General features: G+C 43.6%; 4 protein-coding genes across 4 annotated transcripts; 1 reads left to right on the top strand and 3 right to left on the bottom strand.

Annotated features, from left to right (window-relative positions):
* Positions 1–3588: 3588 nt before the first annotated feature.
* On the top strand, positions 3589–12024 carry LOC109446812 (pepsin B). The gene is made up of 9 exons (XM_019730573.3): positions 3589–4040; positions 4529–4685; positions 5850–5967; positions 6481–6599; positions 7504–7703; positions 9204–9326; positions 10554–10701; positions 11566–11664; positions 11872–12024. The coding sequence occupies exons 1-9, from the start codon at positions 3985–3987 to the stop codon at positions 12022–12024; spliced, it is 1173 nt and encodes a 390-aa protein (XP_019586132.3). The 5' UTR covers positions 3589–3984.
* An 8583-nt stretch (positions 12025–20607) lies between these two features.
* CIMAP3 (ciliary microtubule associated protein 3) lies at positions 20608–26669 on the bottom strand. Its single transcript, XM_019730572.3, has 6 exons — positions 26573–26669; positions 26173–26315; positions 25422–25523; positions 24542–24672; positions 21877–21994; positions 20608–20838 (listed from the first exon to the last, which is right to left on the bottom strand). The coding sequence occupies exons 1-6, from the start codon at positions 26589–26591 to the stop codon at positions 20770–20772; spliced, it is 582 nt and encodes a 193-aa protein (XP_019586131.3). The 5' UTR covers positions 26592–26669; the 3' UTR covers positions 20608–20769.
* A 15152-nt stretch (positions 26670–41821) lies between these two features.
* On the bottom strand, positions 41822–45272 carry LOC109446799 (chitinase acidic). The gene is made up of 7 exons (XM_019730565.3): positions 45114–45272; positions 44742–44866; positions 44456–44579; positions 43615–43800; positions 42983–43102; positions 42724–42865; positions 41822–42090 (listed from the first exon to the last, which is right to left on the bottom strand). The coding sequence occupies exons 1-7, from the start codon at positions 45267–45269 to the stop codon at positions 41849–41851; spliced, it is 1095 nt and encodes a 364-aa protein (XP_019586124.3). The 5' UTR covers positions 45270–45272; the 3' UTR covers positions 41822–41848.
* A 5315-nt stretch (positions 45273–50587) lies between these two features.
* Positions 50588–59940, bottom strand: LOC109446792 (acidic mammalian chitinase-like). Its single transcript, XM_074318631.2, has 9 exons — positions 59792–59940; positions 57916–57972; positions 57250–57415; positions 56249–56373; positions 55654–55777; positions 54400–54585; positions 53478–53594; positions 52431–52572; positions 50588–50823 (listed from the first exon to the last, which is right to left on the bottom strand). The coding sequence occupies exons 1-9, from the start codon at positions 59923–59925 to the stop codon at positions 50588–50590; spliced, it is 1287 nt and encodes a 428-aa protein (XP_074174732.2). The 5' UTR covers positions 59926–59940.
* Positions 59941–60223: the final 283 nt, after the last annotated feature.

Here is a 60223-nt window from a genome sequence, read left to right as displayed (position 1 = left end):
TCTATGAAGTGATTTTCTTGAAGTGACCTGTACAACCCAATATCTATCAGCTTCTCTTTTTCAAGGTCACTTTCCCCTGCTGCTATTTTTGGAGAGGGAGCTATGTCTCGCCTACACTGGTGTTTTCTAGCGTGGATTATGTGCTTCCTTCTCTGCCATGAAACTGCTCACTTCGCCAGAGCCAGAGTCTCTTCTGGAGAAGTTTTCCTCAATCCTCAAGGGAGACTGGAGGAAGGAAGGGGAAGTTGAATCTCCCAATTATAGTCCCTGCTTGGTAAAAGTCTTAGTTGTTTCTGAAAAAACACCCCCACCCATTCTCACCATAAGAAGTGGTTGAGCAGAAGGTAAAACAGTATTTTCGTGTGTTACCTGCACACTTCTCCTGGGTTTTCTCTGGAAACATCAATTCCCGCCTAGTACACATTGCAATCGACCTGTGGACTGTTTCCTGGGCATGACTGATGCTCATAAGTTCATATAGACACAGGACCAATTTCTAGCCCTCCTTCTAGGAGACAGTGATGCTCAGAGTGGGTAAAGGTAACACGCATCACTGATGTTACCTTGTCTTTTAGAAGTGCAGCCTCCAAGTCTTTAAGATCAGGGTCTGAAATGATCATGCCTGTGGGTCCAGGCACCTATCAAAAATGATTTAAGCAGGTGAAGATATTTCTACACGTGTGTGGGTACACGGCCACAGGCCCATGTTGTCACAGCATAAATCACAAATCAGTTAGATTGCATAACAAACCAACCCGAAGCACAGTGGCTTACAAAACAGGGTAGACAGGGAAAGGCTGAAAGCAACCCTGTGGTGTTGGGCTCGGAGGCATCAGTAGAAAATCATGGTTCTAAAAGTATATACATGTAGATCAATATAAAAATTAACAGAAATACAGTATGTGTATACGTAAATATATTTCCTAGCTTTGACCACTGAGAGGGCTTGAAAGCAATGACATTTCAGAAGCAATAAGCACATTTAATGCCCAGATCTTTTTTTTTTTTTTTTTTTTTGGTTAAGGCCGACAGATGTAATTTAATATTATTAAATTCTTTTTGGTTTCAATTACAGTTGACATAAAATATTTAATACCCAGATCTTGATTTCTAAATTTTGTTCTCCAATAAAAGGAACTGGGGATCTTTGAAGAAATGGGATTCTTGTGCTGGAACGGGGAAAGTACAAGAAACGACTAGAATAGCTGATGTTTCCAGAAAGTAAGGAAATATTCAAAAGTGATGGCTCCATGTCCGAGGGAAACAAAAGCCACCTTGGAGGAGCTCCCAGTGGCCAAAACTGGGACAATTTGAGCAACAAAATAATGATAATAATGGATTTATAACCCATAGAACAAAGTAAATAGCATGAGTTCGTATGCTGTTAATACACAACTGAATAAACAGGTGGGGAAGAAGAGGCAGCTTTTCCTCACAGTGGGATGTCAGTTAATAAATGAAGAAGAAAGTGTCTAGAGTGGTAAGGGATTGACAAGAGGCCCGAGGCCAGAGGCACAGATGTGGGACAGGAGAAGTCGTAGGAACCGCGGGCAAGGTGATTGACATGGGTGGGAAACGGGCAGGACACAGGCTCCAACAGGCCCGACTGATGGACAGGCACAAGTTGTCTACACCTAGGGAAGTGAGCCGGGGAGCAGATGCTATGAGCTTTTGTCACTTTCTAAAAGGAGTTTTGAAGCGTCACATGAAAGAGTCCTTTCAATGTTTCGAAGAACTGTTTTTGTAAGTTAGGAATATTGCCACCAGGTGGCAGCAGCATACAGGGTTACAGTTTTCATGTGACCAGGAAGAAAACAGAGTATGAGAAAAGCAATTAGAGTATGTTCCAACAAAAAATGAAATCAAATGTAAATCTCTTGGTCATTACTGTTAAAGTTGATACTTCCATGCACATTGACGCAAAGAGAGTTTGCACACAGCAGGCTTAGAGGGGAGGCTGTGGTTAGACAGCGGTTGAGTTCAGACAAATCAGACTTGAGGGCCCAGCTCGGCCTTTTATTAACTATGCGATCACAGGGGCGTTAAATTAGCAATGATTACATGAAATATGTGCTTGGTTCAAAGTTGGCGTTCAATAAGTGAGAGCTATCACTACAAACATATCCTATACAGTTCTTACGTTTTTCTTTGAGAATTCATCTGTAGGAAGAAACATTACATCATACACGTGAACTTGGAAACTTTGGCTCCATGCATAGCTCAATGGCTTCAAGGGTGGGTTCACGGCAAAGTTCAAGCAAGTTCTCTCGTGCCAGCTACAACTTTCCTTAGGGAATCATTTTGGTAACTGGCCCTTTTTCATGAATGCTTCTAAAAATGCTACAATCTAAAAAACTAGTATAAATGATATATAGAAGGTAGTCAGTGCGTCATTTGCTGGATTTAAAAAACTTTACCGGCTCCTTACTACTCACAGAATAAAGTCAATGCTGCTTTGCGTGATATCTAAGGTCTATCTTACAATCTGTTTATGCCCATGTAGATTCTGAGTACTGTATCCCAGTAGTTCTATCTACAGTGTGTTGTAATTAGTTAGGAGGCATGCCATTAGTAATTTGGTAGAATCATAATTCAAATACTGCATGTACTAAATACGTACTGCTTAACTTTTTCGCTGTGTTAATTGATTTCAAGTTTTTCCCCCAAAATATGTCATAAATCCACAAAAAAACAAAAAGTTGATTTTGTGACTATTTTATGCATTTAATAATAACAATTTGAGCTGCTTTGTATATAAATGACATTATTTTTACGTATAAAAATATCCTGTTACTCATTCTTGAAAAACACAACCAAATAGAAAAATGTACATCTGCTTTCCTAAACTTCCTTTCTGGAAGTTTCCCTCCACAGTTGGCAGATGGAAATATTCATTGGGATATATCCGACCATCGCAGCAAAAGGGTTAATACAGTATTGTAGACCCAAGAGCATTCATAGTTTAGTATTACAGTCCTTCCCATTTCATATGGTTTCTTGAGTAGAAAATAATTGTCAAAGCTACAATTAACACGATGAGACTTGTGCAGACCCAGTGCAGGTGCTTTGGATGTGTCTTGGCTGACAAGGAGCCACGTTGAGAACTACTCTTCCGGTCTTGTTAGTCACAACGTTCTCTGAACGCATCACACAAGTTCCCTCCTTTGTGCCCCTGATCAAGCTTTTCTTCTCAGCAATGGCTTTTCCACTTCCCTTCCTTCCTCATCTCACATCCTGCGAGATCCTCACTCAAATGTTACCTCTTCTGTGGAGCCTTTTCCATCCCACCAGAAGCCATCACTCCCTGCTTCATGAATACTGTTGTTATCCCTCTCATTCATTCAACACACATTTAAATGCCTACAGTGATCACATCGCCTCATAGTTGGATTCTGTGGCAGTCATCCCAGCAGGAATGCAGACATTTGCATCCAAGGACCATTTCTTAACAACGCTTGCACTCCCAGAGCTGAGTACAGAGGTGTGCACAGAGCAGGCACTCAAGGTAAGACTGATCAGAGGACGAGGGAGGAAAAGGAGAAGCAGAAGAGACAGACTGTAAATCTCATAAAAGCACATGCCCTTTGGAGCTAAAGAACAAATTGTTCCATTGTTCTTGCAGAAGTTGCCAGCACCCATTTCCCAGTAGACACAGGCATCAGAGTCTTTTGTCCCCAGTATACTTTACATTGGTTATCACATGCTATTCTTTAGATTCCATCAGCAAAGCCATTAACTGCTTTTTTAACTTGACCACAGAGTAGATATTAAAGTCCTTGGTGCTTGCCAAAGGGAAAAACAAACAAAATCCATGAATGTGTAGGGATACAAGCTTTTACAAAGGTAGAAAAGCCCACGTGCCTTGAGAGGAGAAGTGCAGGGAGGTCAGGGTATAAGAGAGGGACCCAGCCGCCCTCTGTGTGTCCCAACACTTGGGTCTGCCACTGTGTCCTGCGTGTTGGTGAGCAGTTGGAAACCGGCACCATGAAGTTCCTGGTCTTGGTCTTCGTTTGTCTACACCTCTCAGAGGCTGTGGAAAGGTGTGTACTGGGATTCAGCTTCGCTGTGAATTCCAGCCCTAAGGGAGCATGACAAGCTTGGAGGGGCAGTCAGATTATCTCTTGGTATCATGCACTGAACATCCACTGGGGAACAAGACTTGAAATGGATGGTGTGTGTGCGTGCGTGTGTGTATATAAGGGTGAGTTGGGTGTTTTGTCGGGTAAGAAGGAAGGATGCACAATCCCTGCCTCAAGCTTACAGGAGGGACTGGGAAGAAACAGACATTTATTCTCTGGAAACAATATATAAGGACAAGAACCCAATTATGAGGTGTAGTGTGTTTCCATGCTGGAAATCCTAGGATGACTGCAGAGGTCAGAACTTGCTAAACTCTGGAGGACTTCCTGTAAGAGGCTCTTCTTGAGAGTACTGAAGAGGATTGAAAACTCCAGGTGAGCTCGTTGGAGAACTTGCTTGAATGCGGCGAAGTGAAGCTCATTCTTTTCGTTTACCCTATTTTCTGCAGAATCGTTCTGAGAAAAGGCAAGTCTATCCGCCAGGCGATGGAGGAGCAGGGCATACTGGAGGCATTCCTGAGGAACTACCCAAAGGGTGATCCAGCCGCCAAGTATTATTTCAACAATGACGCTGTGGCTTATGAACCCATCACCAACTACTTGGATGTGAGTGAAACAGGGGTGGGGGTGGGTCCGTAACCCTGGGCTAATAACCATTTTTAAATACTCATTTGTACCCCTCATTAGCTCTGATTTTGGACTAGTGACTAAACCTAAGTCTCACCTTCCTATGGAAAGTATCTGAATAAATTATAAGTTACTACCACCTAATAGGATAGTCGTTCCCCTTCCTTCTTCCTTTCTTCTCATTGCTGGCCGGTTTCTCTAAAACCCCATTTATATGGCTAAGAGATTCATGGTGGGAAAGGTCAAGTCAATGGAGAGATCCGAAGGAAGCCCTAGCAACGTGCTCCAGGGGAAAAAAGGAAAATACACGTAAGGCCACGAGGCAAAATTTCTAATGGCTCCGGACACTATATACCTCCCCTCTTTGGAAAGATACACAGGTGCCCAGAGTAAATATTTGAATGTTCTTGAGGCTACAATGTCAACATACTGGTGTCCTGTGGATTGTCATTGGTGAGATGCTACATGAAGCGTCAGAGCTGGAAGCCACTTTAGGGATCGCCCATTTCAACGCTCACATTTTCTTAAATGGAGGAACTAGAGGCAGGAAAGTGACATGACTGGCCCAAGTTCCCTTAGAACATAAACTATCTCTTAGTGACATTTTCTTCTTGCTTTTCATGCTGCCTCTCATCCTAGACTTTTTAGTCCCCTTTCTAGTACGTGACCAGGAGGGAGGAGAATGGTGGTGGAAGTAGCTAACACTGGAAGAGAAGGGGAGAAGTGTGTGTGTGTGTGTGTGTGTGTGTGTGTGTGTGAGAGAGAGAGAGAGAGAGAGAGAGAGAGAGAGAGAGAGAGAGAGAGAGAGAGAGAGGTGGGAGGGTGGATGGATACTTAGAGAAGAGAAAAGCTTCTCCAACCTTGGGGTGTCCCCGCATAGCATGATACTACATCCGTAGAGGTATCACCTTATTGCAAAGTAGAAAACATATTTGCAAGATTAAGTCTCGGCTGGCCAAAGGCTAACAATTAGGGAGAAAACAAAAAGTAAAATATTGAGAGCAGCTGGCTCCACATGGGGTGGAAAGATTGTGGGAGAAGCCTCTTATTCTCCTAAAGAAATGATTCTGGCAAAAGGTGCCTCCAGCGGGTCAACGTCTTTCCCAAGGCTCCTTAATGAGGGTGACACACCTTTCTTTGCAGGCTTTCTATTTTGGGGAGATCAGCATTGGGACTCCACCCCAAAATTTCCTGGTCCTCTTTGACACCGGCTCCTCCAACCTGTGGGTACCCTCCACCTACTGCCAGAACCAGGCCTGTGGTGAGTATAGCACGATCCCCACCCACCCGCTGGATGGGAGCAGAAGGAGGGGCAGAGTCAGCATGGAGCACAGGCTGATGATGCCAACTCCAGGGTTCTTGGTGCCTATTCATGATCTCACCCTCCTTAACTTAGGAATATCTGGAAATCTTGCCCTCCGTCTGCATTTTAGAAGTGCTGACAGTTCTGGAAAGAGACAGAAGAAATAGACTAAGACTTCCATTTCTTTCTGCATTGTCCCTTTACCTCAGGTCTCTCTTACGGGCAAGAATTCCTGGCACTTTTGAGGTGATCCCATCTCTCAGGGAATGGTGGATTCAAAGGAATTCAGGGAATGTTTATTATTCAAGGGGACACACTTGTGGGGGGCTAACACAGTTTGTCTATATTACAAAGGATCTGAGACTGAGCCCCGTCTCAGACTTGGCTGGTGAGCCCAGGCCATTGAGGGCACGTGGTCTCCAAGTATCTGGGGAAGCAGCGAATGACGCTAATATTCCGTTCTTTCCACAGCCAATCACAACAGGTTCAACCCCAGCCTGTCCTCCACCTTCAGAAACAATGGGCAAACCTACACACTATCCTACGGGAGTGGCAGCCTGAGTGTGGTGTTGGGATACGACACCGTGACTGTGAGTGATGCTGTAGCTTCTGAGGGTCTGCGATTGGGCTCCCGTGTTCTAGACCAGGGTGTCCAAACTTTTTTCAACGGTTTTCACCCAGGGCCCTATGCGGTAAAATACACAAACAGCCGGGCCACTCACTCGAGGTGAAGTACGGATTGCCTCACCTGGTTTATTTAAGTAAACTAAATATATTTTTGGAATTTGCTGCGGGCCAATTAACAATGGATCATGGGCCGCAGTTGGCCCACGGGCCGCAGTTTGGACACCCCTGTTCTAGAGCCGTAAACTGTGAGAGAAATCACGATTACTACTTAGGTACAACCTTCCCCGGAGCTGAGAGCTGGAAAGGACGTCAAAGGCCATCCAATGCAACCTTCCTCCCAAAACAGGAATTTCTTCCACAGCAGTCCTGACTGCAGAAAGCTCTTTATGTTGTCTTAAGGTTATTGTGTTTTCTTGTGACTTTGCTCCCTGGTTTTACCACTACCCTCTGGAACCACATAGATTAAATCTGCTTCCTCTTCCACACAGTTTCACTTTGGATAATTGAAGACCTGGCCTTTCATTATTTTCTTATTTCTTTACATCTAACATCCACAGTTTCTCCATTATTCTTGCACATGGATTGTTCAGTATAAAACCAATCAGTCCTTTCACTGTCCACAGAAGTGGAAACCACAACTCCAACGAACAGTCACTGCTGCTTCCCCAACACTCACACTTCTTTCCCCCAAAACACACATGATTGAGTGACACTATTGCCCTTTCCACACCCACACCCATGATTGAACTCAGCGTAAAAGAAGCCCACTTTCTTTCCCCAGGAAAGTTCTAGGTTCCAGATTCTGGGCACCTAAGTCTGGGAAGGATTTGTCCACGTGCATTAAGTTCTTCTGTCTGCTCGTCCCAGGTCCAGAACATCGTCGTCAATAACCAGGAGTTTGGCCTGAGTGAGAATGAGCCCAACAACCCCTTCTACTATTCAGACTTTGATGGGATCCTGGGAATGGCCTACCCCAACATGGCGGTGGGGAACGCCCCGACAGTCATGCAGGGGATGCTGCAGCAGGGCCAGCTCACCCAACCCATCTTCAGCTTCTACTTCTCTCGGTAAGAAGCCGTGTCCTGGGAAGAACTCAGCCAACGAGGCTCTGGGGGGGCACTTTCAACAATTCAACATCAGGCAAGGCCCAGCGTGCAAAGCCTTCCAACACAATGACAATCACTTGCTATATACAACCCATATATTTCTGAACATTTATAATCACATTTTTGGGGGAAGTTTTTTTTTTTAATTTTATTGGGGAATATTGGGGAACAGTGTGTTTTTCCAGGGCCCATCAGCTCCAAGTCGTTGTCCTTCAATCTAGTTGTGGAGGGCGCAGCTCAGCTCCAAATCCAGTCACTGTTTTTAAACTTTAGTTGCAGGGGGCACAGCCCACCATCCCATGCGGGAATTGAACTGGCAACCTTGTTGTTGAGAGCTCACACTCTAACCAACTGAGCCATCCGGCCGCCCCTCCAGAAGCTTAGTGGCAGCTCGTTGTCTTCAATCTAGTTGTGGAGGGCGCCGCTCCCTGGCCCATGTGGGAATCGAACCAGCAACCCTGTTGTTCAGAACTCACGCTCTAAACAACTGAGCCATCCAGCCGCACCAAGAATTTTTAATTGTGGCCATAAGTAATATCATAACTTTCTTTAAAAAAAAAGCAATAATCCCTCAATATTTGTTTAGTAAATCTGGAGATGATTGTATTAGATTTGTACCACTGTAGAGCTATAGAACAAACCACATGACCATTTACTGGAGAAGAGAACAATAATGAAATGATAATTATAATAACACCTTTGGTTTTATAAAATGTTCTTCTAGCAAATACTTCAAACGACATCTCAAAAACCCTGTTATTAGCATCATTTTACCAGTGAGGAAATGGAGGCTCAAATAGGTTGCGTATGTTGAACAATGTCACCCACGGGTAGGTGTGAAGCTGAGACTCAAACACAAATGTCTTGATCAGAAACCCAGTGCTTTTCCTACTCTACGTGGCCTTGAACTTTCATGGTCAACTCTACTCCCTGATTCTTCTTTTCTAAACACGTGATCCTCAAGCTACCAGAAGTCCAGATGGCTTTCTTCTCTGACTGGTAGGCTCAGGGCAGTGAGCACAAGAGGCCTAAATCCTGTTGACATTATCTAGTTACCAACTTGACCATGACAGGAGTGTCCCCATCATAGCCCACTTAAGAGCTCTGTCAGGCCCCATTGCAGGTACTCCCAGAGGGGTTCCTTCTTATTCTCAGTTTGCCCCAGGGAGGGTTTCTCTAGGATACTTTCATTGTTTTCAGGTGCCTGGTTTCCAATTCTGTCTTCTTCTTTACAGACATAGTCTGTGTTTCCAATGCTCTGATACTTTGGGTGTTTCTCTGAGAATTTCCTTTCCATTGTACCTTGAGCCAGGTGGAGACTACAGAGCATCTCAAAGGACAGCACCCCCACATTCTGCGGTGCCTCTGTGTCTGAGGGGGGGCGGGAAGGGGAGAGGCAGGAGAGGAACGTCTCACTCATTTGTGTTATGGAAGCTCATGCTCATTTCCATTTCTTCCCAGCCAACCAACCCATCAGTATGGTGGAGAGCTCATCCTGGGAGGTGTGGACACCCAACTTTATTCCGGTCAGATCGTCTGGGCCCCTGTAACCCAGGAAATGTACTGGCAGATTGCCATTCAGGAGTAAGTAGAGAGGACCCTTCCTATGGATTACGGATACTCCTAGGGTGACCATATTTCCTCCAGTGTGACAATATTTCTTGTTCCTGTTATGGCATGAATTTCTTAAAGAATCACCAAACCCTCAGGCTGAGACGGTCCTGGAGCTCAGTAGACTCTGGCATCTATCTTTTGACTGAACATTTTGGGGTCACTGAGCCTTGTCATGCCAGCAGATAGGTCCATTCCTAGACACTGTGACTCCATGTCTTGATTCTTTCTCCCAACTGGCATACTCTTTACCACTTCTATCATCAGTAAAAGTAATAGCTGTCATTGGTGTTTTCTATGTGCCAGACACTATGCTGAATATTTTACATATATTATGGCATATAATTTCCACAACGCTCTAAGGAAGTCAGCAGTATATTTCATTCTATAGATAAAGGAATCAAGGTTCAGGGGTTAAGCAACTTACCCAAAATCACGCATTTCACAAATTTCAAAATCTGAGCATAAGCGTATCTGATCCCAAAATCTATGATGACAAATCAATTACTTCTATACTCAAAGTCCTCAAGAATCTTCATCACATGTAAATGAAAGACAAACGCCTTTGGCCTGTACTCAGGGCCGCCACACGGAAACTAGGCTCTGCCTGTCAGTACAGCCTTCTCACTACTCTTGATCTGAAGCATAGACTTTGCCGAGCCCTTGCTCCTTGCCGTGACTTTCTTGCTTCTTTTCTGTTGATTGCGTCCCCTGATGTGCCCCGGCTCTCCTTAGTTAGTCATGGCTCAGCATATTCTGTTGTCTCCTCTTCGTTAAAATAAACTCCTTAAAAACAGTAAGTACAATTTACCTCCTCCTTATAGCACCTTAATCCCCGTAAGAGTGTTTTGCACAGGTAGGTGCTCAAGAGGTATGTATTAATTGACTACAAGCCCTGACTGTGTTTGGTACTATGTGCTGGGCCCCATATAAGTAGATTTAAAAAGAGAAGATACAGTTCCTACCTTCCAAGAGCTTTCAGCCAGAACTGGAGGGATTGCCAGGCCAAGACTGGGGCTATTACTCCAATAATCACAAAGGCACAGAAGCATTACATGGGCACATGTGTCATGGGGCGGTGGCCTGGCTTCCTGGAAGAGGCAGCATGGCAGAGCTGCTGGGTTGGAGGGATGAAGGGTGGACACGTATCACGTTTGCAGCAGAGGTACCTGACTCTCTTTGTACTGGTGTCGCCCTCAGGTTTGCCATTGGCAACCAGGCCACTGGCTGGTGTTCCCAGGGCTGCCAGGCCATCGTGGATACAGGGACCTTCCTGCTGGCTGTTCCCCAGCAGTACATGGGCTCTTTCCTGCAGGCAACAGGAGCCCAGCAGGCTCAGAATGGTGATGTGAGTAACCAGAAGCCTAGGGTTTCTCTGCACATCCAGGCAGCCTCACTCAACACAGGAGCTGAGTGTAATGAGCTCATGAGAGGGAGGGAGAAGAGCTGGGTGGGGACCTGAGCCCCTGGAGGACAGGTCAGGTGGGGACACGGCATGGATCTCAGGCATCAACCCTCAATGCAAAGACGGGTAATGGCAGGAAGTAATACCAACTCCATCAGGTTGTGAGTGTGAGCTGAATGGCTGGCAGACGGTGCTGCTGTTTCTAGAAGCACATTTCAGCCTGGTCTGACCAGTGTCATTTGACTGCATGAGACAGAAGCAGGACATAACACATTTCTCCCTTCCACTGGGATTTCTTTCTTCACTAGGAACACACATTTGGGTTTTACTCTGAGTAGCCTCCTGTCCCCACACCGGCTCCCCTTTGTACACTTATCTGTAGTTTGCTTCTCCTTGCATGCAAGAATCTGGGCCCAGACTAACTCATGGTTCCTCAGGGTGGTGTGTGTGTCCATGGACACGTGACATAAAGATGGATAGAAGAGTGTGTGAGAGTCTGCTTCAACAGCTGTGTGCCCAAGCTTTGTCTCTGTAATTTGCACTTTCTGAGGTTAGAAATTGTGTTCCGGAATGAACCTAACGCCTTACGGCCATATCCATACAACCAAAATCTAAGAGCTGAGATGTGTTTAAGAACACTCAAGAAGCTCGAGGTCCTGGGAATCAGGCCTTGCCTTCCATTGCCTGAAAGAGACTCTGTTGGAAGGTCAAGAAGAGAGTCCCACAGGAAAAGGGGATGGGGCGTGGGCCCCTTTGTCTGGGTCCCGGTCTCCCACGCTCTGCAGCTTTGCATCTTCTCTCTCCCAGTTTGTGGTCAACTGTAACTCCGTACAGAACATGCCCACTGTCACCTTCATCATCAGCGGGTCCCAGTTCCCTCTGCCTCCCTCTGCCTATGTCCTCAACGTACGTATTCACCAGGAGTAGATCCCGGCAAATGTCACTGGCTGGGCCCACAGCAGCTCACATCTGGGCAGCCATAGGGAATCCCTGGGGCAGGGCTGAGTTCAGAGATCCCCACGGGTGTCATGGAATATAGGACGGGGGAAGTTCCTGTGGGGAAAGATGTCTGAAGTGCAATTGGTTATGTCCTCATGTCCTTTGTCTCTTTAGAACAATGGCTACTGCAGGCTTGGAATTGAGGCCACTTACCTGCCCTCCCCCAATGGGCAGCCCCTGTGGATTCTGGGAGATGTCTTCCTCAAGGAATATTACTCTGTCTACGACATGGCCAGCAACAGGGTGGGCTTTGCCTACTCTGCCTAATGAGAGGCAGCTGTCTCCACCGTCCCTGCAGGACTGTGGGCTCGCCTTAATGTTTCTGTGGGCTGACAGCAGCATTTTCAACTATCCTGACCCCTTCTGCTCACAAGCTTTACTAATAAATCAGGAAACTACAAACGTCTTTGAAGTTCCTTCCAAAATATCTTTTTGTGTGTTCTGCTTTTAGTAGTTTATTCCAAATTGAAACTTAGCAAGGGCTATTTTAGGGGATCTGTTGATCAATGGGCCAGAAGCCAGGAGAGGGGGTGTCTAAGCGGGGATCTGCAGCACAGATGGTGAGGACGTGGTGGCATCTGCACAAGGAACGCTGGCTGGAAGTCATCACCCCTCCCAGCACTCGCTCCTCTAATGATTTTTCCTCTCTGTTCTTAGAAAAGTACACCAACCAGTGCAATCCTGACTTAAGAAAGTTAGAGAAGGAAAAAGAAACTTTAGCATTTCAAACAGGTGCTCCGAAGCCCAAAGTCTAATCACAAAACAGGTTTTTTTATGGAGGGGAACAGCACAGTTTTAATGAACTTGAATATTGGGAATTTTCACAGTCCCTTTTACTCCCTTCTGGTACTTTCAGGCTGCCTCATATATTCACTTAACTAGCACATAGCTCTTCTGTGATAGAAAATTGGAGAACCGGGGCGGGGGGGAGGCAGGGGGAGAGAGGGAGAGAGAGAGAGAGAGAGTCACAAAGTTAGGAAAGAGTATTTAGAGAGAAAGAGTTGGAAGGTAACAAGGAAGTGAGAAGGGATACAAAGTATGGAGGGTGGACTGGAAACTCAAAGCTAGTGTGGGGACCCATCTCCCTACCCTGAATTGAAGTGTACAATATGGACTGAGTGGCTCTGGAGAAGAGGGGAATGAAAATGTTAAGCCACCTTGACCAAAATCAACATGCCCTCCTTTTCCTCAGCAGTACTTTTTAGCTGCCGAAATAACTGGCTTCATTGCTCTAATCTCTTATTTCCCTTTCCCTACTCTTACTTCTAAACTGGGATCCCCTCCAGTGCCCTGGCCTGTGTCCCTCTGAAGCCACATAGCTGAGGGCAGTGAGTAAGGGAAAATCCAGAATTGCCAGCAGGACTTAAAAAGGAAAGTAGCTTCAAAGACTAACTGAAATTAGCCTCCGTTCAGGAACTTTTTAGGAGCATTACCTTCCTACTGAGATCAGAATAGGAAGAGTCAACTGCATTCGGAAGATCCCATTTTTGTTTTCAAAAAGGTGATGCAATTGACAGTTTTTGGTGGTGGTAGTGGTGGGGACAACCTCCAGAGTCTCATGGGTAAATGTCAACCATTCTCTCATTAAGAGTGTCTCCAGTCAGAGAGTGAAGCTGTCTACAAGACCCCATACACATAAGAGGAAGGCCTCTTTCCCTCTGCTCCAGGAAGGACTGGGGTGGCCTTGTTGGCCTGAAATCACAAGTGTGGGTGCTCTGATCTGAATGGTTAGCATAAAGTTGATCCTTTGAGAGGCAGGAAGAGGTTCCCAAGAGGAGAGTTCCTGGGCACACGGTTCTGTTCTTTAGGTGCTAGAACCGTGAGTGTGAGAGAAGCCCACTTTCTTCTCTGACTTCAGCCAGCAGTTTCCTCATGCGTGGCTAGACTGGACTTCACACTGTCATTTCTTTGTGCTTCCTCATTAGTAATGAACATCTGATTATGCTCCTGGTGATTGGTGGGGGGACATTTGGCACCCAGAAGTACAAACCTCTTCTTTCTATGGAAAGTTAGACTAGGGGCTGACCTCAGGAGGATAAGGCTGGCGCTAGTTAGAAGGTGAAGGAAAAGGTGACTTAAGATGTCATGAAAGACCCCAGAGGTGTATCAGTAGGAGGTTTTCCAGAACTAGGATCGGAAAACAAGAGATTTACTTAAAACAGGGACTGACGGGAGTTCAGTTTTTAATCCTAGGATCACAGGATGAGGGAAGGCAGAGAACTCGAAGATGAGAAGCAGTATGAGGGGTTACCCCAGGAAACTCTGTCACATGAGCCACACATAGTATTCGCTCAATGTTTATTTGCAATGCTTTGGTTTATTTCAACAGTATTTATTGAGCGTGCGCCATACGCTACATGCTATGATCGGTACTGAGGATATAGATCACAGATATACATAGCTGAAGGATCTATGGAAGGGGAGCTCTTAAAGAGCACAATGTCTTCTACTCTCTCAACTAGGGCAAAGATGATGGATAGGGTATACTGCCAGCTTGGGGAATTCATGGAGGCTATTAGGTATCATTGCGATGCCTCAAGGATATTAAATATTTGTGAAGTAGCATAGAGCTATGCACCTTTCAAGACACGAGGAGAAAACAAGATAAATAAATGAGTCCCAGGAAGCATTCTGTCTGGTGGAGAGTCCAATATGTACACAGCCAACTGAATACTGCACTGGCTAAGGGTCATGACGGCGTATGTAAATGCGATCAGAAAAGACTGAGAAAGAAATGTAAAGTCTGCTTGGGTGAAGGATGTAGAAGTAGGTAACATTTGAAAAGGGCTGTGAATACTAAGTAGAAGTTTGTCAGAGCAGAATGGGAAGGGCATCGTAAGAGAAGGGAACCGCATGAGCAAAGGCATAAAAATGTGAGGGAATAAAGGAGTGTTTGGGGAAATGCTGAGCAATCCAGTATCTGTAAAACCAGATGCTAAAGACAGGAAAAGAGAAAGGAGGGGAGACTTATAACAAACATTCTGAGCGAAGATGTCATTTTTCTTTTACTGCTATATCATGATGCCCTTCCTCTAGGGCGTTGGGAGTTGACAAGTGGGCATGGAATGTGACTGGTAACTGGTTGCAAGAAGATCCTAAAATAACTAAGGGATGGTCCACCTACAAGCACCCAAAGGCTGGTCCAGCTTTATCGACTGCTCTCTATAGGCTCTGTAGGCGTATTATTAATGCATCCGACCACCAGGAGTAGATGCTGGAGCTGAAGTTGGATTTCTAAGGACCAGCTGGATGGACTGGTGATGGTTCCGATGACATTTATTGGATCTTGGGCTAAACGAAGTCTGTATGGGAGAAGAAAGGGAGGGGACAAAGGTGACGGCATCTGAGTGCCAGTAAGGACCATGCCTTCTCCAGGTTCACTACCATGGTGGCTACAGCTGGCAATTGTACGATTTTCATTGACTTGGTGATTGGATATCCCTGGCTGTATGGGTTTCACGGCATTGATCTCGAGTTTCAGGAACCAGGGTCCCAGGGCAGCCCACCTGGGGACAAGCAACACTTTACCATTCTCATCGAGATAAGAAACCCCAGGTGCATTCACATAGCTCAGGACCTCTGAGGATCCCCACCCTTGACTGACTTTCACGTCTAAAGGAAAGGGAAAAAGAAGGTAAGAGAATCAATAACCGCTGAAAATCTACGATGTGCCAGACACTATTTCTAGGAACTATGCCCATGGCACTCCATTTAATATTGGTAACACCCAACTGAAGTATGTATTTTCTACCAAACCATAGAGAATAATTGCAATTAGGAAGTGGTGGAAATCTCTTAGACTTCGTTTCCTGTAAGACACTGCTTTCACGAGGAAGCAGGGAACAATATTCCAGACAATTAGGTCTCAAGCCTTAGCTCACTCACACTGACACATGTACCCCTAGTACACACATACATTTCAGTACACGCGAGATTCTTTGCCCCAAATATTGTTACATTTTAAAATTAAAATTTGGGTCGTTTACGAGTGCTGTATTTTCCCTGCAATTATCACCACCCATAAACACCAATACTGTGCTCTCTCTTGCAACAGGAAATGTTAGCGGCTTTTGAAGTTGAGGCCCAAGCCATGGGCTTTCCATGTCTGCTAATCTTGGCAGCCATGTCTGTGGGCCAAGGAACCCCTGATGCAGGTTATGAAATTGCCAAAATCAGAGTGTGAGTCACGCAGCAATACCCAGAGGCCTGAAAAGCATGACTTGTTCCGGGATGGGATTTATATTCGTGGGACCTTTGGAACCACAGCCAGACTAAACTCGACATAGTCTGTACATCTTTGCCTGGGGTGGGCAGAGTTCCTCTCCCCCTTCTCTTCCTCTGGGCTCTTGACTGGCAGCTGCTGTATACTATTCGCTCTTGTTTCCTGCTTCGGACCTAGAGATTGATCTATGTGCTCTACGTTATATGAGGCTCTCCAGTGAGCTGCCTGCAGATGGACCCAGCTACTGTGCCAAGCCTCCAGGGAGAGGAAGGGTCATCACCTCCACTGGAGGCATGCCGCTAGTGAGAGCGGAAGAGGAGGTTGGTGTCAGCAGGCAGGAAGGGCTGGCAGCAGCAGACACGGAGAAACAGCAACAGTATATGGAGAGTGGGCAAACACTCAGAAGAACATAGAGAACAACAAGCAGGAGAGAAAAGGCTTGGTGATGGAGAAGCACTCAGCGGATGAGAGTGTGAGAGCCCTGGGCTGGATCGTAGGCTTTTCTTCTGGGAAGCAGTGAGAAAGGGTTGGTGAGCTCACAGGCATTTAGCCTCTGAGTTGGAAAAAGGAGACGGTGAGATTAGACTTGACGTGTATGTAAAAAGTTGTCCAAATCAGTCGTAAGTTACTTTTTAAATTATGAAAGTGATGTACTCGGATACTTATGTTAAAAATGAGGGCCAGCCAGGTGGCTCAGGTGGTTAGAGTTCCATGCTCCTAATTCCGAAGGCTGGCGGTTTGATTCCCACATGGGCCAGTGGGCTCTCAAACACAAGGTTGCCAGTTCAATTCCTCGAGTCCCGCAAGGGATGGTGGGCAGCGCCCCCTGCAACTAGCAATGGCAACTGGACCTGGAGCTGAGCTGCGCCCTCCACAACTGAGATTGAAAGGACAACAACTTGACTTGGAAAAAAGGCCTGGAAGTACACAGTGTCCCCCAATAAAGTCCTGTTCTCCTTCCCCAATAAAATCTTTAAAAAAAAAAAAAAAAGAAAGAACCAACTAGCTACTAAATATCTGAACTAAAAAAATAGATAAAATACGTTTGTGATCCTGTTTACAAAGGATTCATCACAGGCTTGGTATTATCAGGAAGAAACCCAGGGTGTTTAAACATGTATTTACAGTGGCTATAAAATTGCTGACTATAGCAGAACTAACTTTTCTAGATATGAAGGCACTTTTGAATACAGGACTCAGAATATATTTAATAGTACATTCTTTGGGGATCAGAAGTGCTTCATTAAATATATTCACAGACCGTAAATCACATCTTAATTTTGGAAACAGTAAATATAGAAAATGAACATCTTAGAATCAAAGAAACATAGTAGTAGGTTGATGCAAAAGTAATTGTGGTTCTTGCAATTATTCTTAACCTTTTAAACCGCAATTACTTTTGCACCAACCTAATATCAGAACAACTGCCTCTGAAAGATCCTACTAATAAAGAAAACATACATGCAACTTTGATCTTATAAATAAATAGAAAAATACTTTTCAATAGTATTTGAATAAAAAACGTTTAAATTACAAATTGAAGAAAAAAGTTTAAATTAAAAACACATCGATAGATTAAAATTAACATTTTTGAATTTAGCTTAACTATAAAAATTCAGCAGGGGTTATTAGGAAACGCATAATGAAAATTGGTATCAGAGATGGTGTGGGGAGGATGCCTGGGATCTGCCCATGTTCATACAAACTCTGCCTAACTCACCACGATGGTCTCCACAGCAGCCCAACACAAAAGCGTCATGTTTCATCACTGACTTCCTTCGTCAACATGGATTTGATGTCACTGACTTGAATGTGGAATATCCAGGGTCCCAGGGAAGCCCCCCTGAGGACAAACAACAATTTCCTACCTTGATTAATGTGGGAATGGAGTACTAGCTCTGGGTCTTCTTGTGGAGAAGCTGGTGTCTTAGTGATTTTCTGAGCGTTGCATTTCCTGGGGATAGGAAAGGGTGCTGCCCTCAGATAGCACACAAGTTAAGGTATATGGGGTTGCAAGTAACGGAAACAGACTCTCTGGCTCACTTAAGCCCAAAGCGAATGTATTGGAAGGATATATGTATCCGAAGGAATCCAAGGGAGAAATTCTTGAATTGAGAAGGTGGAACTATTCGTTATATCATTTATTCAGTAAGTATTTATTGGGTACCTACTGTGATCCAGACCCGTGCTTCACACTGAAAATAGAGCAGTGAACAATACAAACATGATCGCTATTCCTGGGGCTCACAATACAGTGGAGGATACAGAGAGGAAAGAAAGAGAGAGGGGGGGAGAGAGAGAGGGAGAGAGAGAGAGAAGGGAGGGAGGAAGGAAAGGAAAGCAGGAAGGAAGGAAGGAAGGAAGGAAGGAAGGAAGGAAGGAAGGAAGGAAGGAAGGAAATCAAATAATTGCAAATGGTGATAAGAGCCACGATGGCAGCAAACAGGATTGTCAGGGAAATGAACGACATTTGAGCTAAGATATAAAGAATGAAAAGGAACCAGGCATACAAAGGATAGGAAGAAGAATTTTCTAAGGAAGTTGTAACAGCACAGCAAAGGCTTGGAGGCAGGAAAGAGCTTAGCACGGCTATACGAAAATGCCAGGCTAAAGCTTTAAAAGGGATGGTGAAGTCACAGTAGGCAAGACAGCTCCTAGACCCTCTGCCGGGAGTTCCAGGGCTTTTGCTCTAGAATTGTCGTTAAATGTGACTTGGATTCAGGGACGGTTAGTGCCTGTACCTCTGTTCCAATTTATACCTTACCAGGACCTACCCCTATATTTCAGGGGCTATTTCCAGAAATGGGGGAATTGCTGACTTAGAAACCAGCTCAATAAGTACTCAGTATAGGAGACAGATAATGAAAACAGCCACTAAAATCCACACTCTTTTCTCTTTCCAGGAAATGCTAGAGGCTTTTGGAGACGAAGCTAAAGAAAGCAGGATACCCCAGACTACTGATCACAGCAGCTGTATCTGCTGGGAAAGGGACCCTTGGTAGAGGATATGAAATTGCAGAGACTGTGAAGTGAGTACACAGGGTCTTCTGGCCCCCTCTCCCCCAATCCCAGAGCAGAGATTCCTAAACGTTTTGGTGGAGAGCATCCCAAATAGTTATATAAACATAATACTGAGAAAGTTGGTGCCTTCAATTGTCAAAATGGTTTGGGGACTTTGCCTCTGGGATAAGGTGGTGGTCCATTGAAATTGTCACTATGGTGGGCTTTGGGGAGAAGAGGAACAAGATTCAAGACCATGGCAAATCCTTATAATAGCCATCTTCATTAGCAGTTTGTTTTGGGGAAAAAAAAAAAAAAAAAAAGCCGTAAAATCAAAACAGCTATTATTGGCGAAGCAATAGGAGGGCTACTCATCTGTGATTCCTATGGTCCTGAAGATGTTTGTTTCTGAGACACATGCTCTTGGAAAACCTATTTCCTAACCTTATGCTCTGGGTTTGTCCAGTTTCTTTCCAGGAGGTAGAGGAGACTTCCTGTCTCCCCTATGGAGGTCACAGAAGATAACCTGTTTCCTGGAGGCCCCCAGGAAACCACATTGGTGGGGCCATATGGTTATCAACTTGACCTCATGGGTTTCCTACTGAAACCATTTCTTGCTCTTAAACTGCATATAAGAAAATGCCCCCAGGATCCTAATGGCTCAAAATTTCTGTTTCAGGCCCCTTGATTTCATCAATGTGATGACGCATGGTGGCTGGGACTCATGTACAGGACACAACAGTTCCCTGCACGTAGGATCCAAGATCAAGGGGACATACATTATTTTAACCAGGTGAGAAAGAAAAGCTTCAAACGTAGGAAGAGGGAAGACTGGGGAGAGCCTTTGTTGTTGGGAAAGGGACTTTCTCTTTGGGGGGACAATTAGCTAGACTTTGTTAATCAAATGGGACAAACACTGGTGAGGAAATAATGTCCATGGTCCTTTGTTCAGGAATATTCCATGAAGTACCGGAGAGACAGCGAGGTCTCTGCAGAGAAGCTCATTAAGGGGCTCCCCTCCTATGGGAGGACCCTGCAGCTGGCTCGGGTCTTCTGACACCTCAGTCTGTGCCCAGCTCCCAGGAGCAGGGTCACCTGCTCCTCACGCATGACGCTGGCTTCTGGGCTTACTATGAGGTAACCAACATGGGTAATTCAGGCTGAAATGCAGTGGGGAAAACACTTTCACTCTCCAAGGCATCTTGCTGCCCGTCTACTCTAGTGTTCCTGTACCCTGGCCTCTCATAGCTCAAAGCATAAGCAGCCTGGGAAAAGGCAGGTTGATCGCGGCAGAACACTTTTTTACTTTTAAAAAAAAAATCAATCTGAATTTCCTTTTTGGGTTTTGAATTGTCTGGCACCACTTTTCCCACAGCCCCAAAGCCATGTGCCATTGTGTTCCATCCAGGTCAATGGCTGGAGAAGCATTTCAATAGTCTAGCCTGGGGATGCAAATAATTTGATCCCGTCTAACTGGAATTGATTGTTTACTCAAATCCTATGGGGAAGATTCAGAGACTGATGGATGAATGATTCACAGTGTTTGCCATCCCAGGGAACACGCAACAGTAACAAACCCCCAGACTCATCTTCGTATGTGTACAACAAACCAACACACGGAGAGAGAGTACTCTGAACTAGTCTTTTTGCTCTCACATATGCTCTCACATAAGCGCCCCTCGCCCCTCCCTGGGCCCCAAGCTGACAGACAAGAGGGTCACAGCAACGCTCTGTCCTCCCCACTGGAGAGTTTGGGGTCAGGAGGAACAAGTGAAGGTAGTCCCAGCTTCTCAACTGTAAAACAGGCTTAGGTAGGCCACACGGTTCCGAAACTTTCTAAAGTCTTTGTCGGTGGACAGCTACAATGAAAGAAAGTTGTCTCAGTCAATATTCTGACCAGAACTCTCTGTCTCTGGTCTTCCTGGCTATATAAAATAGAACTGCCAGTTCTAGCTGGAGCGGCCTTGCTAAAACCCACCCGGTAGCCGTCCAGCCTTAGTCATTCTCTCAACTTCTGTATGTACATAGACTCTTTGTCATCTTAGTCTGGTGTCTAGCACGGTAAGAATTACTTTTTATTTGGTAAAAATCTCTAAGTAGAGCTGGTAAACTTTTTGAAAACAAAGATTATGTATTTAATTCTTGAATGTTACCCATACGTCCTGGCGTATTGATACCAATACACTAGGCATTTAATAAACATTGATGGAATTATCCAAAGTTCACCAAGGGGGGAAAAGGCACCTCTAGAATTATGACAGCTAATATGGATTGAGCCCTTATTATGTTATAGGTACAGTACTAAGTGCTTTTTTTATGTTATTCGATCTTTACAACCTTATCAGATGATTCTATGATTATACCCACTTTGTAGATAAGCAAATTAAGGCTAAGAAAAATTAGGGGACTTGCCCAAGATCACACAGCAAGTAAATATTTGGAGCTAGTATTTGAACCCAGGTAGTCTATCCCCAGAATCCATACCCCTACAGAATGTTCTACAGCCCCCTCATGATCTACTACTCAAGCGATGTGATGGAAAGAGCACCGGCTTGGGAGTCACAAGATTTAGATCCAAGCTGTGCAACCTGCACAAGTCACTTAATCCAACTGAGCCTCGATTTCCTCTTCTATCCCACAGGGATAATTCTCCTGTACCTACCGCAGAAAATTATTTGGGGATTAAATAAGAAAATGTGACTTTTGTTCACTCAGGCACACCTTTAAAAACATCTAATAAAATCACGTGATGATCTCAGATGCATAAACACACACAATTGTGCAAATAATTTCAGGAGAACAAGACTTCCTGCAGCTCCTTTGCAGGTTCCTGGCTAAGAATCCCTGACACATATAGAAGGACTTGATAGTGCCCTAGAGATGCCTGATCATATTACCTCAGTTTTGAGGGTTCTCTTCTGTAGACATGGAACCTGAGTCCAGTCTGGAGATCCAAATTTCATTGGCCAGCTGATTTTGGGGGGTGGCTTTATTTCTGGGTTGTATGTGCCAGGGCTAGAAATAAAAATATATAACATCACGTATAATGAGTTAGTGACCATATACGAATGCCATCACTATCACAGCTGTCCCTGCACTACGCCTAACTCCTTGGGATTAATCAGCTTTGATGTATTTCTAATTAGGTGTTAGTGTGAAAGATATCTAGTCTTGACATCCAGCTAGGGTAAAAATTGACTGTAGTTTAAAAAATATTTCTGCAGCTCAGCATTTTTAGCCGAGAGACCAGAAGATCCCGGAAGTGATGGGTGATAAGTGCACGCTACCACAGTGATGAATTAGTATTGCCCATGATTTCAAATTGGGCATATCAATGCAGTGATAATGTAATCTATCAGCAATCTAGGGACAGCAAAGCAGAACCAGTTCAATTTTCTTAACAGTGGGATTATTTTATAGTTGCTTTTGCTTAAAACACTGTGCCTTTCGGTGTAGACTCTGTGCTGTGGTGTACATAACGCTTATGGTGTACACGGGGGTCGAGATTCAACACTTCTACCTCCATATTGCAACCTTGAGTAAGTTACACTCACTCTCTGATCCTTGGGTTTCTCATCAGTAACACAAGGACCTTGACCCTTTGCCCTACAATTCCATCCATTGTGAAGGGCTTCCTAAAGCACTTGACCTACAGGCTATGTACTTTAGCCCCGTCCCTTCTCCTCTGTCTCATTTCCTCCTTGCTCACTACACGGGAGCCATACTAACGAACCTTCTTTCTTTTTCCCTCACACCCAATTCCCTCCCAATTTATAGCCCTTGGCTTTGCTGTTCCTTCTGCCCGGGCAGCTCTGGGCCCAGATCTTCTCAAGGCCGATTCAGTCTTAGTCTGATTTCAGATCAAGTGTCATTTCCCCTTGATAAAGGAGCCTCCGGTCCATCACTCCGTATCATGTCATCGTCCTGTTTTATTTTCTTCAGAGCACATCACTAGGTTACCACGCTTTCTGGTTTGCCAATGACACTCCTAGCTTATGCTAGCTACTGTCTTGGTATAATTATTAATAAGGTTCCCTTTCACTCTCAGAAGTGTCACGGTCAGATTCATACATTACATGGCTGCTCTCCTTATTACTATCGATATTTCCCTGTTTATTGGTGTTTCATCTGTTAGACTCCGCAGTGCAAGCTCCAAGGAATCAGAAGCTTTGTGTGATGGGTTTAATGAAAAATCTCTGGAACCTACAATATTGCCTGGCACGTTTATAAATATTTATTAAATGAATCACTGTGATTTACAATTCTTTGATACCAGCCATCATATGATACCAGGAAGGCAAGAGGTGGCATCTTTAAAGATAAGTGGTTATTTAGTTCGCGTGGTTTTCTTAAAATTTATTATTTTTTAATATTCAGTTTTAAAATTGAGATGTAATTGACATACAGCAATGTTATTAGTTCTAGGTGGACAACACAATGGCTGGATATATGTATATATTGTGAAATGACCACCAAAGTAAGTTTAGTTAACAACCCTCACCACGCATAACGACAAATTCTTTTCTTGTGATAAGAACTTTCAAGATCTTCTCTCTTAACAACTTTCACGTATACAATACAGTAGTATTAGGTTGGTGCAAAAGTCATTGCGGCTTACAAGGTTAAAAATAATTCCAAAAACCGCAAAGACTTTTGCACCAACCTAATGTTAACTGCAGTCACATGCTATAGATTACATCCCCAGGATTTACTTATCTTATAACTAGAAGTTTGTACTTTTATTTATTTATTGTTTATTATTCGTTTCAGGTGTAAAAAACAAGGTAGTGATTAAACATTTACACCCCTCACAAAGTGATAACCCCAATAAATCTACTACCCATCTGACACCGTACATAGCTATATATTTTAAAAATTATAGTTGATATTATATTATATATACAGTTTATATGTAATATATATATATATATATATATATATATATATATATATATATATATATATATAGTTTATATTAGTTGCAAGTGTACAGTGTACTGGTTAGGCATTTATATAATTTATGAAGTAATTCCCCCAATAGTCTAATACCCATCTGACACTATACATTGTTTTGATAACATTGTTGACTATATTTCCCATACTGCATTTCGCATCCCCGTGACTATTTTGTACTTCCTAATCCCTTCACCTTTCTCACCCAGGCCCCACAACCCTCCTCCCATCTAGCAACCATCAGTGTGTTCTCTGTATCTGAGTCTATTTCTGTTTTGTTTGTTCATTTATGCTGTTCTTTAGATTCCACATATAAGTGAGATCATATGGTATTTGTCTTTCTCAGTCTGATTTATCTCACTTAGCATAATGCCCTCTTGGGCCATCCATGTTGTTGCACGTGGTAAGATTTCATTCCTTTTATGGAAGAGTAATACTCCATTGTATAAATGTACCACAATTTCTTGCTCCAATCGTCTATTGATGGGCATTTCGGTTGTTTCCATATCTTGGCTATTGTGTAGCTGGCATGGTTTTGCTGTAACCCCTTCTTTGTATTTCCTGTCCTATTGCTCTTTATTGAAGTGCACCAGAAAAGAGGAGACATACCCAGGATAATACGTGTCCTTTGAGTATGTCCTAAATCGAGGCAACAAAGCATTAAATGGAGCAAAATTTTGTTTGTGTTTTTGCTCCCGAGGATTTACCGTCTGGTACATGCCTGAGTAAGGTGTCGTATCCTGTTTCCAAGAAAAAGATCATATGTTAGAGGGTGATATATGTATACACATATAAAGCCTTATAAGAAGACAAAACCAGGATGAGTATGCTCTTCCTGTTGATGTATCAGCTATGGTTTAACCACCTCAAGCTATAGAAATAGGCCTGCTGTAGGTAGAAACCAAGATAAAGATGTGGGTCAGCTCCCTAAAGGTACATCATGCTTAAGTTGTAGAAATCAACTTAGGCTGGGGAGAGAAATAAGGTAGCTTGTTGCGGCTACTACCCCTACCATCCCACTCAGATTTTTGTTTTGTTTTGTTTTTTGAGTCAGTACCCCTCTTCTTGAGCAGAAGTGTCAGGAAAACGTCCAAAAGATTAGGATTCTATACTAAGACTTGTAGACTTGAAATCCAATCACACAAAAAGGTGGAAAAGTTGCATTTGTTTTTTAACTAACAAGATAACAACGATGCATATAAAAAAGCTTCCAGTATTTTAATGTCAGGTGTCTCAGCACTGAAGCTGTCTTGGACTCTTTCTTCTGAGAATTGTTTCCACTCTCCCAGGACACTGCCACACACACGTGCAATGCTAACACCCACGTTTTTCAGATAGGCTTAATACCTTTTGCCTAGATGTCTATTTTTCTTGAATTTCAGCTCATATACTTTAGGTAACCTCCACTCTGTGCCCTTTGCTCTCCAATGCAAATACATACAACAACATGGATCACGCTAAAATTTAAGCACATGCAGCTATTTCTGACCTTGACGATTGGCTTAAACCTCACGGCTGTTCTGGCTCCAAAAGTATATCCTTTTTTACTGGTTGGGATCTTAGAGAGGTTGTATACCAAGTCATACATATTCTTTGGGTAGTATGAAAAAAGAGAGAGAAAAAACAGAGAATGTTATAGTCATCAAAACAGACGGAACTTAGAATGTTCTTATTTGAATCTTCTCTGCAAAAGTTGCTCTCTTTCTTGACTCCTCTGGGTCAAGACCATACAAACAACTGCCTAAGTAACACAGGTAATTTTGTAAAGGTGCCTGGATAGGTAGAGTTAAGTGACATTTGTACTCCTTCCAGTGAATCCAGTCCTCTGAACCCCACAGAGCTGAATTTGCTCTAATCCAAGTGTCAGTCTGATCACATCATTTCATAAACTAATCTACCAGCACACCCACATCCAGATTTGGACTAATGGGAGGGTAATTGGCATTGGTTCACAGGCCTTTCTTTGGAGGTAGGAATGGAGTAGGGACTATACTGGGTACTATAGGAAACAAAGGCTTGAGGGGGCGGGGGGGGGGGGGAGGGGGCGGGATGGAAAGGAGAGAGCAATGGTCCTATGATTTCTGACGTTGACCCTGACAGGTGATTGCAGAGGAACAGGACACCTTCTCATGTTGGGACCCGGCAGATCACAAATTCCATAGTTTTTCTTCCAAAAAACTTGGGTCTCTTTAGACAGATGGGTAACTGAGAACCACCTAAGGGAAGGTGAATATACTCACATTTTCTGTTATGTAACATCCAGGCCCTCTGTGGGGTTCTCCCCTCAGAGGGACAAACTTGTTCCCCAAAAAGTTTGGAGGATGGAAGTGAGGGAAGATCTTCTTCTGTTGACATGTTCCAAAGGGGTAGGTAAGCAGTGTCTCTGAAGATCAAGAAAAGATCAAGAAACTCCACATGAGGGAAGCCCCCCCCCCACACACACACACACAACTGAGCGTGTTGGGGGAGGGTGGGGTGTGTGGAGGCAGACAGAGAACAGGGGCCAACCGAGTTCTTAAGAACCAGACCAAACTCCACGAAGGGGAGCGACTGCATTTCTCCCACTTGGCCTTTCCCAGCCTCCCCAGCCTTCCTCTTGCTCTCCACTCGTGACCCCTCTACTACCGCAGCCCTCCTCACCCGCTTTGTTGAAGCACATCGCGCGCGCCGCCCGGGTTCGCGTCTGTGTACCGCGTTGCCAAGGGAACAGGGGCGAGCTTGACTAGCTCCAGCTGCGGTCCCCAAGGGGCGTGGCTCCGAGCGCGCCTGCGCAGCGAGTGGGGGCTCCCGAGGAGCCAAAGTTGGGGCGGGAACCTGCAACCCCCGGGGCCAGAATCCCACAAGAGTGTGGACTCTGCAGCTGGGCTGGGGGTAGCTGGGTTTGCTGGACCCCTGGCTGTAGGAGTGAAAGGGTGGGCCGAAGGGCTTTGGAAACTGGGCCACCGGGAATGCGCTGAGGAGAGAGGGACACGGGCGCGCAATGCTTGGAAAGTCCGGGTACTAGGACCAGAGACGTAGAAAAATGCAGCCGCTGCAGTGATGGCGAATGGGAGTGGGCTTTCAGGGCAAGGGCCAGAACAGGGGAATTGGGGACCCTTAGAGCCCAGATAGTTAGTTGTTAGGCGCCTCTTAGACCCGTGTTTCCTTTTGCTCAAGCTCTTCCCATCAGGTTGTCCCCTTGTCCCCCTAAACGGGACATGTGGCTTTAAAAGGGCTGGGAGCCATGAGTGGAGCGGTAAGAGTGCAGCAGAATCACAAAAGTGTTGAATAGTTGTAAAATCTTGGGCAGTCACTTAAATGTCTAAATCCCAGTTTCCTCGTCTCTAAATTAGGAAAAATATTTCCTCTTTATAGGGTTGTTGAGAGGATTAAGACAACAGCATTAAAGCGATTCAGTGCCTCGTACTTGGTAGGTGACCATGCAAGAGGTTACTAGTACTGAAGGCAACACCCAGCCAGCTCAGGAGCACTCCCTAACCCAAGAAGAAACGGCAGGGCGTGTGTCGACTTCTTTACGTTTGTCCTGGATATTACCACTAGTTTTCACTCGATTTTAGCATGGCTTCAGGTGTGGGAGGCAACAGAACACACAGTGTGACTGGCTCCTAAGCATGACCCTGGGATCCACACATACCCTGGGCTAGCACTATCTGCCACGATGATTTCATAGATCTAATGTAGGGTTTCCCCTAAAAAGGAGATACTGAATCCTGGAGGATATTTTGGACACTTGTGAAAGCATTTTCCTTGTTGTAAATTATTGGGGTGATGCCCCCGGTCAATGGGCTAGGGGACCGGACCCTCGGCAGCGCATTGGCCATACAGTGAATTGTCTCATGTCCTATATAACATTCAAATGTCCTGCTGGACTCTACAAAAAAATAACTGGCTGTACTTGACTTATGTATAGACATTGAAAAAGTCTTTTTCTTTTTTATTGTAAGAAATAACCCAGAAAGCGCAGTAATATAGAAGGTTGTTATGAGAAACAAAGCTTACATGGAATAAAGATATGGTGTCAAAGTTATTGTATAATTTATTCCAACCATTCTGTCTACTCGAATTGCAGTCATACTGATAATAAATAAAATGTAAATAAATCTTGGCATTGATTGATAACTTTTACTTTTATTAATGTTTTAGATAAAATTAATATTTTTGAGGTACGCACAGTGTTTTTGAAATTAGCATTTACATTATTAGTGACATGAAACATGTCTTGCATCCTATCAAATGAAATGCTGAACTGGCCAGTGAGGAAGGTGGTAACAGCCAGGTTCCCATTCAGTGCTAGAGGTTCATCCACCTGTATTTTGTGTGACTCTAATCTCATTTGGAATACTAGATTCAGTTCTTATCATTGCATTATTAGGGTGTGCTAGAGTGTGTTCCAATGTAGAGTGGCTTTGAAAATGGTCATGTGGGTACTGGCTGCAGGAACTGGGATGTTTCACTGAAGAAGAGAAATTATAGGCAGGAAATTTTAGCTGTTGTGAAATATCAAACCAATACATTGCAAAAGGTGCCGTTTCATTCTGTTACTTCAGTGGGCAGAGCTAGAACCAATGACTAGAAGTTATAAATTATGATTGGAACCATGTTGCCTCTAAGAATAGAGACGTTCTTTCTGACAACTGGAGCTATTCAATAATTAAGTAGATTGACTTTTCGATTAACATCGAAACTATTGGGAGGCTGGCTGATGATCTGATATATGGGATGGTAGAGAAAAATCTCTGTCTTGGAAGAGGGTAAATCTATAACCGACCTTAGTCCTTGGCTTTTCTCACTCCCTTCACTTTTCTTTGGTGATCTCTAATCGTTTACCCCTGCTGATGACTTCAATACAATATATCAGGTGAATTTCTTTGTCCTGAACTCCAGACTGCTGTTCGCCCAATGTCTATTCCTTTAGGATGTCCTACAGATTCCTTACACTCACCATGTTCAAAGACAAATTAATCGGTTCTTCTTCTTACTCTAAATCTGCTCTTCTTCCTGTTTTTACCATCTTAATTAATAGCACCACAACCAAGCCAGTCCTCAAAGTCAGAAAACTAGAAATCCTCTCTCTTCCACTTTCAACTGGTCTCCAGATCCTATTAATATTTCCCTGCTAATATCCCTTGTATAATCCCCTTTCTGTCCTCACCGTTAGAGCCGTTGTCGGGGCCACCAGCATCTCTTGCTTGATTTACTGCAATCGTTTCCTAACTCTATCCCTACCTCCCTACCTCCTTCTAATTCATGGTTAAAGCCAGAGCGAATCTTTCTAAAAGACAAGCTTTGTCATATCTCGGTACTATGTAAACATCCTTTTACCCACTTGCTCACACATATCTACGCGTCTTCATTGGTGCAGCTCCCATCATCATCTAATTGGTTAACACCAGTTTTCCTCCAGACTGAGCTCGAGCATCGTTTTCTGTAGGAAGTGCTTCCAGATCCTGTCCCAGAACAGAATTAGGAACCCTCTCTCTGTGCTGCTTTTGCATTCTGCAGACTCCTAATAAAAACCTTCTTTATAAAAATTCTTTGTGTTGTTATCATTCATACATTTACTCAGGGCTCTTTTGGGAAATCTAAATTATGGGACTGGGCTTATCTTTTTAAAGGAATGTATTGACTACACACACACACACACACACACACACACACACAAAATAAAAGCTTAATTACCTCATATTGTAGTCCATCAGATGAAATGGTAAATGTTGTTTGAGCATAGTTACTTTCTTAGCCTCCATGTGGCTTAGAATTACACACATTTTCTGGAATAGTGGTTCTCAAATATCGGTTTATGCAAGAATTAAGTTCAAGGGTAAGAGTGGGAGGACATTATTAAAATGCCAGATTTATAGCCCCTCTCCCAGAGATTCTGATTCATTTGGTTTGGGTTAGGTATTGGAACTTTTATCAAGTGCCCCATGAGATTTTGTTGCATGTCGTCAATGGACCACATTTCAGGAAACACCACTCTAAAGAGGTTTATTTCCTCTTAGGTATCATAACTTAAATTCTAGTAGCTGCATTTGCGATAATGTCACTCCTGATGGTGACAATGACCTGTAGTCTTACCCTAGATATAACTAAACTGAACAAATCAGAAATTAGAAGATACCAGGGTTTTTTGTTTGTTTTGTTTTTATATAAAATAGAACTCTATTAAAAATATAGCAAACTTATCTTTCTTAGGCTCAACGATGTCTAATCTTCAGTATCCTCTGCCTCCTGTCTCCTATGCAAGTAGCTAAGATGGCTTGCAGTTTCCTGGGTCATAAAAAAGATATTCACAAAGAAAGGAAGAAACAGAAGTAATATTTTTTGAATACCTACTAGAGCAGGCAATGTGCTCTGTTATCTACACTCTTGCTACTTAAAATGTGGCTCCTAGACCAGAAGTCTCAGCAACATCTAAGAGCTTATTAGAAATGCAGAGTTTTGGTCCCCACCTCAGACTTTCTGAATCTGAACTGCATTTTAGGAAGATCCTAGATGATGATCTGTCTGTACATTAATATTGGGAAAGTAATGACCCAGAAAAGACCAAATGAATTATTTCTCCCTTCTCTTACTTGTTTTTCAGGCCATTGAAAGTTTGTCAGTGGTCAAATCATTCCATTTGATGGTGGTGATCTCGTTCCTCATCCCAGCAAAGGCGTAGATCAGGTGAGTACAGAGGCAGGGGTCGACGTCATCAGGCTTGAAATGCCATAGGCCTGGCCAGTACTGGGCCCAGTTGGTGAAGTAGCATATCAGCTGGTAGGCAGAACCTGTGGGGAGTCAGGATTAAGGACAATGGCCTGATTTAGGTGCCACCAACATGTGCCATTAGTTTTGGTCCTGCCTCTGTTTCTCTCCCTTTGTTTCAGGTTCTGATCTCTGTGTGACACTCTTGCAAATAGATGGGTTCAAAGATTCTAACTGGGGAACTAGTCACTGACTTGGGGTTGGTTATTGCTAACTTTGACAGATTCATCTTGCGATCTTGTGTAAGCCCAGGAACTACTGAAGAAAGGATACCCAGCCATCCTTTGAAGCCCAATGAATAACAGTTTGTAACTCTGAGATGGTCATGCAAAAGGAGATAGAAAGCAGTGACAGCCAATCCAAATCAATAGATTCTCCTAACATGAAACCCATCTGTCTATGAATTAGATAGTAGCTCTCTTTCCCTAGTATGGCTTATCTCTTGATATAAATAGTTTTTAAAGTATTATTGGAATATTTAAAATCACACATATTTAGCAGACAATTGCATTATGAATAATTTATAGGAATTTGAGGTTTACGGCAGGAAAGGATTGTGTCAAAGATAAAACATAGAGTTCATGACTTACCTAGCTGAGCATTCAGCAGAAAGGTCAGACCTAGAGAGAAAGAAAACATGTACTCAGAACTTGTCCATATCCTGTGGAATCTAATTCTGAGGACTTGGGTGCCATCCTATGTGTCATAGGTTGTTACAGCCCAAGTGGCACTTAGGAGTTACACCAAAGAGTAGGCTTCTCGGTGAAGTCACTGGTAGATCTACCCTTCCCTTCTCTCAGTCAAAAATGGCCATGGCTTTCTCTTCTTCCACCTTTCATGTCAAAAACAAATGCAGAATTTAAAGTCTGCTATCAATGGAAGATCGACTGACTGAAATTACCCCAAATCCACTGTACTCAATGACTACACATCCATATATGCTTCACCTCCCTGAACTGAGTACAAACCTTCCACAGATAAAGCATACTTTAAAGCAGTGAATTCAATATCTTCTGGTGCCTTGAATTTTTTATTTTTCTTGAACCACATTTTAGGGAATTCTTACAATGGAAGAGAAGAAATATGAACTATGAGGAGACATTTCAGACACCTCTCCCTGGTTTCTCCCAGAGCACTTGTGATCTTATTGTTTTATAAATTGAGCTAGAAGTTTCATTTGGAAAATGTTCTGAAGCTATTAAAAAACACTGTAAATCACAGCTCTAAAGCAACTTATAAACAGTGGATACCGGCTCTAGGCAATTTACTGAATCAACCTCTTTGCATGACTAACAGTGACATTCTTGGGATACATCAGCAACTTAGTAGAACAGTGGGGATAAAAGAGAAATAATTCTGAAAATAGTAGAAGAAAGGCAGCTTGTATTACTCTGTCTCAGTTCCTATTGATTTTTGTCCCTAGAAAAACTAGACCAAGGACACCAGCATGTACATAAAAATAATAGCAATTAAAATGAGGTGGTACGGGAAGATGAATGGAGACAAAGGAACAGCCTAACAAATGATGAGAGAGAAAGACAACAAGCCTTCCTTTTAGGACCATGTCCATGGCGTAAATGAAGGTGGAAATGTTACCAGGGTCAATTGAGATTCAGAGAACAACAGGTAGATTGCTAGGTACATGTCAGGAAAAAGCGTTGAGGTATAATGTGAAGACTGCTTTATGGCTGCCAGATCCAGAGGGAAAAAGAAATCCAGTAAGGCAAGGCTCTATCTCTGGTTACAAACCCATCTGTGAGGAGAATAAGCTTTGCCATGGTTGCCGTCAGTACTGGTCTAGCAGAGCTCAGAGTTGCTCTGTATGCCATCTGAGCTCCTGGTTATCACAAGGCCTTCCAAGTGGAGAGCATTTCACCCAGATGTGTATGTAGCTAATCAATAATTCAACAGATCTCCTGCCCTATAAACACCACTCGGTGGACCTCTAACCTACACTTCCCTATTCGCACCGCCTTCTCTGCTAATTAAGACAGAACTATGACAATGCCTCCTAACAGGGTGGTGGAGACCATCACCATGGAAAAAGCACCAGCTTAATAGCCTTTTTGGCAGTTCCCAGAGCTGATAAGCATCTGTTTCCACATTGTGCTTAGGTTTTTATGTTGTGGACATTTCGTGCCTGACATCAAAGCATGTCTTTATTGGAAAGTAAATAAAAGCCCTTGGAAGTTATTAGCTGTTCTTAAATCCTTTTCTTCATTATTTATGTGTAATTTTGGGTACAATCAGTGCCTACGGAACTTTTCCTCTTTAGGCGCTACTTTTTGAACATTCTATCCACACCTGTTCTTCGGAATGATTTAAGCCATGGTTATTTAATAATTTTATATAAGAATGTATGGTTCCCAAAATGTCCCCTCCAAAGGTCACCAAGATCTCTCTAGTGTTCCATCATTCCAAATTACATCCAGATGTTAACACGTATTTTGTGTTGCTGATGGAGAGAAATGATGGTGATAATATTAGAAAGAGTATCTTTTAATAGAAATACTTGCAACCTGAACATTTCTAGAATTTTATACTTAAAATTAATCCAGCCCACCTTCCAAACATTATCCACTACCATTGTCCTATAACAAATTTCTGCTTCAGCCAAAATGGTCTTGTTGTGCGGGGCGGCTTGCGTGGTCTCTGCTCCCGCTCCCCACACTAGAATGCAGGATATGGTGAGGCCAAAAAGGAACAACCACGGAGCCATAGGTAGGGGATTCATACCACTATATTCTCGCTGGTGGCATCCGCCTCTCTGCAATCCGCTCTTGCTAGATCAGCCATCATCTTCTTGCTAGCCCCCATTCTTCTGCTAGCGTAGCCACAGCAGTTATATTAGCGGCCAATGGCTCACTGGTTACAGCTGACGGCCAACTAGCCACAGCTGATGGCCATCCAATCACAGTTGATGGCCATTTACTACCTGAGCCAGCACCTTTCTATGTGAGGCCGAGAGCCTGGAAACTGCTTTCTGGGGCTCTGTCCCCACATGTCTATTCACTAAACACGTTTTATACACCTTTGCTCACACACTCTCTTTACCCTTTGCCTGTAATGTCTTCCCCTTCCCCTCACTGCCTACCCCAATCTTACAATTCTTCAAAGCCCAGCTTAGCTTCTCTCTTTGAAGCTCAATGATGTCTTCTTCCTCTGAAATACCTTATATACTCTAGTACATACTGTCTGTACTTATATGGGACAGTCTTGTGACAATTCCTGAAATGCAGTTGGTGGGCATGTGGCTGCCCATCATGGGACGTTGACACCTTATTGGACTTATTGTGAATCCAGACTAATTTTCCTATTTATCACATTTAGAAATGACATTGTGCCCACTCACCCAATGATAATTAGGTCCTGAGTGTTTGGTTCCTCCTTACAAGACCAGAGAAAGTCTGGTACAAGTGCTTCTGGGAAGGATTTCAGCTGCAGAAGTTATAATATCAACACACATGACAAGCACCGACCAGGTGTCAGAGATTGTTATTGGTGTTTATATCACTAAGGATTTGTTTTTCAAGTGACTAAAACCAACTCGCACAAGCACAAGTCAGTATATTGGAAACATATGAGGAGGCTCACAGAATCAAAGATAAGAATATAGCACCTGCCTCTGGAATGATAGACGGCATTTCTTGGGGGAGCGGAGTGGGAGGAGGGCTGAGGATGAATAAACTCCAATTTCATTTTTCATGCATGCATCATTCCACGCAAGAATCAAGGAGAAATAATCTGGTTACATAGCTTGGAACGTGCATCAGACCCTTGGTAAAGGAAAGGACAGGGCTCTTGGATTTCCATTTTCCTCAGGACTGGTCACAAAATGAAATTCTGAAACAATGGGGAGTGAATAACAAGTGACTGAAAAACAATGAATGTTCATCAGAGGCTCCACGTCGCCATTTTATTTAACCTATGTAAAAGGATTCTCGCTATCAGCCCGATTTTGTAGATGAGAAAATGGATCAAACAAATCTTAAGCACCAGATCCAGGATTCCGTGCCGAGATTAGCTGCCTCCAGAATGGAAATCTCCTACTATTTACACTGCACTACTTCCTTATATTAATCAAGTAGGCTAACTGGTGGTCTAGGTTGAACTGGGATGGAATTTCCCTGCGGTACCCAGGAGAATATGGTTGGGACAAAAGAGCCAAAATTGTGTCAAATCAAGGTTAAGTCAAGAATTCGCAAAAGCAAGCAGCAAGGCCAGTAGTTCCAGGTTTGTCCTATTTGGCACTATCAGATCTAGCTGCTGTGTAGATTTAGTGAGATATTTTCTGTTGAATTTGGCACCCCAGTCCTATATAAATGACCTGCAGATAAAGCATCCCTTCTTAAGAGCTCCAGGTGAGTTCCCATCAAAGTTGCCTGCCACCTGAGCATTTGAGTACTGGAAAGAATTACCATCGTCATAAGATTTGTAGACTAAATCAAGGTTTGAAAGTGTTGGCATTATGTATCCTTTCATGTTGTTAAATTGTTTTCAGTAAGCCTGTATTATTTTTAGTGTCTCTTAACTTTATGGTACAATAAGCCATACACATTTTAGGTATACATTTAACAAAAAATATTAAAATGAAAAACCCTGTCCTCACACCCAGCTTAAATAAGATAATACTAGATTTGAATATTACCCTACATGTCCTTCCCCATTTGGATGCTTCTCATTACCCCGGATTTTGTGCTAATCATTTCTTGCTTTATTTTTAATTTTATCACATATGCCTGTATCCCTACATTCATTAATTTTCTAATAGTTTATTACAATTAGTTTATTATATTAATTTTAATATATTAATTTGTTTTGGCTTTGTATAAGTGAATAACACCATAGGCATTCTTCTATTTCTTGCTTTTCAGCCCAGCATTAAGTTTCTGAGATTTATCCAAGTTGTCACAAGTAGCAACTGTTCACTTATTTTCACAGCGGTATGGTATTCTGTTATATGAATACGCTGTGATTCACTTATCCTTTCTGCACAGAACAGCGTGTGGTTTATTCCCAATTGTTTGCCCTCCGTGTTGCTATTAGCATTCTTGTACACGTCTCTTGGTTCACATTTGCAAATTTCTCCAGGGTTTATACCCAAGAAAGGGATCACTGGGTGAAACAGCATATGCATCTTAAAATTTACTAGTTAGCTGGAATTTTTTTTCCATAGTAGTTGTATCAGTTTGTACTACCAACAATATATGAGTAGTCCTACTACAACATACCTTTGCCAAAACTTGGTGTCCTCAGGCTTCAAAATTTGTGTCATCGTGGTAGGTAGTTTGAGTTTATACCTCTCAGATTATACAGACCAGAAAAATATCATGTCTAGTCAAAGTCAACCAGTCATTGGTTGTTCTCCTTACCGATGGGCTTAATCATTATATGGAATTGAACAGGCCCTTCGTGGTAGATACAGTACAAAGGTCAAGAAATAACTGGCTACATTAGCCTCACATCAGCCTCAGTGACCCTGGAGCCAGTACTGTCTCCTGCATGGCCTACTAGGTCTAGGACATAGAGCCCTTCACTGACAGTCAGTTACACTGGCCGGTACTGGGTAGTATAACTCAATAGAATATTCTAGAAGGATAGTGACATTAAGCGACACCAATGACTTTCCCTGACTGAACCTAATTCTGCAGATGCAAATTCATGGTATCAGTATCAGGTAGAAGATTCAATATTATGAAGATTAGCAGAGTCCGTCACCTATGAGAGTTGCAGCTAAGATCTTGGGGCAACTTGAGTGATAATTGTCCTGACCTAATGCAAGACACTGAGAATGCATCACCACCCACCCCCTAGGGTAGATCCTTCCTACCCTAGGAAGAGACTGTTTCTCCTTGCAGAAATATCTATGGCATTTGGCCTATACCTGGAGCCATTACTTGGGTGGGAATCCTGCAGCAACATTTCCCATTGTCATGGTCATGGCAAAGCTTGGAGCATGTTATTTGCACCAGCACCAGGGTAAGAATGGCCTGCGTAGTACTACACCAGCAGGGTCAAGTAGTTGAGACAGACATCGTATGGCCCACAAAGCCTACAATATTTACCAACTGGCCCTTTAAAAAGTTTGCCCACCCTGCCCTAAACAACCTGTGCTCTCCTGCCCACTTCTCCTGTGACTTCCCCCACAACTTCGCTGCCCTCGTTTCCTTTTCTCCAAACAGACTGGCCTCCTTTCTGTTGTTCCTTTAATACATCAGAAATTCTCCTTCTTTTGGGCCTTTGCACTGATCTTCCTCTCTGCTGGCAACACTGTCCCCAGATCACCATAAAATAGCACTGTCCCCCATCTTCATTTCCTTTATATATTTGCTCGTGTAATTTGTGAGTCTCCTACACAATAAAAACACGGGACCCCATGTTCAAAACTTATTAAGAATTCCAAGATGTCAACAATAGAGCATTAAACTAAGTGTGTAGGTCATGTGCCTAAGAAACGGGCCCTGATCATGTATCACCTCGTCAATGGTCTGCATTTCACACTGCCACCCCTCCACCAGCAGCCTCCAGCCTCCCAACTCTCCTGTAAGTTTTGTAACACTTTTTAGCATTCAGCATATGCTAAATGGTTTATGTACTATTTAACCAGTGGTTTATATACCACTATATGGTTTATATACTATTATATTTATTATTTAATATGTGTCCCCCTGCTAAAATGTAAGCTCTATGTGGATGGGGCTTTTTGTCTGTTTCCTTCACTACTGTATTCCAAATACTGAGGGTGCCAAAAAAAAAATGTATACAAGTGGACACTTTGGCCAACGTTGCTCAAGCAGTAGTTCGCCATAATCAGAAGTGTCTGGATGCTGATGGTAACCACTTTGAGCACCTCTTGTAACTGCAGAAGTCAAACGTGACTTGTATTCATCTTTTATTGTTGGTATACATTGAGTATTACAATTTTAATACAGTTTTCCTTTCTTAAAAAGTGTATACTTTGTTTTGGCACCCTCTGTATATAAAATAGTGCCTGGATTATAGTAGGTGCTCAATGAGTAATAATAATAAATTTTATTGAAAAAGTATATGAAATCCAGCAATTTTTCCATTCTCATTATGATTTATATTTCTTATTTTAAACTCAGATAAAATTAAATATACAATTTTTGTTAAAAAGAGCATTTCTACTATGATTTACAAAATTATTTCTGTCTGGTTATTTATTTTTTCATTTATACTTATAATGGCTAATTGTTACATAGTATTAAGTATTATGAAATATAGTTGATGAAATTAACCCTCTGGAACTGCTGTTTTTATTTTGTAACTATGTAGTGTTTTTGACTCCTTAATTATGTACGTGTATTATTTTTTATTAAATTTATTGGGGTGACATTGGTTATCCCAATAAATTTAATAAAATTTATTTAAATTATATAGGTTTCTAGTGTACAATTCTATATACATCATTTATATATTACTACATTGTACGTTCACCACCCAGAGTCAGTTCTCCTTCCATCACTATATATTTGACCCCCTTTACCCTCCTCTACCACCCCCCTACCCCCTTACCCTCTGGTAACCACTAAACTGTTGTCTGTGTCTATAGGCTTTGTTTGTTTGTTTATCTTGTTCGTTTGTTGCTTTCAGTTTTATATCCCACATATGACTGAAGTCATATGGTTCTCGATTTTTTCTGTCTGACTTATTTCACTTAATAATTTCCATGGATAATCTCCATATCCATGCATGTTGTCACAAATGGCAGTGTTTCATCTTTTCTTATGGCTGAGTAGTTTTCCATGGTGTATATGTACCACATCTTCTTTAACCAATCATCTATCGAAGGATACTTTGGTTGTTTCCATGTCTTGGCCACTGTGAATAACACTGCAATGAATATAGGGGTACATATATCTTTACAGATAAATGTTTTCAGATTTTTTTTTGTGTGTGTGTAAATACCAAAAAAGGAGACAGATTGCTGGATTGTATGGTAATTCTATTCTTAATTTTTTGAGGAACCTCCATACTGTTTTCCATAGTGGCTGTACCAATTTACATTCCCACCAGCAGTGTTTCAAGATTCCTTTTTTTCCACAACCTCTCCACCACATGTTATTACTTGTCTAGTTGATAATAGTCATTCTAACACGTATGAGGTGGTATCTCATTGTGGTTTTGATTTACGTTTCCCTAATAGCTAGTGATATTGAGCATTTTTCATTATCTGTTGGTCATTTGTATGTCTTCTTGGAAGAAGTATGTGTTCAGATCCTCTGCCCCTTTTTTAATTGAATTGTTTTTTTGTTGTTCAGTTGTATGAGCTCTTTCTTTTATATATTAGCCCTTTATCAGAGGTATTGCTTGCAAATATCTTCTCCTATTTGGTTGGTTGCCTTTTTGTTTTGTTGATGGTTTCTTTTGCTGTGCAGAAGCTTTTTAGTTTGATATAGTCCCATTCATTTATTTTAGCTTTTACTTCCCTTGCCTTTGAGGTCAAATTCATAAAATCCTCTCTGAACCCAAGGTCCGTAAAGTTAGTACCTATGCTTTCTTCTATGCCGTTTATTGTTTCAGGTCTTACGTTTAGGACTTTGATCCATTTTGAGTTAATTTTAGTATATGGTGACAGCACTCTAGCTTCATTCTTTTCATGTGGCTTTCCAATTTTCCCAGAACCATTTATTGAAGAAGCTTTTTTTTTTCTCCATTGTATGTTTTTGGTTCTGTACATGTATTATGTTAACCAAAACTAAAATTTAAATTTAAAAAGAGATAAAGGCTGAGAATTTAAAGATATGAGTCTTCAGATTGAAAGTGAGCATTCAGTAGCATATAAAAGGGAAAAAAATACTTAAACATAAAACTAAAAATAAACTAAAATAATGGAATTGTAAAATTTCAAGTGTGAAGAGAAATGGTAAAAGTTACCAAAGAAGGGGGCGGGCGGTAACAATGATGAAACTGACATAGGCATCAATAAATCTTTTTCTTATGTTCAAAACCACTAACATAAAGCTAACTAGAGCAAGCAGATCATTCCTGATTATTAGAGGTGTGATTTAGGTGGTAAACATGGGCAAACTTAGAAAAGTAGCTCATCGTCTACAATTCTGTTTAATTGATTTTATTCCAGTCTGGTATGCTCATTTGAGCAAAACTTTTTAAGAGCTAAGGGATCTATCTTGCCAGATCTGTATCCTGGGAAGAGTTCGTACTCTCTGGACTGAGAATTTTCTTGAAGTCTGCTAGATTAAGAAAGTGTGCTCTTTATTTGAAATACACCTACTGACTCCATTTCTTTTATTTCTATAGTTAACGTTTGCCATTTGTGGCTGTCCAATGACTTTGCACATGCTCCCTACATTTTAATAATTTCTTCTTTATGAATCCTGCTTTCCCAAGTAGAAGTCAGAAAACTCACATTTTCTCTTACAGCTGGAGAGGAGGCCAGTGATCCAGACTCTGCCAAGATGCGTGGCTTGGATTTCAAATTAAGCAACATGAGAGGTGGCCCATATGGAGAATCCACCTTCTAGGAAGTGCAACGGTGGATGTGACCTGTTCTAGGGCAGCAGTGGCGAGCTGATGGCACCTACTACAGAGTGTCATTAGTTGTAGGCAGTGGACTCTGTGATATTTCAACTAGAGCCTCTCTGACAGTAAAGAGAGGCACTGTTTCCAGCTGCCTTGCCCTTCCAGTTAATCTGTGAGCTAACCAATATCTTTTTAAAAGTTCCATTGTTGCCTAAATTAGTCAGAGTATAATTTGCTGTTAAAAACTAAGATCCTGGGCCATATATGAAAAGTCCACAGCTAACATCATTCTCAATGGTGAAAAGCTGAAAGTTTTCCTTCTAAGATCCCTCTAAGGCAAGGATGCCTTCTTTTTTCACGTCTATTCAACATAGTTCCTGAAGTCCTAGCTAGAGAAAGTAAGCACAACAGAGTAAAATTCTGCACAGGGAAAAAATGAAAAAAAGAACACCAAGTAAATGAAAAAGTAACCTATGGAATGGGAGGAAATATTTGCATGCCACATGTTGAATAAGGGTCAATATCCAAAATATATAAAGAACTCATAACAAAAATAAGAAATCTGATTGAAAAATATGGACAGGGGAACTGAATAGACATTTTTCCAAAGAAAACATCCAAATGGCCAACAAATGCATGGAAAGATGCTCAACATCACTATTCCTCAGGGAAATGAAAGTCAGAAGCTCAATGAAATATCAGCTCACACCTGTTAGAATGGCTGCCTTCAAGAAAACAAAAGAGGACAAGTGTTGGCGGGGATGTGGAGAAAAGGGAACCCTTGTGAATTGTTGGTGCAATTGCAAATTGGTGTAGCCCCTATGGAAAACAGTATGGAGACTCCTCAAAAAGAAAATAAATAAAACTACTATATGATCCAGCAATCCCACTGCTGGGTATATATGCAAAGAAAATGAAAACACTATGTCGAAGGGATACATATACATTGCTGCAGTGAACTCCCATGTTCACTGCAGCAATATTTATACTAACCAAGACATGGAAACAATCTAAGTGTCCATTGATGGATGACTAAAACCTTCAATTTTTTAAGCTATTTAAGTTCGTACTTTAAGTTTATTTTGAATAATAAAGCTTAATTTCTTTGGGTTTAGCTCAAGAAATTTGCATACTACCTCCAAACTTTTACATACAAGTAAGCCCGGTCACTCACTTTATATTGCCTTTCTATAGTACCCCAATTTCTCTGTCTCACCATTTCTCCTAATCCTTCCAAATCCTACTCAAACCCACTTCCTGTCTTGTTTTCACATATAGAGTACCTCCAATTCTTTACTATCACACTCCTTGAACATTTAGAAATGTTCTTCAAAGGAATGTACACGGATATGTTTGTTTATGGGGCATTATTATGTGAGTCTTACATCCTTGTCTCCTATTGTCCTCATCTGAATATACATTTTGAGAAGGGAAGGACCAGGCATCTTCCTTGAATCCCTCTGCTCCTGCTGCCCAGCACCCAGGAAGAGCTGTGCGTGCTGTGGTGGGCTGGTGGAGCAACGCATATCATCGGGGGACTGGGATTCATTACATCCAAGATCCTTCAGTAAAGAAGCAGAAGCCATTGCACAATAATGCTCAACTCTTTATTATACAAGAATTTCTGAGCTGGAATGAGTGAGGTGGTATCTGGCAAAGATATCACCAGTTGCAGCAGGAGCAGGAGGCATCAAAGACCAGGCCAACCTGGCAATGCTGAATGAAGGTCTGTCCATTCAAACAGTTATAGAAGGCATTTTTGTCAGTGGGGACAGGGTACAGGCCATTGGCCTTGTTGGCACAGAATCCGCTGCCACTGGAGCTGCCCCCTGAGCTGCCGCTGCCACTACTTGTACTGGGAGCCTCGGTGATGGGAGCAATGGGCTGGTCTGGGGCTTTGCAACCTAAAAAAAAGAAACCAGATCCTGAGTCCCCTGCTTTTAGTCAGTTGTGCCTGATGTCTGAGAACTAATGTCCTGGTTTGTGTTCTTAGCTCCTCCTTCCATATCTCTGTATATTTCAGTCTCCTGCTCTGGTATGCCCTCCCTCCCCTCTCTTCTTTGCTAATCAGCTCTCTCTTCATCATTCAAGGCAAAGTTCATCTTTCCTCCTTCCCAGACCACCCTGACGCTTTGAGACCCGTCTGTCATGAACTCACAGAAAGTTTCTTATCTTTTTTTTTCTGGTACTTAACCATACAACATCTTCTGAGTTATCTAACTGTAATTGCATCAATACTATCTAGGTTGTAAGCTTCTATAGAGTAAAGTTTGCAAGTTATGTATTTAGGATCCCCTGTGATACCTATTTGGTGCTGAATACCTAATAGATACTAAAAAACTTGCTTGTGAAATGAATAATGGATAACAAAATGGTGAAGAACCATGTTTGTTCTCATCACCATTATTGAATCATTCCCAAATATGAAAAGAGCAGTAGTCATGAAATCACTTGTAAAATGGCTCCCTGACTTTCAAGGAGCCTTTGAAATTTCTCTCAAGTTTGAGGCTCAGGGTCCTTTTTTATCCCCAACTCACTTGCGCTCTGCAGGCCCAGGGCATTCTTCAGGGTGGTGGTCAGGGGGAATTTGCCCTGGTTGCAGAAAGTGCCCGTGAAGTCATCCAAATCAATGGCCCAGACCATGGCACCTCCAAAGTTGTTCTGCTTGAGCCAGTCAGCCTGTGGGAATTAGAGAAAAGTCCAACGAAGTTCAGACATCAAGGTCAACTTGGGGCTCCAAGGGCTATAAATGGGAACAAAGTCACGGGCAACGACAGTCCATAGAACACAATCTACCTTGACTTTGAAGCTCCTGGTGTTATCATAGCCAAGCCACTCATTGCCTTTGTAAGCATAGGGGACCTCCTCAGAAGGCTCCCACACTTCAGTAGCTCCATTCTTCAGGAAGGTACAGATCTAAGAGGAGACAAGAAGAGGGCAAGTGGTAGGCCCAGCGGTAAGCAGTCGTAAAAGGCATGGAAAGGGCAAGTTGAGAAGGGATGCATGGAAGTTACTTGAGAAGGAAGGCCTAGAGCTCTATCAGCAAATGTGTCAATTCATTTAGGATTCTGATTCTTTGTCACATGTGGCTCATTTATTTTGAATGTGGGGAGAAGCTCTTAAATGAAAGAACGCCTGGGCAGGCAGTTAGAAGTGTCTATACATTGATATAATCTCATTGACGATATCCTTTTCTCTTTATCTCTCTGTATTTGGAATCCAGCCTAAATGGGCCCTAGTGAGGGTCCAACTAAAGTACAACATGAGTGTTCATCTTGCCTCCCCTACAAATAGCCATGAGCATCCACTTTCAGCCTCAACTACTTGTCAAACGAGCCAAGAAATGTGGGCTCTTGTTCATGTTGTCAAACCCGTGGCTGGAGAGAAAGCCACTTTTCTCCTTCTGTCTAAGACCTCCAGGAGCATACCTCATAGTAGGCCCAGAACCCAGCCTGCCTGCTATAGGGCCCAGCAGGGCCGGGGCCAGTGGTAGGAGCACCGATTCCATTGTTGGAGGGGTTGCTCAAGATGAAGGTGTGTCCATAGGTTGGGAATCCAACGATGAGCTTCTCAGCTGGGGCCCCATTGTCCTTCCAGTAGTTCATGACGTAATCCTGCAATGGCAGTGGGTTAGCGAGAGGCCTCACCAGGCTGACGGCCTAGTAATTAGTTATTAGCTAAGCATCTATGGCATGGTTGTGCCTGCTAGATGAAGTATTTGCAATGAATTTTAGAGCATCACTGACATACACCTCTTGTAGTGCTATGTCCCTATCTCAACTAACTTCTTTTAATACCTGCCAATATGTGGACTTTAGACATACTTTTCCCATCAAATACCTATGAGAGAAGGATTATGTTTTTTCTTAATGATTTTTTTGGCATGGTCCATTGGTGAATGGTTGAAATTCTGTAAGGCATACATGTGCAAAGATTAGAAAAGTAGAAAATACACAAGGCAAAAGAGGAAAAGGAAGAGGGGAAAGGTGGGAAAAGCATTTTATAATTTATTGAAATTTGAGTAATGACATTTCATTTTCTTTTATTAAAGAAACATTGATTATTAATCTTCTTTCCTATCAGATAAGATTATTAGCTTAGTGTCAATTAATTGGTGAATTTTTTGTAACTGGGACCGAGTGAATAATTATAGCAGCCTGATTTTCCACTTGAGAAAATTACTAAATTTATAATGGCGTTTGTCCCTGAATCTCCACGTGATTTGCGACATCAGCTCTGGTCTGCATCTGCGTCCATTCTGGGACTCACCACATTGAGGTAGGCGTTGCTGCCCGTGTCTGTTGGGTATTTGTAGAGGGGGCTGTTCTCTCCAGTGTAGCCCTCCCAGGAGCCGTGGAGGTCATAGGTCATGACATGGATGTAATCCAGGTACCTGAGATGGGGTAAAGGAGTTCAAAACGTCTCTGATGGTCATTTCCCACACCTGTGCAGGCAAAGCCTCCTGAACAAGGTCCTCAAACAGCAAGCGGACGAGCGATGAGTGTCTCTGACACAAGCGACACACAGAGGAATTGTGGGACAAGTCATCACTCACTGGGACAGCTGGGGGATCTCATAGCCAGCCTGGATGTTGGAGATGCCAGCAGCTACTGCAGCGGTGACCATCAGCCTGGGCTTGTTGGTCTGCTTGGCCTCCTGCTCAAAAGCTGCACGCATTTCCTGTACAAGAGTAGGAGGAAGTCTATGAATACTAACTCTAAGTTGACTTCCATGACTACTCTTTGAATAAAATTAAATGAATCTCCTCCATTTTTCATTCTTCATGATTCTCATCAAAATAGGGTCTCCACGTCCTTCGTCTCCTACTGAGATTGTAGGGAGCTAGGTTTTCTGTACAGCCTCTGGCATCGTTCCTCTGAGATTGGTGGTATGCTTTCTAGTCAAAGTGATACGGAGCACAGCTCACCTGCACCAGGACGGTGAAGAGATGCTTGTCTTGAGGAGGGCTCCCACGAGAGCCAGGGTACTCCCAATCAAAGTCCAGGCCGTCAAACTCATACTGGCGCAGGAATCTGATGACGGAAGCAATGAAAGTCTGGCGGTTCTCAGGAGAGGAAACCATGGCAGTGAACCTGTGGGCGACCCAAAGAAGGCAGGTGAGGGAATGCCTCGGTGGTCCCAACACCTTATAGTAAAAAAATCCATGTAGGAAGTCATCTCAAAAAAACGTACGGAGCAGTTCCAAAGTTCCAGCCGCCAATAGCCAGGAGAGTTTTCAGTTGACTGTTTCTGAGGGGAAAGAAGCAAAGTGTTGTGTCAGAACCAATGGACAGAAAAATAAATCACTTCAACACTAGCTGTTATAGTGATTGAGAAACCACAAGTCTCATGCATCCTCTCATAGTGGTTTTCTTCATTCTCATCCTATTTCCTAAACTGTGATAGTGGTTGGAGTAAAGTTGGGAGTTTCAAAGTGTTATAATTTCTCCTTTTGGAGTGGAGCCTCAGACTAAGGACACTGAATGTTTCGTCAGTGCCAGCTTTGGGTTGCTGCCAAGGGGAACGTTATTCTCATCTGATGCCACTTGGATTTTTCTAAATTTCCCTTGGCAACTGATCTGGACTTCAATTGATAACCACCTCTTGTGAGCCAGCCATTCCCCTTAAGTTAGGGTCAGCACGGTCCTGGATAGACTAGGAAAGCTCAGAATTTATTTGAGCTTTGTTGGCCTGCATGGAATTCCAGCCTGGAGGCTCCCATGGAAGGTTTTGTTCCAACTACTCTTGAAAGTTAAAAGATCATAAACTTCAGTCCTTTCGTCATTTACTTGTTTTTCAGGCCATTGAAAGCTTGGTAGAGAGTCAGGTCGTTCCATTCGATGGTGGTGATCTCGTTGTTCCGCATCCCAGCAAAGGCATAGATCAGGTGAGTACAGAGGCAGGGGTCGATGTCATCAGGCTTGAAACGCCCTAGGCCTGGTCGGTACTGGGCCCAGTTGGTGAAGTAACATATCAGCTGGTAGGCAGAACCTGTTACCCAGAGGAAGAGGTTGAGAAACTATTACAGAGAAAGTTCTTGATTACTTGGGAAACCACAGATTTTCAAATAACTTTCCTGTTCAAGTCTCAAAGGGAAGGGGAGATCCTCATGAGATCCTCTTTGTGTTACAGCAAACCCATAATTAACTGGCAATCCAGGACTGAAGTTACTTCTTAGAGGTAGCTCTGTCCCGCAAGGGAGCATGAAACAACCTCAGGAATCAGTGCATTTTGCTGAAGAGAAACTTTAAAGCTGGTAAATTTATCTGTACATCTAATTTAAATGTATTCTAGCCTCTTCTACATGTTAATACCAGCAATTCGAATGCTTACTCAGCACTCATCATGTACCAAGCCCTGCTCTGAGTCATTTATTTAAATTCATTCATGAATCCTCAGCAAAACCCTCAAAGGTAAGTATTATTATGATTCCCATTTTACTCATTTGGAAACTAAGACACAGAGAGGATGATGTTATAGTCTATTTAGCACTCGTAGCTGTCTCCTGAGTAATCACTTCACTCAGCGGGAAAGGAATCATGCAGTAGGAGGTAAGCGTTCTGGCTTCAGGTTTGGATTCTGCCATGAGCTCCTTATAGTCCCTGGGACAAGTTGTATAACTCATTTCTACTTTAATTAAGTGGTCTGTGAGGTGCCGTGTAACGCCTTTCCTGTCCACCTCTCAGCGAAGAATTATTTTAAAGACTCCATAAGGTGACACATTTGAAAATGCTTTCCCAGAGCAGATGCCTTGCCATGTTATTTTTTTTATTGTTAACATTTATTTTCAAGACCACTGTCTAGTTGGTTTCAGCTTTGGGATTTTTAGGCCAATGATCCCAGTCCTTTAACTTGGTTAGGGAAGTTCAAACTCTCTTAAAAAAAAAAAAATTAATATTTTTTGTTTGAAGGACAGAAGGCCATGCTGAGTTTCCAAATTGTGAAGAAAGAAAACAGGATCATTATGGTGGTCCATCCCACGAAGAATACATACCTATCTCAGCTGTCAGCACAAGAAGCAGACCTGAAAACAACAGAGAGATTCATGAGCTGGAGGAACATATCTGTGAACAGAGTAACCTTTGTACGCTAGTGCTTCGTTTGCAGAAGGAAAATTTTCCCATTTTTAATCTTTGAGTCCTTTGAACACTCTCTGTAGACTCCCAACTTACCGAGGCTGATAAAGCTTCTCTTAGAAGCCCACTCCCCTCTGCTCCCACTCATAAGACCACGGAAGTGTCCTGAGCCATGAGGTTTGATGAAGGGAGGGAGACTGCAGGGCAGTGAAAGAATTATCACCAGGGAAGGAACTGTGTCCTTGTGCTTTTGCCAAAAGCAATCATCTCAGGCAATTTGGTTTAAATTCGAAGACAAAAGGAAGTTTTAAAGGGGCAGTAAAAGAAGAGAGAGAGAGAGAGAGAGAGAGAGAGAGAGAGAGAGAGAGAGAGAGAGAGAGAGAGAGACTCACAGGCACCGAGTGGTGGTGGTTCCTTACCAGTGAGGAGGGTGAGCCTGGTCATCTTGCCTCAGTGGTAAAGAATCCCTAGTCCAACCTGCCTTTTATACCCACTTCCTCCCCTCCCATGACTTATCAGGTTCTCCGTTATCTCGGTTGCCTCTAAAGTCAATGTTGATATTGGTAGTAATCGAAAACCTCAAACACATTTAAGAACCTTAAACACACTTATTGATTGGGAAACCATACTATCTTGATTTCACTTTACAAGAAGTAAAGACGGCTCCAGCCCAGACACTATACTAACAAGCTCCATTATGGAATAGCTTGTAGGATTCAAAATGGTTTACGTGCGGTGTGCTGTACTCTCTGTTTGGATAGCAACTAGTTGGCTATTTCATACTCATGGATTTGTAGCAAATGATTCCCATGGTCCCTTCCAGAAACAGATTGACATGTTCTCACTCTGTCTCTCTCCTTCCCCTGTGCCTTCTCACCTGGTACTAGAATATCTAACAAACCTTTTTTAATAGAATAAATATCCAGCTTCTCAAATTTCCTGTGTACATTTTGCTAGAATTTACTTGTCTGAAAACTAGTCTGCAGTCTGAAGATTTTCCTTCCTTGCCTCCCTTTTCACAATTGTTATTCTTCCCAAAGGGGACTATAGAATGCAAAACATGTGAGTAAAAAAGGATTGTAGCTTTAGCTCTTTCTGTTCAATGGCAGCCGATTGGCTGATGTAGAGAGGCACATCTCTGGCAGACCCTGCACGGGAACCCATGACACCATCGAGAACATTGAAGCCCAAATTCAGGACCAGGAGGGAATCTCACCTAGCCAGTAGCATCTGGTTTTTGTGCAGAAACAGATGGAGAATGGCCACACTCACTCAGACTATAACATCCGGAGAAACTCAGCCAGCAGACACCTTGGTCTCAGATTTGTAGCCTCCAGAACTGTGAAGAAATAAATTTCTGTTGTGTAAGCCACCCACCCAGCCTATGGTACTTTGCGATTGCAGCCCTAGCAAACTAACACAAAAGGTATTATCATTTTTGAAGTAATTAACCATGGAAAGCAACTTTGAAGAAGATTTCAGGCAATATTAGAGAAAAAAATTAAAAATAATAAAACCATATTGAAAAAACTCCATTCTTCAGAAAAATGCCAGATGTATGGTTAAGAAGCAAAGGTTTGTGACTATGTAGCAAGAATAATTACTCAGAATTTAAAATTTCGATTTACTATGCAGTTACATATTTTTATTTTTATAAAAATATATTTTTGAAAATAGTTTTAATAGACCTATTTGATAAGTTTATTTGTATAACAAAACATCCATCAAAAATAAATATTTTGAAAATTACATAATCCTTATGCCCCTTCCACTCTCAAATGTGCATGGGTTTGGATGATAAATTATGTGAAGGGACTCAGAATTGTTGACCAGACGTTCCATTGTATACTGAATGTTCTCATAAGTCAGCAGGAAAGAAGTCCCCAGATTTGCAGAAAGTGCTGACCCAGCCATTTTGTAAGCTAGTTATCAAATGAAAACTTGAATTTAATTTCTTGGGGATTTGACATATTTTGCACATATTTCACAGTCACTAGTGTCTCTGGTCCAGGGTTTCCTCAGACGCCCCTGTGATCCCCGTGGCTTGCACTTTAGCCATTTATACATGTGTCTGGGTTGCTGTCTTCATCTTGAGAATCCACGCACCCTAATGGCTCCTTAGCTCATTGCCTTGGCTATGCCTCCAAGGAAGTCACCCTTGGTATCCCACCCCCTCCTCGCAGGAAGTCCCTTCCTGCTGCTTTATTTATATAACCAGGACTTATAGATCACCAAGGAGCAGCAGTATCAATGCCCCCCCCCACCAGTCCCCGAGACCAGAGGAGACAGCTGTCCCTAGCCACTTGCCTCTGAGCACACGTCAGTTTATCAGCGAGCACCCTGCAAGTGGTCATTATAAGAAGCTATTATTTAAGCTTTGTCAGAAAAGGGCCAGGAAAAGAAAGATAGGTTATCATTAACGAATGTTTAGATTTAACCATGTGTCCAGTGGTTTCGCTGATTGTTTGTGCTTGTTTTGTCAAAAGAGCGTAATCCACAGAACTGGCCCCCTCCCCAGAGAGCTGGTGAGTGTAGAAGCACACCCTTGCTGGTTGTGCTGCCTTCTTCCTCAGCTTCGTCAGCTTGGGAACTGAAGAAGAGCAGAAGCCGTGCTGTCCTGGAAAAGGCAGGAGTGAGACCTCTACACCTGCTGCAATGTGCCTTTTCTTTCAATTTTCTTGGTGACTTCCTTAGGGCACTGAAGGGTACCTTTGGGTGTAGTGTGACAATAAAGATGATAATTAACTCATTTTTTATAAGTGAGCTAATTTTGAAATCAGTGCTAATGATCTTTGTTCCTGACTCAGAGCTGTGGAAGTGGAATGTGAAGACTAACCCGCAGGCAGCCATCCTGCTATGTGCAAACAAGCACAGCTTGCTTGGGGCTGTTTAGCCCTGCAGCTGGGAGATGAGTAAACTTAGTGAAGGAAGAGTTCCTGAGTGGCTGCTGCAGTAAAGTAAGTGTCCTGGGTCCAGCTGTTCTGCTGGATCCTTCTGTAAGTCCCTTTGGAGGCATATTTGTGGAAAAGAATAAGAACTTGATTTCTCTTGTCCCTCCAAAGCCTTCCGTTTCCTCTCCCCTCCTGCCTCAGGACGGCCCAGAGAACCAGAACTTTCCAGAGAGAGGTCCCAGCCACTGCCCCTTCTTCTCTCCCAGCCCCAACCTCTGGAGACCTCTGGGGAGCAGGAAGGCAGGGGCTCTCTTTTACATGCAGGGCAGTGTCAGGAGGATTTATAAATCAACATAGACAACTTGGTATTCTGAGCAAAATTTCCATTTAATCATCCTTCTGTCCTTGGACCCAACAAGGACAGAATGGATGGCTTAAGCCCAGTTACAGCAAGAGCAGCGGGTGTCAAAGACCAGGCCTGTCTGACACGCCTCCTCGTAAGTGTGCCCATCCATGCAGTTGTAGAACACTTGCTTGCTGGTGGGGCTGGGGTACAGACCACTGGACTTCCCGGCACAGAATCCACTCTCGCCAGCACTGCCACCCCCAGGAGCCGCTGTGACGATGGGAGCCAAGGTGGTGCCCAGGATAGAGGTGGGCACTTTGCAATCTGAAGAGAGTAAGAAAAGGGTTCTGGAGTGGACTCCTCTCCCAGGACAAGTGTCACGTCTGTAGGGTCACTGGCGGTTCCTCTCAGCCAACGGCACGTCCTATCTGAATCAGTGGTTAAACACTCTGGGCCTGAACAGTGACACCCACGTTGACAGCCCAGCTCTGCCACCAGCTATGTGACCACGAACAAGTCATTATCTTCTCTGAGCCTCAATTTCCTCCCGGTAATGATGGGAAAGGAGGAATGTTAGAATTCTAATGATAGAATTCTAACTATCTCTTAGAATTACTATGCAAAGCATTTTGCAATGTGCTTGGCATGTAACATAGTAAGTGCTACACAATTCTTCACTTTTATTTCATTTTATTTTTAAGGGGAAAAATAATGTTTATCACCTAAATGTTTGCCCAAATACTATGTTCCATCATCTCACCCACCCCAAATCCTACAAAGTGGAGGAATTTTAAAGATTTTATTCACCTTAGCGAAGGCAAGAACTGAGATTCAAAACCAGTTCTGTCTGAATTCAAAGCATGTGTTATGCCTACTACACTAATAGCTTCTTTTTAAAACCATGTTATTGAAGTGTGATTGACACACATAAAGCTGTACATATTTGGTGTTACAACTTGAAGAGTTTGGAGACCAGTATACACAGCATGATCACCACAGTTAATGGCATAAACACATCCATCACCTCCCAAAGGCTTCTCCCGCCCTCTTCATTTACTGTTATTATTTTTTGTGATAAGAACACGTACCCTCCCAGCAAATGTTCAAGTGGGCAATACAGTTTTGTTACATATAGGCTCTATTCTATCCAGATCCATGGGACTTGATTCATCTTGTGTAACTGAAACTTACACACTTTGACCAATACCTCCCTATTCTCCCTCCCTAGTTTTTATTTTTAAATAGATGAATAACATCCGTCTCCAAGAGTGCCTGTGAGAACACGAAATCTAAAGAACCAGCTTGCCTGACACCGAGGAAAGGGCCAATGGTCGGCATTAGCTTTCCCCCAGGCTTCCTGGCCCCTCTTGCTTTCTGGATGAGCTCTGAGGCTTGGGGCTGGGGCAGAACTGTGTGTTGAGACCAATGGCAACTCTGCTTCTCGCTTGGGGGCAGTTGCAAGCTGGACCCCTTCTGGGTTCTCCTTCTCTCAGCCTTTTCCTCATCTCCTAACTTTTAAATCTCTCCCCTGCTTTGTCTTCCCTGCTCCACAAAGTCCATAAAGGCTGGAGCTGGGCAGGTGGGAACAGGGAACAAGATGCCTGTGGTCCCTTCCCTACCCGGGTTCCGGGGTGTCCGGGTCACTGTACTGGGGCTCCCTTAGCATCTCCACAGATGAGAGACGTCAGGTATGGTGATAGGTCCTTTCTCTGTCACTAGGGCCGTCACACACAAGCTGCCCCTAGAAGGCAACCTGGGTCTCTCTGTCTGAGTCCCAAACGCCGACTCCAGCTGAAAATGCTAGGACGAGGGAAAATCTGAAGGAGGCCTTCCTTGAGGCCAGGCTAGGAGGAGCTCTGGGCAGGCTTCTTCCTCCTTAACCGTATAGAGTGTGCAATCTCCTGGCCGGTAGGTGGCGCATCACCACTTACTGGGAGTGGAGACAGCGAGAGCAGACTTGAGGGCATTCATGAGAGGGTATTTGCCTTCTCCACAGAAAGTGCCCGTGAAGTCGTCCAAGTCAATGGCCCAGACCATAGCCCCTCCAAAGCTGTTCTTCAGCAGCCACTCGGCCTATGGGAGACAGTGGGGGGGGGGGGACGACCGTGGGGTGTCCTTGCACGAGTGCAGGGAGCGCCTCCAGCAGCATGGAAGGAAGGGCGGTGATCTTGGCAGGGAGGGAATGGGGGCGTGGCTTTCCTGCAGCGACTTTGGGAGACTCATGGGCATAGCTGTATACAAGGAAAGATTTTAGGGCTGCCACGTCAGGGAGAATGAGTCTTGGGCCCAAGCAGCCCTTTCTCCATCCTCTGTAATCACCAACCCCTTCTAAGAAGGTTTGTCTGAGGTGGAGCTTGGATAGGTTGTAGTGTCATAAGAGATACATAGGGCCCTTCACATGACAAGTGTCTGGGCAAAGAGATAGGGCTCCAGATGGGGAGGTATAGGGCTCAAGTGTCCTGAGGTTGATAAGCAGTAACCACCCAGATCTGAGCAAGTAAAGGCCAGTGGGCAAAAGCCTAACCACCCAGAGGATCTCTTGCCTCCTGATCTTGTTTCAGCCTGTATATATTTGCCGTAAGCAGGAAACGGGCAAAGGAAAAGAAGAAACTCTGATCTATACCTTCGTCCTTGGAATAGGGAAGAATGCCTGCCTCCAAGAGCTGGATCAGGACCAGAGCAGAGCGGAGGGGGTGGGGGGGACCAAAAGGGAGTCTCCAGGAGTGGGGGATGGAAGGTGCAGAGCTGAGGGAAGGAAGGAAGGTGACTGCAAGTGCATGGGAACAGAGGGGCTGCTCCAACTGGGGGGACTGCAGCTGGGCCACTGGCTCACCCTGAGACCTAGGGCCTGCCTGAGTCTTGCCTTACCTTGCCTCACCTCTCTTAGGTGTCTTCTGGGATTGCAATTCAAATGCACTTGGAGGTCACGTTCCCTACCTCTTCCAAATGTGCAGAAGGAAGGGTGTGGAGGGCCTTACCTTGAGGGTGAAGCTCTTGGGGTTGGCATACCCTATCCACTGGTTCCCCTTGTAGGTATAGGGCACCTCCTGGGGAGCATTCCATGCCTCGATGGATCCTTGAAGGAAGGAGCAGACCTAGGGTAGGTGCAGGAGTACAGTCACAACTCAGATGATCCCCGTTCTGCTCAGCCTCTTCTTCCTCCCTGCTGTCTTTTCTGGGATGCACTCCCCACCTCATCCCTTTTTGCTGTAAATAAGAGCGCATGGTTCCAGTTTCGCCCCAGCTCCCCTCTTTCACTTCCAGTCCAGTTGCACAGTGGAGAGGGCACTGGTTGGATAGGTGAGGCATGCATTCCTGCCCTGTGTCTGCCAGTACCCATATTTGAGACAATGGACAGGAAAGGTTCTTTGTGTTTGCGCCCTAGTTTCCCTTTGAAACGAACTTCCCTGTTCCTCTTATTTGAAAACATTTTTGCCACAAAAGAGCCAGCAAGGGGATGATGGAGCATAACGGTTAAGGCCAGAGATTCTGGAGCTCATCAACTTAGAGTGAAGCCTAGCTCTGCCACTTCCTGCTCTGCAACGTTGACCAAATTTCTTACCTTCTCTGTGCTTCAATGTCCTCTTGTGTAAGGGGATAAAACCAGCACCTCATTTAAAAATCACTTTGAACAGAACGTGGCTGTCCATTTGTACTCAGGAAATATCAATTACTAGTAGTACTACAGATGCCCATTTACTTTAAAAGGTTAAATTTAAGATGTTTTATCAATCATTCACTCTACCCTTCCCTCCCTACCACATACACTCAGAGCAGTCAACCATGGGGTACCCTATACTAGAAATCAGAGTATATTTTCTCTCTCTGTGGAAATATCTTCAATCCTTTAGAACAGAGAGTGTGGATCTCTCAGGTAGACCAGGCCCTCTGGGACATTACCTCAAAGTAGGCAAGAGTCCCAGCTTCCTGAGTATAGGGCCCGGCAGTCCCAGGGCCAGAGGTGGGGGCATCCAGGCCATGGTGGGCAGGGTTAGTGAGCATGAAGGTACCGGCATAAGCCCCAAAGCCCACCGTCAGCTTCTCAGCAGGGGCACCTTGGTTCTTCCAGTAGTTCATCGCATAATCCTGGAGGCAAGGTAAGGAAGCTATTATTAAGAAGCAGGTGAGGGGCGGCTGGTTAGCTCAGTTGGTTAGAGTGAGGTGCTCTTAGCACCAAGGTTACTGGTTCGATCCCCACATGGGCCACTGTGAGCTGCACCCTCCACAACTACATTGAAAGAATGATGTGACTTGGAGATGATGCGTCCTGGAAAAACACACTTAAATAAACAAAAGTTAAAAAAAAAAAGAAGAAGAAGCAGCAGGTGAGCATATGCTCAGAGGCTTGTGGAATAGCCTACATTTTCTACCAATTCCCTGGCCACTTCAGATATAGCATGCAGCCAAGCCAAGCTCATAGGACGGAAAGGGATAGCCTCCCTTCTAGAACTGGGTGTTATAGGTACCTCCGTCGAGAGGTACATTAGTTAAGTACTCAAGTTGGCCCAGTGTCAACTAGGAATGAAATATTCTCTTATCCTCCTTCCCATCATACTGGACTGGGAATCTGGGGTATAACTGGAGTTAAGTCATTCATCTTCTAGTCTCCAACGGGCATAATACAGCGGCTCAGAATTGTTCGAGCATGGGGTGTGTACCTAGGACACTTTCCCACACCCATTTTCAAATTCTTGGTTGAACTCTCCATTGAAATCACATCTAGCCATCTGAAATCACAGCTAACCTACGAGTCATTACATAGATTCGTTATTACACCTGTTGATGGCTTACAAGTTAGGAAGATAAACCGCGTGGCATCAGAAGAGGGTGAAAGGAAGGTGAGGAAGAGTGGGAGCAAGATGGATCATGAAATGTGCTCCTAGCATCAATGGAAATGATATTTTAAAAATTTTCCTAGTGTTTGGGATTATCCCCAAACCACTATTCTGTCTTCTTCGGTGTGAAAGCTAAATGGGGACAACTAATCATAGGGACAGGAAAGTAGGGCACATGAGCTGGGTTCGGAAAGATTGTCGACTTCATCCTGTCCATCAAGCCTCTTTGCATCCTTCTCAGTCCTTGGCCAGAGATCCCCTGACATGCTTCAAAGATATCTGGTAGGATTGGCGGTCCTGAATCCACATCATCACTCACCACGTTAAAGAATCTGTAGTCTCCCTGGTCATTGGGTCCTGCAAACAGGGGGCTATTCTCTCCCATGAAGCCCTCCCAGGAGCCCCTTAGGTCATAGGTCATCACGTTGATGAGGTCCATGTACCTTGTGTGATTGGGTGCAAGAGAAGAGAAATGGTCCAAGGGAAATCACACTCCATCACACTCCCCTTCAAGCTCCTAGTCCCTACCAAATGTTGTTTGTAATTATGCCATAAGGGAATATGTTTTATTATTCTTTACTCCATTCTTCCTCATCTTTATCTCAAGAACATCTGATATATAGAAGGCACATAATCCATAATCAATATCTGGCTGCATTCAGACTTTCAGGACTTGTGGAAGTTTGAAACCCAGCTAACCTTCTCCAGCTAGCCTTTTATCATTGAGAATCTTGGGGATAGACTTAGACACAGGACTCATGGCTTCCCATGTCTCTCCCTCAGGAGTTAGGGTCACTTATTCCTTTGGGATACAGCCCTCTTGGTCCAGGGTATATGAGCATTGGCCAATCTATAGGGGAGGCATAGGATTGCTTAGCTCTGAACCTGGGCTCTTGGGCAGGTGTCTTACTTACTTAGACTTCTCGGGGATCTGGTAGGCAGTCTCAGTGGTACCTTTGCCGGCTGACACAGCAGCAGAAATCAGCAACCTGGGCTTGTTGCTCTGGGTGACTTCTTGCTCAAAAGCCTCATACATTTCCTGTGGAACGGAGGACACTGGACTCAGGCTAGAGGGCCCAATGAGCATGTCACAGTTCTCAGGAAGAAAGCTGTAACATATTCAGTTTAGAGTCATTTGGTCCGAAAACTGTTATTGGTCTCTGAAGACAACAGTGCGTTGTCTCCTGAAAACTTGTAAATGGGGGAAATTTGATGACTTGCTGAGAGTTAAATTTAAAGTGAACAAATGATGTCCAGAGCAGAAAAATTAAAGAGAAGAAAGTTTATACAGAGACAAAAATGGCTCCTACCTCTGCAAACTGTATATGATTGAATTAAACAACAAGAAAAATCAGTCAGGGAAGAAGAGGAAATAAGAGTATCAAAGCAAACATTGGTGCTAAATGAAGCTGTGACCAGGAAAGAGGGCACTTGCACCCAATAGTTTTATGTCTGGTCCTGGTGGCAGGAATACCCCTTTCCTGGAGGAATCTGCATCCAACTATCAGAGCACAGAGCCATTGACCATCTTATTCTGTAACTAGCTCACCTTGGCCTGCATGCAGCCCACCAAGGACCTACTTGTGGACTATCTATCTGACTTCCCACAGCTGGGTCTAGAGATAGGGACATAAATGTGTGAGTCCCCTTGGCTGTTACAGTTCTTGCTATACATCTATTAACTTTCATTATGCTGCCCTACACCAGTTTCTCTAACTCGGCCACATGAGTTTCTCCTGAAAGGAAAATCTGATCTTGTACTAAAGAAATCAGGTTTGGAGCAAGTTAGGCTGAGATCCACACCCTCAGCTGGGGTATTCAACCTCTCTCAGAAACCCTCGCCAGGTGGAGACCTTCTCCCCAAACAGTTGTAGGTCAGATCCTACATTCTTTGGACATGGGGAGGATGAGTCACCTTCAACAGGACAGTGAAGAGCTGCTGAGTGTCAGCTGGGCTGCCGCGGTTGCCCAGATACTCCCAATCAATGTCCAGTCCATCAAAGCTGTACTTCCTCAGAAACTGAGTGGCCGACTGGATGAAGGTCTGGTGGGTCTCAGCAGTGGCCACCATGTTGGAGAATCTGGAGTCAACAAGTCATTATGGTTTTAGTGGCAGCGATGGGCTTTGACATGGATTGTCTCAAGGACAGGATTCTTCCATGTGACACTTTGGGGCGTGGGGAGGTAGACACTGGAAGAAACAATAGTGGCCTCAGCTCCTGGGTCCTCTGTCTTCTCACTTAACCGCCTGACTATTTGTCTGGATACATATTCAGTTATTCAGTCATTCATTCAATATTTAGTAGTGCTGAGGTACAGTGGTGAATAGAGCAGAGTTTTTGCCTTGGAGACTCTCATAGAGAAGAAGGCATAGCTAAGTAAACAGAAGTTAAAATACAGTGTGGTAAGAACTATGGTGGAAGAAAGACAGACTGCAGGGAGAGCTCTGACCAGGTTTCTGGCATGTCTAAACTGAGATCTGAGGCCAGAGGCCACCCTCTTCAGAGAAACTTAGAGCCCCTGGAGCTTGGAAGAGACGGAGTAATCTGGGAGTGATTCAGCCATAAATACAAGGTCTTACCCCTGGGTTCCAAAGTTCCAGCCACCAACAGACAACAGGGTTTTCAGTTCTGTATTGCTGGAGATGGAAAGATACCAATGTGAAAGCAATTCCACCGGCAAGGAGATGTCCTCTGCTGGTCAGTCTTTCCATCTGCACATCCCGACCTGAGCAGCCCCAGAGACGCCCCATCACCAGTCTAGGCCTTCCTGTTGGGAGCACAGCTCTCTGTCGGAGAAGGTACTCTCATCATGGGTACCTCCAGGGCACAGGAGAAATACTCCGTGAACAGGTTGTTCGCACTCCCAACTTTGCCAGTGTTCCAGGGCTAGTGGATCCTGGTACAGCAGGGAGCTTCAGGGGAAGAAAGCAGGGCATGCGGGGAAGGATGGAAGACCCTGAAAGCAGTCCCTTAGTACAGATGGTAGGTGGACTGCAGCTTCTTGGATACGCAAGGCCAGAGAGATGTAAGTCTGAGTCTCTTCAAGGAAAGAGCAGTGGAAGTGTCTACAATTCCCTGAGTGCCTACCAAATGCCAGGCACTTCACATGCGTGGCTGCTGTCATCCTTACAGTCCCACAAGGCAGGACCTATTAGCCTCATTTGACCTTTAGCTGATATTCAGAGAAGCTAAACAATTTGCTAAAGATTACCCAGCCAGTAAAGTGGCAGAGCCAGGATTCAAACCCAACTCCTCTCTCTATCCCATGGTGTCTCCCAGCAGGTACCCCCTAAACCTACCCATGAGGTTCCCAACTGGACCTGAGTGACACTTAATCTAGCTGATAATCTGATCAGGCATCCCTGGGTTCTGTCACTTACTAGTTCTGAGGAAAACTTTTAACCACTCTGTTTTTCAGTTTCCTCAATTTTAAAATGTTGTTTAAAACTTTAATATACTTACTTCATAGTGTTTGATGTCAAGGTTACATAAATGATAAATGAAAAGCACCTAGAACAATGCCTGGCAAAGTAGTCACCTAATAAATATGCTAAGCATTTGCCGTATTTTGCCGTGTATAATGTGCACTTTTTTGCCCAAATTTGTGGGGGATAAATAAGGATGCACATTATACACGGGGAGTACTAATTCTGTAGCTATATAAATATTTTTAGTTCTTTTATTTATGCTTATGAGTTAAAAATGTAACTCTAGAAATCAATAATGATATCCGTATGCAAAATAATACCCTGGAATACGATAATCATTTTGTTGAACTTAGATGAACTTGCAATGATGAAGAGTTCTTGGCCTTCTGTGATGCGTAAATATCATAAATTTGTTACCGGTACATAAAATTCCTTGTACTTTTCTATCTGTTCTTGTGTTTGGTAATTATTTGCTACATAAATTTCTTGTACCATAATATGTTAAAAAATAAATGCTGACATTCCTTTATAATACAAAAAACAAGTACCTAAATGTAAACAAATAAAAATTTGAATTAAAACGAAAGATTTTTTTCCCCTGAAAACTTGGTCCAAAAACGTGGGTGTGCATTATACATGGGAGTGCGTTATACACGACAAAATATGGTCATTGGTACAAGACCCGTTTTAGGTTTTTTGGATAGCTGGCTCATAGGTTGGTGTGGTATGTACTGCACCATGACTAACTCCAGGGGGCAGTATTCACAATGAATCCCTGGGACACAGAATATAATACTGAGGATTTGGTGAGAAAATACCACCACCACCACCACCACCACCACCGGAAATGAAATGACAGCAACCTGCCTTTCCTGGGGAGAACGATGCTGACAGCTCTGCCGGTGAGACACGAGAGTGATTGTGAACAGGACTCAACGACTAGCCATTGTGGTGTTGCTGTCTCGAATTTCCGAAAGGCCCATGTGGAAACCTCCAACCCAGCTCAGAGCCCAAGCCCAGAACTCACTAGTTCTTGAGGCCATTGATGCCGGCATAGAAGACCTCATCATTCCACTCAATGGTTTTGATCTGGCTGTTGGCCATGCCAGCGAAGGCGTAGATGATGTGTGTGCACAGACAAGGGTCCACATTCTCGGGCATGTAGCTGTCAATCCCAGGGCGGTACTGGCTCCAGTTGGTGAAGTAACACACAATTTTGGTTGCTGTGCCTGGAATGGCAGGAAAGTAAGAAATGGTCCCTGCCCTGACAAATGTCCCCTGCCCCCTGGGTACCCTGGCACTCCCCCCATTCATGTGGGACACTTACCCAGCTGCAGCAGAAGGGCCAGCCCTAAAGAAGAAAGACCTTGGTGAGGGGGTTGGAAGGCTTATCCTTTCCTGGCTGGGAAGGAGCAGACCTGGGCAGCACTGGCCAGTAAATGAAGACGATTGGAGGTCC

Source organism: Rhinolophus sinicus, chromosome 7 (genome assembly GCF_057876585.1).
Source record: "Rhinolophus sinicus isolate RSI-liver-muscle chromosome 7, RSI-T2T, whole genome shotgun sequence".
NCBI lineage: Eukaryota > Metazoa > Chordata > Mammalia > Chiroptera > Rhinolophidae > Rhinolophus > Rhinolophus sinicus.
The sequence above is the reverse complement of the archived record's forward strand: the minus strand, read 5'-3'. Positions and strand labels throughout refer to the sequence as shown.

What these genes read in the sequence shown, in the direction of transcription:
- CIMAP3 (XM_019730572.3), bottom strand. An exon ending in GATGTTACATAACAGAAAAT is followed by an intron (nt 25,524 to 26,172) that starts GTGAGTATATTC and finishes TACTACCCAAAG; the next exon opens with AATATGTATGACTTGGTATA. An exon ending in AGAGAACCCTCAAAACTGAG is followed by an intron (nt 20,839 to 21,876) that starts GTAATATGATCA and finishes CTTTCATTGTAG; the next exon opens with CTGTCCACCGACAAAGACTT.
- LOC109446812 (XM_019730573.3), top strand. Translation starts at nt 3,985, where the DNA reads ATGAAGTTCCTGGTCTTGGTCTTCGTTTGTCTACACCTCTCAGAGGCT. An exon ending in AGCAGGCTCAGAATGGTGAT is followed by an intron (nt 10,702 to 11,565) that starts GTGAGTAACCAG and finishes TCTCTCTCCCAG; the next exon opens with TTTGTGGTCAACTGTAACTC. An exon ending in CCTCTGCCTATGTCCTCAAC is followed by an intron (nt 11,665 to 11,871) that starts GTACGTATTCAC and finishes TTGTCTCTTTAG; the next exon opens with AACAATGGCTACTGCAGGCT.
- LOC109446799 (XM_019730565.3), bottom strand. Translation starts at nt 45,269, where the DNA reads ATGGTTTCCTCTCCTGAGAACCGCCAGACTTTCATTGCTTCCGTCATC. An exon ending in CCAGGAGCTTCAAAGTCAAG is followed by an intron (nt 42,866 to 42,982) that starts GTAGATTGTGTT and finishes TAATTCCCACAG; the next exon opens with GCTGACTGGCTCAAGCAGAA. An exon ending in CCTGGGCCTGCAGAGCGCAA is followed by an intron (nt 42,091 to 42,723) that starts GTGAGTTGGGGA and finishes TCTTTTTTTTAG; the next exon opens with GTTGCAAAGCCCCAGACCAG.
- LOC109446792 (XM_074318631.2), bottom strand. Translation starts at nt 59,925, where the DNA reads ATGCCCGAGAATGTGGACCCTTGTCTGTGCACACACATCATCTACGCC. An exon ending in TGGAACTTTGGAACCCAGGG is followed by an intron (nt 57,416 to 57,915) that starts GTAAGACCTTGT and finishes TGTTGACTCCAG; the next exon opens with ATTCTCCAACATGGTGGCCA. An exon ending in CAGATCCCCGAGAAGTCTAA is followed by an intron (nt 55,778 to 56,248) that starts GTAAGTAAGACA and finishes CAATCACACAAG; the next exon opens with GTACATGGACCTCATCAACG.